General features: G+C 46.8%; 2 protein-coding genes and 1 pseudogene across 2 annotated transcripts; 2 read left to right on the forward strand and 1 right to left on the reverse strand.

The window, feature by feature from the left end:
- Positions 1 to 15,694: 15,694 nt before the first annotated feature.
- On the reverse strand, positions 15,695 to 19,717 carry LOC136489696 (uncharacterized; annotated as a pseudogene).
- A 4,986-nt stretch (positions 19,718 to 24,703) lies between these two features.
- On the forward strand, positions 24,704 to 33,855 carry LOC136485761 (putative disease resistance protein RGA3). Its single transcript, XM_066482603.1, has 5 exons — positions 24,704 to 24,936; positions 25,085 to 26,178; positions 30,992 to 33,133; positions 33,212 to 33,398; positions 33,513 to 33,855. The coding sequence occupies exons 2-3, from the start codon at positions 25,102 to 25,104 to the stop codon at positions 33,095 to 33,097; spliced, it is 3,183 nt and encodes a 1,060-aa protein (XP_066338700.1). The 5' UTR covers positions 24,704 to 24,936; positions 25,085 to 25,101; the 3' UTR covers positions 33,098 to 33,133; positions 33,212 to 33,398; positions 33,513 to 33,855.
- Positions 33,856 to 39,865: 6,010 nt separating this feature from the next.
- On the forward strand, positions 39,866 to 46,008 carry LOC136489697 (putative disease resistance protein RGA3). Its single transcript, XM_066486262.1, has 3 exons — positions 39,866 to 40,786; positions 43,912 to 44,463; positions 44,662 to 46,008. Exons 1-3 carry the CDS (start codon positions 39,866 to 39,868, stop codon positions 46,006 to 46,008), a joined length of 2,820 nt encoding a protein of 939 aa, XP_066342359.1.
- The last annotated feature ends 26,081 nt before the right edge of the window (positions 46,009 to 72,089 follow it).

Raw genomic sequence — 72,089 nt, forward strand, 5'->3', positions numbered from 1 at the left:
CACTTCAAAACTTTTTGTATACCAATAAAGAACATAGATTGTTTCATGTGAAATTTTGGTAATTTTTTGGATCTGTTAGATAATTTTAATTTATTAAGTGCAATTATAGAATTTTAATTGATATAAATTAAATTTGAGTCGTAACTACATAAAATAATGGAGTAATATTCATAGAAAAATCATATATATATTGTTGAGTCAATTTGACAAGATATTTTCAAAGTACATCGGGAAGAAGGGGGAAGACAGGGTATGGAAAAGAAGGAAATGGGGAAAAAGAGTTTGCCGAGTGCAGACACTCGGCAAAAATAAGTTTGCCGAGTGTCGGGATCTAACACTCGGCAAACTTAGCTTTGCTGAGTGTCCTAGATTCGACACTCGGCAAACTAGGCGCCTTATAAAAGTCAACCCTCCCTCTCCCGTCCCTTATCCAAAACACACGGCCTCCTCGACTTCCCTTTTCCCGTGACCGCGATGAGGCTGCGCGCTAGGGCCGGCGACGCGGTGCGCCGGTGCTTGGAGCACGGGGCGGAGCTGCGGGCAGCGCGACGTGGTGGGCCAGTGACACGGCAGATCTGCGGCGCGCCGGGCTGGCCGCGTGGGGTGGGGCAATGGGCAGGCGGCACGGCACGGCTGGCAGCGGCAGGCCAGGGACGCGGCGGACGGCGCGGCAGGGGTGGCGGGCGGCGCGGTAGGCTAGTGATGTAGTTGACCACCAGCGTGCCGTCAAGCAGGTGCAGCGCGTATCCTTCTTCATCTCTCCCTCACGATCTCCCGTATCCGTTTTCATCTCTCCCTCACGAATCCTCGATTCGCATCAGGGCTACTCGCCGGCGCACGCGGCGGAGCTCCACATGGGCGACCTCGCACTCCAGCTGCCGCCTCTAGGATTTCACTGCAACTCGCCTCGCTGCCTCTACCAGGCACCGTCTTCCTCCATGGTTCCCATCAGCTCACCGTCGCCCTGGCCACGGTCGAGATGACCCATCAGTTTCAGCACCGGTGAACTCGCCCCACCTGGGACGGTCGTCCCACTTTCCCTATCCGCCTATGAGCTGAATTATTAGCTTTTGTCCTGAACATATTTACAGAGGGAGTAGACTGTAAATTAAAATTCCACTGAAGGATGCTTGCTACCAGCGCTTGACTATTGTGCTACTGAGATGGATCGAGTTAGAATATGCTAATGAGATATATACCCAGTAGAGTGCAGTGATTGGTCATATATAAATAGGGGTACGTGCTGGTGCATATAAAGGTCATTATGTCAATTATATTATCAGAAATAAATCACATAGATATTGAGGTAATTAATATTTCTTTTGGCTCCAAGGCAGTGCACCTTACTTTACGTTGTACCCCTTACTATGCACTCTACTATTTATTTATTTTTAAATAAAAGGCAAGAGCTCTGCCGCTCAATTAAGTAAGGGGTAAGAGTTTTATGTACAGGAGGCACACTAGTGCCAACACTGGGGTCGTAAACCGTAAAGGAAAGACCCCTTGTGCACTCTAGTATTTTCAAGTATCTTTATGCATTGATAGTGTGATAATTAATGTTGCATGCAGGGAGCTCTGCGTTATGGTCCTAGCTTGCAGTGGCCAGTAGGAGTCAGATCCGATGGGTAAATGAAGCTCACCTGTATCTAGCACACAATACATATACTCTGTTTGCTCCATTGCTTTTACCCCGGCAATCGATCATTCCTGGGGACACGCAGGCTGTCCATAAAGGCCTAACCATGACATACTGCCAAATCATGATAACCGGAGACCAGTCTTGGGCATGTGTATATTTCTTCACTGCATAATTATTTTTTTTAAGTAATGGGCTTATGCATATTTGTTCAAGTAATGGACCTGAGGTCCTGGATTTTATAATGAACTGAACATGTGGTCATGGAATCTTTTGTAGTACAATAATAACAGAAAGCGAGCAGACATGGTAGGCTGATCCCGATCGACGTTCCTGAAATCAGGCAAATCATTCTTGATGTCGATGCCGAAACACCATATCATGTCGATTATTATTATGGGGTTGTCCTCTGCTTTCCCTATCTCCGCAGCAGCAGCATATTCTGTGACTTCTCGCATGCACAACACCAATATATACAGGTGGTCAGCTTTCTGACGGAGCAACACTGTCCGTCTGTGAGGTGCTCAGCTTCCAGTAGATAGGTCCCGGGTCCTTGATGTTGGCTTCTCGCCGCTATTATTGATCACTTTGTAACATTTGGTTACTTTCCTCTTAATGAAAAATGGGTTGAACACCCGATCGAGAAAAAAAACACTGTCCATCTGTGATTCTTTTTGCCCTGTCGGTTCGTTCTAATGCTATGTATGTATGCATGGTGGCAAGGTGGTGACGCCATCCACACGGAATGGAATGGAACAGAGCATGACCTGCCTGCTTAATAGTACTTTGAAGCATGGGAAAAGCTGTGCATCGTGTATATATGAATAAAGCAAAGAGGATGTAGATCAGAGCAGAAACAAAGCAGAGCAGAGCAGATGCAATGCCAAGGCACCCCATCTCTTGAGCTCTCTATGGCCTTGGGCTCAGGTCGACACAGGAAATAAGAAATCTCAAGCGCAACGTATACCTCCTGGCATCATTGGTATGGATAAACAAGCCCAATCAGTTTTGCCACGCACTCCGCCTGTAAACTAGTCCTACTAATCCATCAACTCGGCCAGTTGTGGTAATATATATGCAAAAGCTCCTATCAGCGAGAGCCAACGGCCTGAGGCGCAGTTAAATTTCTTGGTAACATTTGTTACTGATCAAGTTTGCTCTGATTGCACCATGCGGTCAATGGGTATACGTAAACGATGGTGCACTGCCACCAACTCTACTTTAGAGTTATTTATTTATATCACCAGCTTTGCCTTCAACGACAAGACAATTTTCTCCACCGGCTACACCCAGACAATACGGCAATTAAGAGCTTCACCAGTACAATAACAAACGTCTTCTTCTGTTGGTTTGCCTTATAATTGACCTACATATACTTAGTCTTAAACTGGACGAGATGACCAAACAATAATGCACTTCTAAAAGGCACAAAGAAATCAAATGCTGTGTCGGATTGGTGTGACCTCTTTGGAGTTTAGCACTAGTATGTATCTATTATAGTACTGGTGATTAAAGAAATCAGTTGAGTTTTAAAGTAGATTAGGTTTGTGCATTAATTGTTGTTTGATTTTGTACTATATATATGACAATGAAAGGGCAGCAAGTTGGTCGTAACAAAATGCTGCTGAGTAGTCGGATTGCCATGACCTCCTTTTTTCAGATAACACTTTGAATAAGCTAGTTAGTTCAAAAAATGAACTAAATTAATGTGTCCTCAACATATTCTTAATTACCAACATCTTATATTACCAAAAAAAATATATGTGACAATGAAAGGGCTGCAAGTTGGTCATAATAAATGCTCCTGAGCAGCCCGACTGGTATGACCTTGGAGTTTAGTACTGGCTACCTTTGGTGCGTACTCTAATCTAAGAACAATGATAATGGCTGCAACTTCGACCTACCATGTGCTTAGTATGATTCGTTGTGTGACCTACTAGGAGGTCTCCCTTTGTTTTTTAAAATTAATATTTTAAATAAGCTAATAAGTTCAAAAAAAAACAAATTGTTGTTTGATTTCCATTAATATAAAAATGATTTAGGAGATGGTCCTTTTGATTTAGGGATTGTGCAATAGCTCTATAAATAAGAGTATGACTGCTCCTAATCTGCATATCTTTCCTGTTGTCATTCTCTAGGTTTCCTCAGTATGTAGTTGTCTAGTTCTAATGCTATTGAGATCCACAGTGCGAGAGGTTAATACTGTATCTGTGTTTGAGTTTTCTGCAAGTTGTCCTTTGTAAGATCCAGACCTAGTAGATCTCAGAAATAAAGCAATCATGTCCTCTAAGATCTAAGTCTTTGTTCTAATATGACTTGGCTTTCCCCTTCTCTCTGCCCCCTCTTCACCGTTTTGCTCGATCTTAAGTTCCTAAGGTTTCGAGGTTGTTTTGTTGGGTTGAATTTGTGCAAGGACATCAAATGAACATCCCTGCCAAATGAATCAGGTAGATTCACCACAAGCACAATTTTTCACCCTTGGGAGGATTTTCTGAGAAAACCTCACTTCCCTTGATTGATATTCAGATCTGTTTCATTTCCGGAGTTTGTGGGGTTTGATTCTTTGGGGATATCATCTAATACACCTAAGAATCATCTCTATAAATTGTGGGAATTTTTAGAGGCCGTTTGATACAACTTCGGATTTTTGGGAAGAATTTCGGGGACCTAAGCCGAGCAAACCGGCCAGGCCAGTTCTTCACTGTTCAGCCAGCCTCCCAAGTGCTCTAGCCAGCCAGGATGCTCCCAGCGCCGGGCAGGCGGGTCACCCAACCGGGCAGGCTGGTTTGCCAGCTCCTTTCTTTTGTGTTGTCTGTTTTCACGAGTTTTTGAGCTCCGGTTGCCCGTTTTGTGTTCTGTCTGTTCCGTAAGCTTTTGTAAGTTGTGCATCGTATATACGTGAACATAGCAAAGAGGAAGTAGATCACAGCAAAAACAAAGCAGAGCAGAGCATGAGCAGATGCAGTGCCAAGGCACCCTATCGCTTGGGCTCTGTGTGGCCTTGGACTCAGGTCGACACAGGAAAAAAGAAATCTCATGCGCACGGTAAGCCTCTTGGCATCATGGGGTATGGACAAGCAAGCTCAATCAGTTTGGCCACACATTCCACCTGTAAACAAGTACTACTAATCCATCATCAACTCGCCCAGTTGTGGTGATATATGTATAAAAGCGCCTATAAGCGAGAGCCAGTCTCAGGCGCAATTAAATTTCTTCGTAACATTTGTCACAGATCAAATTTGCTCTGATTGGACCATGCGGTCAATGGGTATACCATATATGTACAACGATGGTGCACCACCACCAACTCTTCTTTAGAGTTATTTATTTATCACTGGCTTTGCTTTCAAGGACAAGACAATTTTCTCCACCAGCTACACCCAAACAATACGGCAAGTGCCTCACCAATACAATAACAAAGGTCTTCTTCTTTTGGTTTGCGTTATAATTGATCTACATATACTTAGTCTTAAACTGGATGAGATCACCAAACAATAATGCACTTCTAAAAGACATACAAACTAAATGCTGTCTCGGATTGGTGTGATCTCTTTGGAGTTCAGCACTAGTATATATATCTATTGTACAGGTGATTAAGAAACTGGTCGGGTTTTTAAGTAGATTAGGTTCGTACAATACTTGTTGTTTGATTTTGTAGTATGCTAGAAGCATACCCCACGTGTTGCCGCGGCATTTTCTTAAAAATAAATCAGTATATTGTGTGTATATATATATGAATTTGACTTGCGCGTTATTTTATTGTATCGGATCAGGTAAAAAATCAGTAAGCTAATATAAGAGAAACCAATAGAATATTTTATCACATTATAGAAGAATAGGTGACAAAACAAATAGCATATGTAAATGAATTTATGTTAATAGATTAGACATTAAAAGTACTGCACATAATAGGGATGGTGTGGACATTTTTTGTAATTAATAATGGATGACATGGCTAATAGAAGAAAAATAAATATAATATTTGATCACATTATAGAAGAATAGGTGAGGAAACAAATAGCATTTGTAAATGACTTTACGTTAATAGATTAGAGATTAAAAGTATTGCACATAATACAGATGATGTTGACATTTTTCGTAATTAATAAGGGATGACATGGATAACTTGCATGAAAGGATTGCAAGTTAGTGGGACACTTAGTGGGGAACGATGTGGACATGTTTCATGAAGAGAGAAAATCTCTAGTGGGGTTTAGCTTTATAAGAGTATATAGATATAGATATAGATATAGGTAGATGTAGATAGAGGACAGTGGAAGAGTTGCAAGTTGGTCGTAACAAATGCGGCTGAGCAGTCGGATTGGTCTGACCTTGGAGTAGTACTAGCTACCTTTAATTTGGTGCGTACTCTAGAAACAAAGATAATGGCGGCATCTTCGCCCTACCATGTGCTTAGCATGATTCGTTGTGTGACCTACTAGGAGGTTTACTCCCTTCATTTTTAAAAAATAATATTTTAAATAAGATAATATGTTTGAAAAAAAACAAATTGTTGTTTTATTTTCATTAATAGAAAACTAGTCCGTCAACCCGTGCTCTCGCATGGGTCAAAATCTTTGGAGTAAATACTTGTATTAATCTTTACTCTTAAGTATCGTGATGAAATAGGCAATCATTTGAAGCCTACACTATGCTACTTAAGATTAGTGGTAGAGCTTGATGTGCGATCTACGATGGGTAGCATGGCTTGATGATATCAATATTTAAGCCTTATTATAATTGTTTATTACTTGAAAATAATTTCAAAGAGCTGGAAGATGTAGGCACCTATGTTACCTATGGCTTGATGAATGTATTTTTTTAGAAATAAAGGGTACATGTGTGACTTTTGTATTCTTTCTTAAGTGATCTTACAATCTCGAGAATCCACTTTGTTATGGGACCGAGGGAGTATTTTTTTTGGTTAGTGACAATATATTTTAGAGATTTTTGTGAGACGCTCATTCACGGTTATTAATTCCAACGTCCCCACGATGAATACTTTGATATTTTAAGATCCGATTGGCAGCAGGTTCCACTGTGTTATCATAATATCTACTTCTAGTTATTCATAAAAGAGTATAGATTTTAGGCAACACTCTTAGCTACTACAATGGCATAAAAAATCATTATAGATTGGATAGCCACGATCAAGATGTTAAATTTATTGTACAAAATAAATTAAATACTTTATAGTACTATTGTTTTGTAAACATAGAACGCTTAAAATCAGATTATCAGTATTGATATGACATAATGTTTTAATCGATATATAATATAATTATTTAAATAACAATGGTTATTCGCCTAATTGCTGTGATGGATGGTTAGAGTATTTGATTTGATGGGCGGATGTTTCTGATTAATGTGAGAATTTCTAGCATTTATCTTTTTTTCTAGCGCATCTGGTGAGGATTAACGTGGAGGCTCTGTTGAGTCCTCTAATTAGTAATAATAAGATTGATTTAGGAGATAGTCCTTTTGCTTAAGGGGTTGTGTAATATCTCTATACATAAGAGGATGACTGCTCCTAACCAGCCCATATCTCAGAAAAAAATTGGGTGCAGACCCTAGCACCCAACCACCATGCAGACCCACCTTGGATGGAAGCCACATGTCCAAAAAAGCCCATCACATGGTCAGGGGAGGTTGACTCAAGCTTAAACTTCGGTGGGTCAACTTTCGTGGGCCTTTTGCTGTAACCGTGAATCACTTGCTAAAACATGTCATGAACATCATACTTGAGTGAGATTGCATGTGGTGTGATGAATAGGTAGTGGTAGAGCTTGATGTGCGATCTACGATGGGTAGCATGGCTCGATGATATCAATATTTAAGCCTTATTATAATTGTTTATTACTTGAAAATAATTTCAAAGAGCTGGAAGATGTAGGCACCTATGTTACCTATGGCTTGATGAATGTATTTTTTTAGAAATAAAGGGTACATGTGTGACTTTTGTATTCTTTCTTAAGTGATCTTACAATCTCGAGAATCCACTTTGTTATGGGACCGAGGGAGTATTTTTTTTGGTTAGTGACAATATATTTTAGAGATTTTTGTGAGACGCTCATTCACGGTTATTAATTCCAACGTCCCCACGATGAATACTTTGATATTTTAAGATCCGATTGGCAGCAGGTTCCACTGTGTTATCATAATATCTACTTCTAGTTATTCATAAAAGAGTATAGATTTTAGGCAACACTCTTAGCTACTACAATGGCATAAAAAATCATTATAGATTGGATAGCCACGATCAAGATGTTAAATTTATTGTACAAAATAAATTAAATACTTTATAGTACTATTGTTTTGTAAACATAGAACGCTTAAAATCAGATTATCAGTATTGATATGACATAATGTTTTAATCGATATATAATATAATTATTTAAATAACAATGGTTATTCGCCTAATTGCTGTGATGGATGGTTAGAGTATTTGATTTGATGGGCGGATGTTTCTGATTAATGTGAGAATTTCTAGCATTTATCTTTTTTTCTAGCGCATCTGGTGAGGATTAACGTGGAGGCTCTGTTGAGTCCTCTAATTAGTAATAATAAGATTGATTTAGGAGATAGTCCTTTTGCTTAAGGGGTTGTGTAATATCTCTATACATAAGAGGATGACTGCTCCTAACCAGCCCATATCTCAGAAAAAATTGGGTGCAGACCCTAGCACCCAACCACCGTGCAGACCCACCTTGGATGGAAGCCACGTGTCCAAAAAAGCCCATCACATGGTCAGGGGAGGTTGACTCAACCTTAAACTTCGGTGGGTCAACTTTCGTGGGCCTTTTGCTGTAACCGTGAATCACTTGCTAAAACATGTCATGAACATCATACTTGAGTGAGATTGCATGTGGTGTGATGAATAGGTAAAGCATTGTAACTTAAACAAGTCGAAAAAACGTAAAACGAAAAGTTAATTCACAATTTATAAAGTTAGCAAGTAGTGATGTTAACTAATTTTTATTAAACAAAAACGTTATAAAACATATCTGTGATGCCTAAATAAAGTTTGAAGTACAAACTGTGTAGATGACAATGCAACTTTGCCTTTCAAGAATATGGGTTGTTAATTAGTACTTTTAGGAGCTTAGAATTTGAATTGGAAATTCAAGTCAGCCTTAGCTTTCAATTCTTCTAAGTCTAAAAGTTGGTAGTGTCAAAGTTACTTTGGCAATTTAATTCTAAAAATTGGATTAAACGTTAGTATTATATTTTTCCTTAGTGGGTTGCATCAAAGTGACTACTTTTCAACGGTATAGGGGTTGGTTTAGTTGGTATGTGTTTTGATCATCAATTAATTGATACAAAAAGTTAGAAAATGATGTTTGGACAGTGGGCGCCGGTTGGCAGCACCAACTTGGCATGCCCATATTTTCTTCTCTAGTCTGCCTTGGTCCGAGTATTTTGCTCCATCTAGTAGCCTTAGGTACCATCTTTAGCTTGGCCGAGTTGGTTGGGTCATAACCGAGCTAGATGGGTCATGGTTGAAGCTTTAAAATTCATGCATGTCATAGTTCGAGCGGTCTGGCGCTGTGGGGCGGTCACCGCGTGGCCACCCCACGCCGTGCACTTGGTCGCGTCTCGCGCACCACGCCGTCGCTTTGGGTCAGTCGAGCCGCCTTGGCTTGGACGAGGCCGGTGCAGCGGGCCACGAACCCCATCCCGTGCCCATTGCCCTGCCTCACGTTGCCACCCTTGATGCCACCACGGCCGCGCTACTGCTGCCCTCCATGCCGCATCACAGCGCAGCCACTGCCGCAATCGTCACATCAACGCGCTGCGCTGCTGCTGCTGCCCTCGCTATCTCGCATCATGACGTTGCTGCCCGTCGCATCTCCAAGCACGTGGGCTTGCCCCTTGCTATCTCGCACCGTCGCCTTGCCATTAACGGTGTTGGGGTCGCGCATGCCGCGCTACCCCACCGCCTGCACGCGCACATTTTGGCTTTGGCTCCTAAGCACGTGTCACCCTGGTAGCGTCGACCACACCCCGCCAAGGCAAGGACGGACCGAGACAGACCTACCTCTTCCCCCTCCTTGGATTTTTCTTCCCTGTCGCCATGGCCGACGAAGCCGCTTCCTTAAATTCGGCAGATACAGGTCACCTCATGTCGATTCACTGCCTCTCTAGATCTGCCTGTGAGTCGTCTGGCCACCTGACCCTACCCCACCTTAACTCGCATCACGACAAACTCAAATTTTGGAGCCGCTCACCGCCGGGCCTCTAAGGCCGCATGAGCAAATGCCGAGAGCATTCATCCACCCAGAGCCTCTCACGTTCAACCAATCGCATCACAAGGTTCGCCTCCATCTCCACTTCACCCTACGCACCACAACCTAACCTCTACTGCCTTCACGCCGTAGCTGACGTGGCCGTGCCATTGCAGAGCACCACCACACCGCTCTGGTCTCACGTGGCCAGCCTTCCCCGCCACCCCTTGGATCCAACGAACGCTACGGCCGAGTCCAGAGTAAGCTAAGGATCCACTCACACTAGCTAGATAGCTCTGTAGTGGTCTAGGGAGGCCGGAACGACTGAGCCACCATCACGAGTGACCGCTCACCATGGCCACCGCTTCTGAGAGCTCCGCTGCTCCCGTAGCCCTGATTAGCGTAGGCGCTAGGACCGTAGATGGAGGTCAGCCCGCTAGCTGGACCGGTGAGAACCTTAGGTGGCTAGTGTGGCCATCCAATGCCCATGCCCACCACGCCGATGAGCGCAGGGGCGCCAGGGACCTCCCCAATGCGAAGGTGAATTATTATAGGGTCATTAGTGCATGATTGTTGATTGCGTGAATAGCGCGCATCGTGGCCGCTCGATTTCATTTAAGCGCGGGGACTTTTGTGCAAATGCGTCAGCGCACGCGGGCTCCCCCGCACGTGAGCCGCGTCTCATTGGACCACAAGGCCGAGTTTGCCTTTTCTTTTTCCTAAGAAATTAGAAATAGTTGTATCATTTTATTTCTAGGCTGATCTTTGATAATTAATATCAATTCATATAAGTGTCCAAAAATTATGAAATAAATTTTGATGAGTTCCTAAAAATGTTGTCTATCTAATAGTATGGTTAGTTTATACATGTCTGTGTTGATGCTAAGGTCTATTAAATCATTTGAAAGTGTTTAATGTTATTTAGATTAATAATTGTAGGAATTTTAGTGGCAAATTGGTAATAGCTTTTGCCATGAAATTTTTATAGTAGGTTCATTATATTATTATGTGCTCACTGTAATTTTTGTAGCCACAGAATAGGTTGACAAATATGGTAGCTAAGTACTCCTTGTTTTAGTATATATGAAATCGTAAACAAAGTAAGAAATGCATTTTTGTTGCTAAGATAATACTTGAAAGTTTCATACCTATTTAATGAAAAAGAGGGGTAGCTTAGCACCCTAGTCATTAGAGTTAGCTTAGCAGCTTAGTTAATATATTCTTAATTTAAGAGCTGCTGTTGCAAAAAAGTTAAGTGTTACATCAGTATTGCATGCATATAGGGAACGCGTTGGTGGATTTTGTGACCGCCGGAGAGCAGGAATACGATGAGGTGATTGAGGAGTACGAGGAGAAGGTCCTCATACAGGAGGAAGCCTCAGAGCCTCTGGCGACTGACATAGCTGACAATCTGCCTTCCCAAGGCAAGCCCCTGCGCATAACCCTTATTTTGAATAATCACTGGATATATATGTGATGTGCATTTACGTTACAAGCTTATTGTTGAAACTACATGCATAGATATACCTACCTATGAGTCTTACTAGCTTAGGTCGAGTAGCTGCAATGCTTAGGTTTTTCGGTAGCGTGAGTAACCTGCCGTTACTCATGGTAGGTCATTATTATTACTGCTCTCATAATAAAATGGTGAAAAGAAAATGGAAACCGGGTAGGGATATGGTACGGGTATTGGTGGGTGTAATAGGTTGTGTCCCGCGGCCAACAGGGCATAGCTTGGTTACACTATTTTCCCTGTCCGTGTCGGTTAAGGATCATCTGTTGCTGTGGATGGTAGTCAGGTCATAGACTTATTATCCTGAGCACATACTTGCTTATGGGAGCGGGAAGACTTGTCACTTTCTTGTCATGGGTTCCGGCTCTTTTCAGACTGACTGATTACAGGCAGGGATGATGGAGGCCTAAGCACTGCACTGAGTCCGGGACTCAGGAGCGAGGGCTTGGAGTCCAAGTTTCGATGGGGACCTGGACCCCGTGATAGGAGAGTGGTAGGTTGGTCTTGCTTGTGCCTGGGGTACAAGCGGGGTGTGTGTTTTGGGGTACCCAGCTGGGATATATTGGTTCGCGAATCGCCGCATGATGCGGTACGACATGGCTATGATCTAGCACCGTAGTAAGAACTCAATGATGAAGGATGATGAATGGATCTGATTGCTCAACTTATGCTTGAAAGTAGAACAGGTGCTTACATAGAATGGTTAGCTAATGAACTAATCATGACTGCTAATAAAAATACAAACTTAAGGATTCACTATTAGTAATGCTTTTCGCAAAAAGGAAACCCAGCAAACCATAAAGCCTATCATATCCTTTTGATTCGGGAAATTATTCCCACTAGTCAGGTAAGTCTTGCGAGTACATTGTGTACTTAGGGTTTATTTACCCCTGTTGCAGGTGTAGTTTGAGGAAGGTTTTTGAGTGGACGATTCTTCTGGTGGGCACAAACGGATCCTTGTATCTTATCGCTCGATGTTATTTTGATTCTGCTGTTTAATTTTCGCACTCTGAACCTGGTATTATAACAATTTATTTCCTAGAACTCTTGTTGTATGAAATGAACTAAGTATTATAAACTCATTCTCATTATTGGATTCTGGATGAAAAATGTGGATTATTCGGGTTCTCCCTTGGGGTGTGCCCGATGGAACTGCTTGATGCAGCTCACTTTCGGGGTGCCTAGTGTCTAATGGAAGACGAGCGCCTCCGTAAGTGTGCTCTTTCGGGCGGTTCTGCCACATTTGCCAACCACCCCTGACCGTGTGATGGGCTTTTGGGACACGTGGCATCGATCCAAGTTGGGTCTACACGGAGGTTGGGTGCACGGGTCTGCACCCAATTTTTTCCCATATCTCCAGCCCTCATTTCTAGGTTTTCCTAGCATTTAGTTGAGTTCTACTGCTGTTGAGATCCACTATGCGGGAGGTTAATACTATGTCTATGTTTAAGTTTTCTGTAAGTTATCCTTTGTAAGACAACCAGACTTGGTAGATCATGGAAATAAAGCAATCATGCTCTCTGAGACCTGAGCCTTTGATCTAAGATCACTACTGGAGGCCGCGGCTTTGCCGAGTGTTTTTACACTCGGCAAAGAGCCCTTTGCACTCGGCAAAGGCTTTGCCGAGTGTAGCACACGACAATTTTTTTCTCGGCAAAGGGTCTTTGCCGAGTGCTTTTTATCGGGGCACTCGGCAAAATAAAAAAAATTTGCCGAGTGCTTGGGGCGGCACTCGGCAAAATATTTTCGGCCGTTGCGTCGTGGCCGTTAACGGTTATTTTGCCGAGTGCCCGACCTAGCACTCGGCAAAAAAAAAAATATTTTTTTAAAAAATTACTTTGCCGAGTGCCCCAGCCCAGGCACTCGGCAAAGTTTTTTTTTTTAAAAAGTACTTTGCCGAGTGCCCCTGCCCAGGCACTCAGCAAAGTTTTTTTTAAATTACTTTGCCGAGTGTCCCTGTCCAGGCACTCGGCAAAGTTTTTTTTATTTTTTTAAATAATTTCTTTGCCGAGTGCCCCTGTTTAGGCACTCGGCAAAGAATTTCTGAATTTTTTTTTTGAAAAATCTTTGTCGAGTGCCTTGCCCATGGCACTCGGCAAAGACCCCGAGAATTGCAAAAAAAATTATTTTTACATTCCATTGTAACAGACTATATATATATAATATATATATACATCAATCATCACATCTATATCACCAACATGCATTATATATCACAAGCACACGCATATTTAATAAATCCATCGAAAATCCATCACAAATGCACCAAAGTTCAACATCATAAGTTTATTATTACAAGTTCAACATCACAAAGTTAAACATCCCTACTGCGGCAACAGAGACTGCAGGTGTGGCCCCCCGAACTACGGTGAAGGACCGGATTGTGGCGAATGGTTGACGCGATCAGCCGCCAGTGACACGGTAGCGGGATTGTTTGAACCCACCGACGGAGGCTGCACAAAAGAGAAGAGATTGCATGTGTTAGACTCAAAATTGAAAATTTCGGCAGCACCTCCCCTGCACGGGGAGGTTTCCAACCTGTAAGAAACAACGACACGAAGGCCGACAATCACAATGGCACAAAGGCCGACAATCCCAACGGCACGAAGGCCGAAAATCACAACGGCACGAAGGCCGACAATCCCAATGACACGAACGCATTAAACTTTCATACTCACATGAGTGAAGTGTCGAACCAGAGCTGGAGCTGGCAACTGCACTTGGACACCCGATGCTTGCCCAATGGTTTGCATGATCTGATACATGTCCGCCATCTGCTTCTTCGTGGCCTCCAGCTCTGCGGTCAAGTGCGCTTGCATCTCCCTTGTCTCTGCCAGCTCGGCCTACAGTGTTTCAATCACATGTTTCAATATTGCAAATCTGATCAATGTGTGTAACGTTCAATGTACGACGAGTGAAACCGGAATTACCTAAAGTTCATCGACCCGCGATAGTGTTGGAGTAGGCCGTGCACGTATGGGAAGGCTTCTGGCCGTGCTCTGTGCCCTCACGTCGGAGAGAGAGGGTGCAGAGCTCGAGGAGTCGGCACCGTCAGCAATCCACAACCGCTCGTGCTTCCTGCCTTGCCCCAGCCTCACGATCACCTCTGTCTCAAGGGGCTCAGTGCTCAGATTGTGATCTAAGCCATGGAGCGCCCTAACCGCCTCCGTGTAGTCTCTGACCTTAGCGTGGACGCTCAAGTCAGAGTAAGCCTGGGCAGGGGCATCCGGGTTGAAGACAACACCGGATTTCACCGGGCCCATGTGGGACACAGCCCATGCCCCAAACTCCGACACCGGCATGTCCGGGTGTGCCACCTCCTGCAAGAAAGATGGCAAGATGATTAGAAATCAGGCAAAATTGAGCATTAGAATAGATAAATGACATCTCGTACAAGTGCCCGCTTGAATGCGGGGAGGTTGTGGCTGCCTTGGTGGTGAGTTGGAGCGGTCCTCAGTGCCCGCTTCTGCTTGCCTTGCTCGTGCTTTACGATGTACGCCGGGTCAAGGTACCTGTCCATGATCCTCGACCATGCCGATCTATGCGACATGCACCACGAGGCCGGCACCTACACATCATCAAGTGTTTGACATATAAGAAGATCAATTCTGGACCTACTAAATCTCAAAACAAATCAATATTATTCACCTACCTGAAGGTACTGCTCCTTGGTCAGCGCCAACTTTCTTGCGTCGGTTTTGTTGAGGGGCTCTTTCTTGATGGACCTGTAGTAGTCGACGTGGGCCTAGAGTCGCGCCTCGTGAATCATGTCGTCGACGTACTTCTTACAGGCTTTGTGTGCCGTCTGATCTGCCAGGGTCTCTCTACCTTCTTCGGCCTTGAAGTACATCTGCATACAAACACGATGTATCCGTTCATTATTTCAATAAAAGACTTAAGCAATGGAAGAAATGTATTGAGCTATGTTGTGAGACACTTACCCAAAAGTCCGCCAAAACCTACTCCTGCTTGTTGTCCTGCTCGTCATCCGAGCCGAGCTTGTACCTGTCCCACGACCAGGCCGGCTCCCACCTCCCCTCTTTCAAGTCCACAAGGCTGGGGAAGTGTTTCCTACACAGACATCCTAGGACGGTAACGGGGGTGCGTGGGGGGTCAAGAGCACCCGACAGAACTAGCCAGCCCCTGCATAAGTGATTACAAAAAATTATCAGTTTCTCTTTTGATTTTCAACGTATCATATGAAGTACTAGTGATAACATCTATAGTTACTTACCTTCTTCCCATAGGACGAACCAGTGGGCGTCGGTCAGGAAGCGGAACCAGAGGAAGGCTTGTGGGACCTCGCAGGTAGGGAGCCGACTAAGCAGAACTGTCCTCTGTCTGCTGAGTCCCCTCGTCCCCCGACGGAGTGTCTGTGGTCGTGCCCGTGGCCGCCATGTGGTCCTTCGGGGTAGGAGATGGGTCCTCCGGCTGGTCAAGAGCCGGGGGAGGAGGTGGGTCCCTCCTGGGGTGACCCCGGCCCCTCCCCGTCCCCCTCCCCCTCCCCGTGCTAGGGCGACTCGGGCCTGCTCTCGCCGCTGGGGGCGAAGATGTCCCCTCGCCTACATCAGGAGGGCGTAGCCTCTGGTACACCGAGAGCACCTGCCTCGGTGAACGGTTGCCCACCATCTTTGTTCTGTCACCTGCAATGTACAAAGAATGAACAACAAGCGTTAGTACATACAATTCAAATAGTTCAAAATGAATAAACATAACAAAATATAATAAAAAACATAGTATTACATGGTTTAGGAATAATCTTCATGATTGGGGTCATAGATCTCATCATCACTATCAAAATTGTCCAAATGGGCAACACTATCCGAAGGTTCTGTGTCTTCTTCATTGTCTTTGCCTAAATGGAATCGCTCAAGCATTTGAATGTCCTTCGGATTTAGCACTACATCTCTAGGGTCCTCGTCATCAACCATTGCATTGTCTACTTCCATGGCAGTCGTCACACCGGGTAAGACTATCTCAAAGCTCCCTTGTAGCCCATCTGCTTGATAGAACTCTCCATCATATGTGTTTGTGTCAAAGGTGTAATCTTCATCGTTTGGAACAGGTAGTTTACCGTGCGAAGATACCTGGTGCACAATAGACCAACCCTTAAGATGGTCTTTGTCTTGGCACACGTATGGCGTATGATACACCTGCACGGCCTATTGAGCCACAATATAGACATCTTTTCCTTTATAGACGGAATCATGCCTAATCTCGACTAGCCCAAGATGAGGGGTCCGTCTCATTCGTCCAGGATCAAACCAGTGGCACTTGAATATGACAGGAGTAAGAGGTACCCGGCCCTCATATTCAAGTTCATATTTCTCCTCAATTATTCCATAGTATTCGATGCCATTAGTGCCCGGCGTAAAAACTTGGCTGTTGGTGGTTTTCCGACCGGGCCGAGTCTGCTCATGTCTTGACGTGTGGAAGCGATATCTGTTCATGTCATAACCGGTATATGACTTCACCCTTAACTTGAAGCCGTTAGCAACCTGTCTCAACTCGTCACTCATGGACGCATTGGTTTGCGCCTGCAAGCTCAAGCATGATACATCGTTATACTATTGGAACATACGAGCTACTAAGGAATATCAACGAACGTACAACCTTTTGTTTGAACCAAGAAATGAAATCAGGCCTCCCAGCTCCCGCACCCTCTGAAAGAAGGGTATCATGTTCATGCGAGGTAGGATCCCTTAGATTGATGCCACTCTTGATGAACAAATTCCCTGTACCAAAGAGAATCAATGGGGTTCGATACAGAATAGTGACATCGTATTGAAACAATTTCATTGAGAACTTACTTAATGAATGGCGCAACCTCGACAAAGTTGGTGAACACATATAGCGTGATTCTGCGCCACTCTTTTGGATCCAATCTCTTGGAGGTCGATCCACTTGCGCTGCCTAGTTGGCATTTGAAAAGGCTGAGGGTCGATTCAACTTCGCCAGCATTGTAACGAGGGGGTGGATTATGCTTGCTAGGAAGGTTCGGCTTGTAGTAGGATGTCGTGAAGTTTGAAACCTCCTCTCGAATGCTTGCCTCTGCAAAGGAAGCCTCAATTCTGGCTTTATTTGTACATTTCTTGCGAAGAGTCTTTAGACATCGCTCGATTAGATAGCACCAACGGGCCTGCACAGGCCCCCCAACCGTGCCTCGGTCGGGAGGTACACAATCAGATGCTGCATCGGTAAGAAGAAGCCGGGAGGAAAGATCTTCTCAAGCTCACAGACCAACTCAGGTGCCATAGTTTCCAATTCTATAATGACGGTCGAAGATAGCTCCTTGGCACAAAGCTGGCGAAAGAAGTAGCTCAACTTTGCCAGCACTAGCCAGACATGCTCAGGGACATAGCCTCAAACCATCGACGGAAGTATCCGCTCAATCCATATGTGGTAGTCATGACTCTTCATCCCGTTGACTCGCAGAGTCTCTAATTTCACTCCACTGCTCAGATTCGCTGCATACCCATCAGGGTACGTTAAATTCTTGATCCATCGAAGTACTTCCCTCCTTTGATCAATTTTCAAGACATAGGGGGCCCTAGGCCTTCTCCACTGCTTTTCTGTTGCAGGAGGACGCATCTCTAGGTTTGGCCTTTCGCACAACGTCGCCAGGTCCACTCTAGCCTTAGGGTTGTCCTTAGACTTGTTAGTGTCCATGAGCGTTGCCCAAAGTGCCTCGGTGATATTCTTTTCAGTGTGCATGACATCAATGTTATGGGGCAGTAGGAGGTCATCGAAATAGGGGAGCCTCGTCAAGTCGGACTTATGAGTCCACATATGTTGCTCACCATATCCCACGAAACCACCATCTTCGTTGGGCACGAGAGCATCTATCTGAGCACGAACCTCCGCCCCAGTCCTCAAGCACGGTCTAGGGTCCGTCACTTTGACACCTTTCGTAAAGCTCTTGACGTCTTCTCTGAATGGATGGTCAAGAGGGAGGAATTGACGATGTTTGTCGAATGACGAATACTTGCCACCCTTCTTCAACCATATGAACCTCACAGCTTCCTTGCATATTGGGCATGGGAACTTCCCCTGAACACACCAGGCGCACATTAACCCGTACGCTAGGAAGTCGTGCAGGGAGTAGTGGTACTAGATGTGCATTTTGAAGCTAGTCTTCGTAGCTCGGTCGTATGTCCACACCCCTTTAACCAAAGCATCGATCAACTCATCTATCACAGGCTCCATGAAGACACCCATATTACTCCCCGGGTGTCCAGGGGTTATCAACGACAGGAACACGGTATGCCGTTGAAAGGAGACGCCGGGGGGGAGATTCAGGGGGATGACGAACACGGGCCAACATGTGTATGGTGCAGCCATCATGCCATATGGATTGAACCCATCTGTTGCCAGCGCGACACGTACATTACGAGCCTCCTCTGCTTTGAGAGGATGCCGCGAATTGAAGTACTTCCATGCATCAGCATCGAATGGATGTACCATCTTCTTAGGATTGTACCATGTGCCGTTTTTGTGCCATGTCATCTATTTCACGGATTCCTCGGTCATGAATAGCCGTTGGAGCCTCGGTAGGAACGGAAGGTGTCGTAGGACTCTCATGGCGATCTTAAGCTACCTCTTCTGGCCATCGCCTGAGTCTACCTCCACGTACTTGGAGGATTTACACTTCGGGCAGTACTTTGCATCCGCGTGTTCTTTCCTAAATAGGTTGCACCCCTTCAGACACACATGTATCTTGTCATATGGCATCTTAAGTGCAAGAAGGAGCTTCTCTGACTCGTACAAGTTCTTCGGCATAATGTGTGTCTTCGGTAGCATATCGCTCCACACGGCCACCATCTTGTCGAAGCCTTCTCGACTTAGGTTTAACTCGGCCTTCAACCCCATTACGCGACCAATGGCATCCAACTGATAAACATTAGTATGATCATGAAGGGGTCTCTGTGCCGAGTCCAACATCAGGTAGAAGGCATCTACGGCAGCCTCCATCTCCTCCTTGTCACGTCCTTCAGCGAACTGAGCTTGGTGTGTGTCATCCAGCATGTCTGCTACCCCGGCATCATCATCAAAAGCCTCGAGCCATGGTCTCACCACCTCCTCCCTGATACGATCAGCTTCACCATGGTGGATCCACCGGTGGTAGCCCGGAGTAAATCCAAACTTCACAATATGTTTACCCATGGTTAACCTATCTTTCCTTCTTCTGTTGTCACAACCGCTACATGGACAAACCACTAGAGAATGGCCTCTAGCACTCACGCCAAATGCATGCTGTAAGAATTCTTCGACCTTGACTATAAACAGCAAGTCGTAATCATGCTCGTCTCTCTGGAGCGTGTACATCCACTCACGGTCCTCCATCCTTTAACAGATGTATCAGCACATATGAGTCACCATCAATTGCATCTACGCGGTGTCCCTACTCTCTAATAGGTGAGGATAGGTCCTAATCCCACCCGCAGATCCGTAGATGAGGTTAGTTTCCATGCTCCGCTCCTATCCGAGATGGAATTTCGACAACACCTCCCCGTTGTTCTCCCGATACACGTCCTGCAAGGGAGAGTGTGTATCCGGAGAACAACAGGGGGTGATGCCGAAACACCGTCTCGGACCAGAGCAGACCATGGAAACTAACCCATCTACGCATCCGTGGGCTGTCCAAAAAATGTGGACAATCTGAAACAGAAACGCTCGCAGATATGCAAAGACCTGCATAACTCCGACCGTATCTCTTTCAGACGGGAGACGCCTAACTAGGATCAGTGACCTAAGACCATGATACGGATAGAGGGGTTATACCTAGGGTGTCGGTGAGGTCAGGCTAGCGGGGCTGTGGCGAGTTGGTGCAGTAGTGCCGCGACGCGGTGCAGGCAGACCCGCAATGCTGACGAAGACAATCGGGGTCACCGAGGTCCCTCCGCCGGGGCCTCCTCCTGCATAAAAAGGCAATACATTAGTGACAATTGAAAATTTCGGCAGAACCTCCCCTGCACGGGGAGGTTTCAAAAACCTGCAAAAAAGATCGGCACGAAGGCCAACATCCACAAACAATGGCTCGATGGCCGAAAACCACATACAACAACTATTACTACTAACAAGGGCTCGATGGCCGACATCCATTGCATGATTTGAATAGAAAGGGAAGGGCGAACCTAGTGTGCTCGTCGATGGTGGGCGGAGTCGGGAGCGGGGCGCCGAGGGCACAGCACCGCAGCTAACGAGGCATGGACAGCAGTCGGGGCTCCTCCTCCCTTCTTCCTCCTCCCTTCTCCTCTCCACCTCCCTTCTCCTTCTTCCTCCTCCCTTCGCCTCTCCTCCCTCCCTTCTTCCTTCTTCCTCCTCTTCTCTTCCTCCTCTTCTCCCCTTCCCTTCTCTCCCTCCTCCCCTGCTCCTATGGGTGGTGTGGCCAGGGAAGGGACGCCCGGGACTCGGCCGCCGCTGCCAGAAATGGCCGGCCGGCACCAGCCAGCCACCTCTGGGCGGCCGAGGCGAGGGGGGCCGGGCCGCGGGGAGCTGCCGGGGTGGGGCGCGGCCGGCAACGGGGGTGGGCGCGGTGGGCGCGATCACGGGCGAGGCGGGCAGAGGGTGCGGGCGCATGCGGGCGCGAGGGCGGGTTTCGCCGGCGAGGGCGCGGCAGCGGCGGGGGTGGGCGTGGCGGCGGCTGGGGTGGGCGCGGGGGAGCGGGCGTGGCTAGGGGCGTGAGGGTTGGGCCGCGCGGGGTTGGGCCGGTGGCCTTTTAGGGCAATTTTTTTTGAAAATCAACTTTGCCGAGTGCCCCCTGGGCCGGCACTCGGCAAAGCCCACTTTGCTGAGTGCCCCCCATGGCACTCGGCAATTTTTTTTTGTTTTTGGGCCCAAATTTTTTTCTGGGACCTTGTGACAGTATTTCAAACTCTATTTTAAAATTTGGGGCAATTTTGACTTTTTTTATATATTTCATTAGTTTATTTTGTTTCGTCGAATTTTTCGGGATATTTCAAATTTGAACTGCAGGTACATGGAATAATGGACTTTGGTCATCCAAAAATTGATACTCATGATATTTAGGGTATGTTTAGGCCGTATGCAGGAACTCACATGAAATCTCGAGCATCTCGTTGACGTAACATGTCGAGGTACTTGCCAAAAATGTGATTTTAAATTATATAAAATGCTCGACATGTCGAGGTACCTCGAGATGCTCGACAAGTACCTCGACATGAAAATCTCGAGCATTGCCGAGTGCCGGCCCAGGGGGCACTCGGCAAAGTTGATTTTCAAAAAAAAAATTTGCCGAGTGCCTGGCGCTGGCACTCGGCAAAATAAGTTTTAAAAAATTAAAAAAAATTGTCGAGTGCCCAAGGCTTACACTCGGCAAAATATGTTTTAAAAAAAATTGCCGAGTGCCTGGGGCTAGCACTCGGCAAAATAAGTTTTTAAAAATAAAAAAAAATTGCCGAGTGCCAGCCGTTAGGCACTCGGCAAAATCTGACGGCAGGTGGCCGCCGTCACGGCCGGCCACCTTTTGCCGAGTGGGATCTTTGCCGAGTGCCGCGGCACTCGGCAAAGCCCAGTTTTGCCGAGAGCCAGGCTTTACCGAGTGCCTCACTCGGCAAAGCCACCTTTGCCGATTGCTTTATTTTGCCGAGTGCGGCACTCGGTAAAATATTGCTTTGCCGAGTGCCCCAATAAAAAGCACTCGGCAAAGTCCAGTTTTCCAGTAGTGGATGATTTGTATTTGGTTTTTCTCTTCTTTCTTCCCCCTACTCACCGTTTTGCTCGATCTTGAGTTCATGAGGCTTTGGGGTTGTTGTGTTGGGTTTAATTCGTGAAAGGATATCAGATGAACACACTGCCAAGTGAATCAGGCAGATTCATCACGAGCATGATTTTTCACCCTAGGGAGAATTTCTTGAGAAAACTCCACTTCCCTAGATGGATATTCAGATCTGCATCATTTCCAGTGTTTGTGGGGTTTGATTCTTTGGGGATATCATCTAATACACCTAAGAATCATGTCAACAGAGTTTGGGAATTTTTGGAGGCGATCCAGCATCGGATTTTTGGGAAGAATTTCAGGGACGTGAGCTGATCGAGGAAATCGTCCAGGTCGCCTGATCCAACCGGCCAGACTGGTTCTTCGCTGTCCAGCTGGCCTCCCAGACGGCCACGCTGCTCTTAGGGCCAGCCAGGCGGGCACCGTATATGTATACTTAACAATACTTCGATTCATGTGAACAGAGCAAAGAGGATGTAGATCAGATCAGAAACAAAAGCAGAGCAGATCAAGAGCAGATGCAGTGCCAAGGCACCCTATCGTTTGGGCTCTATGTGGCTTTGGACTCAGGTCGACACAGGAAAAAAGAAGTCTCGTGCGCAACGTATACCTCTTGGCATCATTGGTAGTGATAAGCAAGCCCAATCAGTTTTGCCACGCACTCCGCCTGTAAACTAGTACTACTACTAATCCATCATCAACTCCTCCAGTCGTGGGTGATACATATGCAAAAGCCCCTATCAGCGAGAGCCGCTATTAATTTATTCTTGTGGCAAGGGCATCATCGGTGGGCTGGACGCGCGCCTGGCAGGTTGGCGTGTTATGGCGGGGTGCTCTCTTTTCTTTTTTGTTTTTGGAAATGCGCGTAGTTCAGTGACTAGCCGTGGTCTTCTTCTTGGCCCATGACTAGCTTTAGAGCAAAAGACAGCGCAAATCATGTGGTCTCTACCCATGTACCCCAGCTTGCTTGTCTTTGTCTATGTTAATTATTGAGTGAGTGTTGGCTCGCACAATCAAGAAGATGTATTAGTAACAATATTCTAACACGTCCATTTGGCAGAGCAAAGCATCTTGGTTAATTAGGTGCGCATTTTGGTGTAGACTTGCGAGGCCATGATCGGCGAGTAATTTTCTTCTTCTTATTTTAAACAAAGGCAGCACTCAAGATGCTCGGAACTTTAAAAAGGACAGCCCCCATTTCGGGTTACATTACATGGTCAATTCTAAAAGAAAAAGAAAGCAGACAACGATATAGGAAAAATAAAAGGAGTGGGCTTGGGCAGCCAAAAAATTTAGTCTGCTCGTGCTCCTAGAAAGGGCTGACACTACCCATTTCGTGGGATTAAAAAAAAAACTACCCATTTCGGGGCCAACAAGTATTAGTAGCTCTGGTCATTATTGGATGGAGGGGTGGTTTCACGCGACGTGACTAGCTAATTTGGCATCTGCTGCCTGGGTTGAAGGTCGTCAATTATTTTGGTTGTGCGATAGTGATAGCCTCTAACATTGGCAGCCGAGGACGCACTACCCATTCTAAATCTGGTTTTGGTAGTATAATTTACAAATTAAAAGTGTTTTTAGAAGCAACGGCAGAAGTTGAGCCGACTGTGTATGTATGTAGGTACACTGCCTTGTGAGACTACTACGACAACTGTGTAACATCATAATCTTCATCTAACGTGCCGCTTAGACGTACGAAAAGTTACAAGTCAGTACGTATGAAAAGTTGAGTCGTCAACTCGACGACTCACGTCGACTGTGTACCAAACATTGTTTCGTGCAACTAGATGTATTATGATGATGTGACTCGTGTTTCCAAGCACTAGTAGCTAATATATTTTTTCTAAGCACGCAACCATACTCGCTACTAGCTTGAGATCTACAACCATGTGGAAAGACGGTAGGACAGCGGTTCACCATGCACAAAAAGCACTGGCAGCTTATATTATTATTACACAGTGTAGTACATCGACGTACGCATGGAACAAGTTTATCGTTCTAATCTCATTATTTGTTGTTTGTTTCTAGTTATATATATACAAGTCTGACGTGCTGGCAACGGTGTACATACCTTGTATAATTTGTTGCACAGAGCTTGTACCAAAAATGGGCTTTGCCGTAACGTAAATTCGCTCCGAGGCTAAGCCAAGATACGAGTGGTGTGGCATTAACAAATGTTTTGCAACTCCAGACTCGAAGTGAGAAGGATGAGACTGAAATACTAGGTCTATCGAGTGAGAGATGAACAGGCGAGATAAATAGTGGGGGACGACAGGACCGAGTGACGAAAGAGGAGTAAGTGCCTAATGAACCGACAGTGAAGGAGAGAGTGGGAGATTGAATAAAAAAATTCATGCTGCAGGTAAAGTTTATTTTTATTCCATATGCTCACATGCATGTATGTAGCAAATCGAGAGATGCCATGCCACTAAGTAGAAAAAATAGCAGCAGGTCACTGGCCACACGAGACACGACACGCTAAGCGCGGGATGAAGACAAATACTACTTGCGCGTGGATGCATATGACCCCAGTAGGCCAGCTTTATTATTTTGCGGTTGTTCCGGCCGGGGCTCGGCCAGTGCGATTACTGAAAAGTTTTTTCTTTTGTGAATAGATTAGTCAAAAGTTAAGTGGGCATGCATGTGATTCCAAGTCTTTAACGGCGATGAACAAGAAATATACTAATACAGACTTGTGTCAGTCAAGTTGCTACTCCTCTACTCCATTTCCTATACAAGGGGAGTCGCTTCCTGCTGGGATCATCGCCTCACAGATTCTGCCGCACTCTCTTTCGGTCCACATTCTGTCCTGCAATAAGTTGAGGTGAGCACTATATAGTTAATTTCCTTCCGCGATGTTTTCTCCATGGACGACCGAGTAGCATTATATAGTTAATTTTGATATCAAGTTATGCTCTCTGGGGATTATGAGACAAATCTGTGCTTATATATGTATGACTTACTACTAGCAGGCAGATAGGCTTGAGCCATGGCAGCCGCCCTGGATGCCTTAGCACCCTACGTGAAGAAGCTTATCGCGGACATGGCACAAGAAGAGGTGTCCATGCTGCTTGGCGTCTCCAGCGAGATCACCAAGCTGGAGGAGAACATGAAAGGCCTCAAAGCCTTCCTCAAAGATGCCGAGAGGAGGCGCATCACCGACATGAGCGTGCAAAGATGGTCGACAAAGCTAAAGAATGCCATGTATGATGCCACTGACATCCTCGACCTGTGCCAGCTCGAGGCTGACAAGCGGAGGGAGTCCAATGGTGGTGGTACTGTAGAGCATAAGTCGCCCGGCTGTTTCCAGCCATTGCTCTTCTGCCTGCGGAATCCTATGTTCGCACACAACATAGGCAGCCGCATCAAGGAGCTCAACCAGAAGCTGGAAAGCATTCACAAGGAGGCGGACAAGTACAAGTTCAATATTGGCCTCGGTTCCAACCCGGAGCCAAGGAAGCTAACTGCTGCTGAGTTATCCAGCTATAGGACAAGTTCACATGTCGACGAGTCAGCCATAGTTGGAGAACAGATAGAGAGGGATACAAGGGAGCTCGTTCAGGTGCTAACCACAAATGATGATAATAATCACAGCATCAAAGTTGTGTCTATCATTGGTGCAGGCGGCATGGGTAAGACCACCCTCGCCCAAAAGATCTTCAATGATGTAACCATCCAAGAGCACTTCAAAACAAAGATATGCCTAAGCATCACCCAGCAATTCGATGTTGTTGAGCTACTGAGGACAGCAATCGAAAATGCTGGCGGAGACCATGGTGGGAAGCAAGACAAGAGCACGCTGACTAAGACCCTCATCAACACCATATCCACAGGCAAGTTTCTGCTTGTGATGGATGATGTGTGGAGTCATGAGGCTTGGAACCATGTGCTTAGTGTCCCAGTCAGGAATGCCAGCAAGAAACTACCTGGAAGCCGGGTCCTTGTCACTACAAGATCTGCACACCTACCCCAACAGATGCAAGCCCCCCTGCACCAACACCGTGTCAGGCCTCTAGAGAATGATGATGCTTGGTCTTTGCTCAAGAAACAGTTGCAGCCTGACCAGGTTAGTCATCTATCCATACTTTATACAACTAGGATATATACTTAATTTATAGAAAGCGTATGGATCATAGTTCCGTTAAATCTAAACATTAGTGCAAGGAACACCAGCTTACGAGAGTAGAAAAAGGAGACCAGTAAAACATGATTGAAAGAGAAGAATAAGCCCTCGTTTAGTTCGTGAAAAGTTGGAAATTTGGCTATTGTAGCATTTTCGTTTTTATTTGACAATTAGTGTTCAATCATAGACTAATTAGGCTCAAAACGTTCGTCTCGCAATTTCCAACCAAACTGTGCAATTAGTTTTTTTTCGTCTATATTTAATGCTCCATGCACGTATCGCAAGATTCGATGTGATGGGTACTGTAGCACTTTTTGGGAAAACTTTTCGCGAACTAAACCAGGGCTAATAAAATATACAGGTAATAACAAAACTCTAGGCTCAAGTTAGCAATTACTCACTCCATCCAAAAATTTAGTGCATGGCTAGCTCTTTATGAAGTCTAGCTACTAGAAATGTGATCATATTTAATATCTACAGAAAATATTAACTTCAATTATGACATCAATTTAGTATCATTAGATTTTGTTTATAAAGAATAAATAAGTATATTTAGAGCAAACCTATTTCAGTTTATAAATGTTCACTATTACTGTAATGATATTTAGAGGCGGTCAATTTGCATTTACGGAGGCAGGCATGACATCAGCCTCCGGCCTATCATCATTCTTAATCAACCATTTTCGACGATGGGCAAACGACCGCCTTCATAAATCGATTAATGAATGTCTGTATCTGTTAATACCATTGACGGAGATAGGACTTGGAGAATCAGTTCAGCACTAGCACCTCTCTACTACTACACCACACACTTATTTGTGACTATATAAGATGCTATCTTTTTATATCAACATTTCTTAATCTTATATTGAATATTTTGAATACTAATTGAACTCAAATGGAAAAATTTTAACTATAAAGTTTAAATCTTGTCAAGCACTTCAACTTTGGTATAGGATATGTCTCCATGCGAGATTGTTTAAAAAATCCAAAATTTTGAATCTCATAATATGTGAAATTAAAACAAATATTTGAGACACTAAAAATTCATAACTTTTGCATATGAAGTCGTATGAACATAAACTTTAAATATAATCAAAATTGTAGAGCTCAATAATATCTATAGCTTTGTAATTGACAAATTCTTTGTTTCAAACTATTTAGGTTGCCAAAACTTCCTTTGTTTCAAACTATTTTGGTTGACAAAATCTATAAATATAAATGATCTCAGATATTGATATGGTATATACAAAATTTGTAGTTATCAGTAGGATCTAAACTTTGTAGATGATAATTTTTTATCAGAAGTAATATAGAGTCTCTTCTAAAATTTTGAAATCCAAAATTAAGAATTTCAAATTACTTCAAACATTGGAACAATCGTTTTAAAAATGTTAAATTTCAAATTTAAAAATATAAAATAATAAAATGAATATTCAGCATTCTAAATGACTTAAGATATTTTGACTTTGAATTTAATATTTGGGAATTTGATTTCAATCCAAAACTTGTCAACAACAAAATTATAGATCTCACTAAGCACTACAATTTTGATATAAAGTTTGTCTTCATCCAACTTTATATGCAATTATGAATTTTTGGATAACTATTAAATGTGTGTATTATAATAGTCAGGTGCATTTTGGTCACTTTTAACTTCTCTCTCCAAAGTAGTTGTAACGCCCCAGAGTCCAAACGGCTCAGATCCACTCTGCACGCTGAGCGAACCACACCTACCACCATCCCACTTACGCTTTCGTCCTGGCTTCGCGTAAGAGGATTAACCCGGGGATGGTGAGATGGACTCTAGAAGCCTTATATGTTGGTCTATCCCACCTTTAACAACCAAGGTGGGACTAAACTCTCCACAATATCTCATTAACTTGCATATGGGCCACTATGGGCCAAATTCCAAACTGGGTCGGATGTCACATACAACCCCCCTCAAAGGAACCGACGTCCTCATCGGCCCAACACACCCACAACCGGGCAAACGATGACCAGGAACGTTCCCTCTTAGCACATGCAACCGTGCGCCCAGTGCCGGCACATGTGCCATGTCGTGCACCCCGCGGGGCCTACACGCGCAATGAACCCCATGTCCGCACACCTGACCCGCACGCGCCCATGGCCGTGAAGGTCGGCTCCGATACCTTTTGTAATGCCCTAGAGTCCAAACGGCTCAGATCCACTCTGCACGCTGAGCGAACCACACCTACCACCATCCCAGTTATGCTTTCGTCCTCGCTTCGCGTAAAAGGATTAACCCGGGGATGGTGAGATGGACTCTAGAAGCCTTATATGTTGGTCTATCCCACCTTTAACAACCAAGGTGGGACTAAACTCTCCACAATATCTCATTAACTTGCATATGGGCCACTATGGGCCAAATTCCAAACTGGGTCGGATGTCACATACAGCCCCCCTCAAAGGAACCGACGTCCTCGTCGGCCCAACACACCCACAACTATGGGCCAAATTCCAAACTGGGTCGGATGTCACAGTAGTCCTTAGAAATATTATCTTAAGAGCTACATTGTCAAAGAACCATTTACCAGCATTGAAAAGTACTTTGTAGCTAAGACAACAGTGAGCAGTGTCCCTTAGCAAAGACCACCATTGAAGAGTGCCCTACCGCAAATCTTTACAATATGGCACACTTTTAATATGTTGGCGAATCTAAGTGTCCTGGTCATATAGAAGAACCATGGTCAAATTACACTTCAGCGTGTGGAGCCTCCTTGAGCGACGTAGGCCAGGCTCCCGAAGTTGAGGACCTGGCCCGGAGCGAAGGTGCTGGCCGTGACGGAGAACTCACCGGGGAAGCAGACGCCACTGTCTGGGGCGGCGCCGCTTGCTCCGGCGATGAGGCGGGTGGCTCCGGCCACTATAGAACTAGAATCACACTTGACGTGCTCCCCTACCTAGAGCGCCAGCTGTCACGGGATCAGAACCGCGGCAAGCATTGTTGTTTGTATTAGTGTAAGAGTACATGTCTCCTGTGTCTTGGATGGACTCAAGAACACTAGAATCAACAGAGGGGACACAACGGTTTATCCTGGTTCGGGCTCCCGGGTCCCTATGCCCGGCATCTAATGATCCTTATACTCAAGAGCACCCAAAACCTAGGGGTTACAACAGAGTGTAAGAGAGAGAGATTTGTAGGGGATCGCTCGGTGCTGATCCTAGGGAAGCCTCGTCGCTGGTGGAACCTTCCCCCCTCGCCGAAGAGGAGGAAGACGATCGGAGGAAGGGGATGGAGCTCTCAGTGCCCCTCTCTAGGTGGATTTGCTCTTGGTGTAGAGCACGAACTGGTTTGCTGAGGAGTCCAATGATCCGTCTGTGGATCGTCTGGAATTGTGTTCTAGAATCGTCCACTGGAATCGTCCTCTCCCTCTTAGGATCTGACCTCCCCTTATATATCAAGGTAGGTTGGGTACATGATGGTTTGAAAGAGTTTAGCCTATGGTCTACATGCGCTGGAGTCCAGGAGGGTCTGGCTGTGGCGTCATGTGGACCGTGGCGATGTCGTGGAGCCAAAGAAGCCCTAGGCATCGTCCAGCTACTCTATTCTGACACGCTGAATGTCAGGCTCTGTCGGCTTGGACCGGTCTTCACCAGGTGCACCTTCTGGAGGCTTCTTGGTGGCGAACACAGCCGGCATGGGGGGCTGACGCGCGAGCCCGGAAGACCTGGAGCCCCTGAGGCTAGCGGAGGAGTTTGGCTTCTTGCATCACGCCCAGTGCGTGACCCTTTCGGAGGAGCGGTTGACCGCACGATGCCCGCGGGGCAGTGCCAGGAAGCCCCTGAGCCTTGGTGGCTCAGGGGGTTTGCCTCGAGCCCGGGCATTTGCTAGAACCAAAGGCTGGGAAGGGGCTAAGGATCGGGTCCATTCTCCCTTCGATCAGGAGCCTGGGGCTCGAGCGAGCCCCCAAGTCCCAAGCAGAGGCGCCGGGCGTGCTCGGGCTCGGCCCAATGCCTTAGCCAGAGGGTGTGCGTGAGCGTATCCGATGGGTGTAGCCCCCGAGCTATCCAGGAGGGGACGGTCGTGGGATCTCTCGGTCGGGAACCCTTGATCCTGAGGCTTATCATATCTCTATGTTTGGATTTCGTCAATAAGTAACCTCTAAATATAATGTTTGTCTAAATTATCCACCTATGCCATTACAAACCATAATGTAAAGTAGTCCAAAATTTACAACTAAATTACTCAGTCTACCATTTCTTATAAACCAAAACGAAGACCCTAGGTTTGCATATAAATGAATATTTTAATGCATCAAGTGCGTCCTAGTAGATAATGCCCAGATTTCGACTTTCGACTATCCTAGTCGTCCTATAGCTAATAATACCACGTAGCTGCCACACAACAAATTTAAAACGCAAACAGACCATTTAAAGTCTGATTCCTGTAGCCACAAGAAAACTTTTTTTTTTGCAAGGAAAGCCACTTCAAAACTTTCTGTAGTATAGTCCTGTTTCCCAAATGAGAACATTTAAAGCCCAATTGCAATGCACGGATTCCATATATTAGTCTTATGGGATTTTGGGCCCATTCATGCGGATTCCATTTCAAATCGGCCCTTTCCAAGCATAGTCTTGTGCTTATTTTCGAATAAAGGACGGTACACTTCCAATACGTTGGCCAACCTAGGCTTCATTGTTTCACAGAAGAAGCTTATTTGCTTAGAGAAGTACATAAGCAACCTGATAGTTGTTCGAAATAATTAAGAAACTTTAAATTAAATGTTCGCAGGTAGATGGAATTGATCAACTGAAAACTATTGGGATGGAAATTCTTGAAAATTGTGATGGCTTACCACTTGCAATTAAAGTGATTGGAGGTCTCTTGAGCACAAGATACCCAAGTGAGCATGAGTGGAAATCTGTTTTGAACAAGCCAGCTTGGTCACTGACCGGACTGCCTCCAGAACTCGATAACCGACTATACTTGAGCTACGAGGACTTGTCTCCCCAGATAAAGCAATGCTTTCTGTACTGCTCACTATTCCCTAAAGGTCAAGAACTCATACATGGTGTAGTAACTCGAATGTGGATTAGTGAAGGATTTATCCAACCTTTGGATGGTAGTAGTATTATTTCACATGAGTATGGGTTCGAAGAGATGGCAACTGAGTACTACCGAGAGTTAATAAAGAGGAACCTTATAGAACCTGTAGAAGAATATTCTCTCACTGGATACATGTGCACCATGCATGATGTGGTCCGCACCTTTGCTGAATACATGGCAAGAGAAGAATCACTAGTGGTGGTTGGCAGAGAACATGCTGCTACTGGTATTGGTGGTGGTGGTGGTGGTATGCATGTCCGTCGCCTCTCTATAGAACAGACCGTATCAGTACTGGATTGGGGCATTTTGCAAAGGCGAGAGTCACTTAGGACATTAATGATAAATTCTAGAGTAAACTTTCATCTTCCTGGTGACTCGCTGAGTAGTTTCTCTAGCCTGCGGGTACTGTACATATGGTCTCCTGATTCTAATAGATTGGTTCCCTCTCTATCTATGTTGAAGCACTTAAGATTCCTTCACTTGGAGGATACTGATATATCTTGGCTACCAGATGATATCCAGAAGATGAAATTTCTACTGTACATTTCACTTGGTAACTGTAAGAAGCTATGCTATCTTCCTGGCAGCATCATAAGACTTGTGCATCTAAGATCTTTTAACATCGATGGATCAAATGTTAGTGTCATTCCTAAGGGGTTTGGTGAGTTAACAAATCTGAGGTCACTTTATGGCTTCCCAGTACACGTGGACATGGATGCAAGCAATAGCTGGTGCAGTTTGCAAGAGTTGGAGCCTCTCTCCCAGCTTAGGGATCTTACATTATATGGCCTAGAGAAGGTGCAGGACAGCCGGATGGCTGAAAAGGCCATGATTAGCAGCAAGTGCTACCTTGGGGCTCTAGAATTGAACTACAGTGCAAGTAGACGTACTATAGGGACTGGTGGTGCTGAGGCAGAGCAGCAGCAACAACAGAGTGTGACCGAGGAAGTCTTGGAAAAGCTCTGCCCTCCAACCTGCCTAGAGAATCTACGTGTGATAGGAGGATACATTGGTCGCCGGCTACCAAACTGGATGTGTGCTCCAGCGTCGGAGGACTTTAAGAGCCTAAGGTATTTGAGGCTGGCCAACCTGCCTTGCTGCACCCAGCTCCCTGATGGTCTGTGCTGCCTCCCATGTTTGGAATTGCTGGTCATCAAAGATGCGCCAGCCATCAAGCGTATTGGCCCCCAATTCCAAGCGTCATCCTTCGTGGCAGCTAGAGGTTCCGATGGTAGTACATCTGCACCGTTTCCGAAACTGAGAAATCTGCAATTGATTGGGCTACGTAAGTGGGAGGAGTGGGAATGGAATGACTGTGAGGAGCATATGGATGTGAAAACTACCATAGCCATGCCTTGTCTGGAGGAACTCCGAATACGTAACTGCAAGCTGAGCTGTCTTCCACCGGGCCTCGCCAGCAGCAAGAGGCATAATCTTAGAGAACTAAACCTGTACGAGCTCTCCAACCTGACACATGTGGAGAACTTCCCTTCAGTTGTGGATCTTGATGTGTTTGACTGCCCTGAGCTGAAGAGGATCAGCGGCCTCTCCAGGTTGCTGAAGATTAGGATCGTTCGCTGCACAAAGCTGGAGGTTCTAGAAGGTGTACCAGCACTCGACAGCCTCGTACTGGAGGACTCCACCAAGGACACGCTTCCAGAATACCTGCAAGCTGTAAACCCAAGGTATCTCGAGTTGGATTGCAACAAGAAGCAGAACCTTGAGATGCAGCCACATTGGAACGGATCCTCCTCATCTCCAGGTAGCTCCGAATGGGACCAAGACTGGTAACTGCGTAGCTGCCTCGAAGATGGCGCGTGTGTTCAGGTAAATTGCATTCTTTCACTAGGCCGGAAGTGAGTTTTCATATTTATTAATTATTGCTTGTACTCTGATTCGTTGCAGGAAAAGCTTTCATTGGACCACACATAGAACAGCAGGGCATCAAAATATATGGTGATTAAACAAAGTGTTGCTACAGCCTGCCAGTCCGACGAGAGGACATCTACAATTGTTAACAATCAATTGTCTTGGAACAAAAGAAAAACCACAGTGCTTGTGTTCACCTTTTCCCTGTTCAAGTCTGGCCAAAGTATGTGTATTATCATCTCTTATATTTGTAATTATATTTTTTCTCTCAAATTATTACGTATTTTCAAGTGTCAATATGCACTGACCGTGTAACTAATGTATTGCATGCATCCAGGATCCTTATGGCAGACACATGACGTTAGCTTGCACTGGCAAGTGGGACTGAGATATGCTTGGTAGAAGCACGTCTCCAGCACGCAGTACACATACTCTGTTCACATGCAGACTGTCAACATACTGCCAAATCATGGTTACGGATACCGTCTCCTGCACTCTTGTAGTCTTGACCATGTATATTTGTACACTCCATATATATTTTTTGAAGTAATGGACCTATATATATTTGCACAAGTAATGGGCCTGAAGTCGTGGATCTTGTAATGGACCGAATGTATGGTGATGAAAGCAGCAGAACATGCAGCACGAACATTGTATTCTAACCTGATTGATGATAATGAAATCAGGCATCCCAAACATTATTGTTGGTCGATCTTACTCAGCCTCCTCAATGTAATGGCGATTATGGAGTTTTCCTCTCCTCTAATCTCGTGGCAACACCATATGTGTCCTCTGCTTCTGTCGTCTGCACTGCACCAATATATGAAGGCCCTCTGCTTTGTGAGGGAGGCAGAGAAAATGGGCAGGACGAGCCTTCACTGTGTCTGCAAAGCTGTGACTGAGGAATATAATGGTTCATTCATACTTCTTTGGAAGCACGGGACAGAGGTTCATCGTATATATACATATACCATATGTCTGTGAAGAGAGGAAGGACGAAGTATAACATCGTCGGTTGGTTTTTGGGCCCTGCACCAGAACACCTCTGTCGCTTGGGCTCTCAATCTGTACGAGGACCTTACCAACCTGATATATATGTACCAACCGGAGACGCCTGCGAGTCGACCGGGCGGAGACGGCGCCAGGGCCACCGTCCACAACCTGCAAGCACAATCTAACAAACCGTTCTCTTTCCCGGGTTTGGAGGCGTGAGAGCTGGGCCTCCGTTTTGGTAACAGGTCGGAGGTGCCCTTGTAACCTGCTGACTGCGTAGGTCTCTGCCACTTGCGGTGGCCATGTTACAATTATACTATGAGATCAGAAGGTAAAGGGCTTGAGTCCCACGTAAATGTAACGTACAACTTTTGCAGAAGAGTTTAGATGGGTGGCCGAGTTACTTAGCTACGGTTTGCGTCGGAGGTCAAATCCTTCGTTGCCAACATGCTGTGCCGGTAGCTGTGGATAAAATCAGTTGGCCCCCTTCACTTCTTGACGTGGCTGGAGTTGTTCCGGAGTTGTGGCAAAGGATGCAGCCTCCGCGCCCGCGCGGAGGTCGCTGGGCCGAAGCCTTCGTGTACTGGTCCTTTTTGGTTGTGCCGACGGCTTCTTAGGCGATGCGATGCCAGCCTTTGGGCTTGCGTTCTGGCCGGCGTAGACGCTAAGGACGACGGCCGCGTCAAGTTGCTGTCAGGTCCGCGTGCCCACGTCTTGCCTTGGCCATGCTCCAGGATGGGAGAGAGAGCGTAGATGACTCCTGAATTTGCTCAATCCAAATTTTAGCTTGTGTTCCTGCTGGTTAGCTAGCACAGAGAAGAAATCTCTCACACAGAGGTTGAGATATACGTTCGTGATATATATTTTTTATAGAAAAAGCTGCCGGAGGCTTAAGGTGATGTGGCGATGGCCTTGAAGAAAAATTCCAGTGAAACTTTCTGAAGGCTTCCAAAGAAACCAGGATATTAAGATCTCAGATAGTCTTTACGGAGGTGTAAGTATGTCGTACACTCATACCTTCGCCCACAGGTTCTTACCGTCCCTTGAGGTTCACTGCCAATCTGCTAATGAAGTCGTTGCAACAAAGGCTAAGCCGAAGAAGGTGCGCCGACGAAGGCAGGTCGGAGAAGGTCCTCTCATGAAGGTCTAGCCAGAGAATGTCGGCGATGAAGGCCAGTGGCGACTGGCGAAGGACGGGCCGGAGAAGGTCTGCCGATGAAGGCTCCAACTTCTAGCTCTGCAAAAAATTTCGTGCCGAGCACGGTGGGCGCCACTGTTGAAACCTCGGTTTCTAACAAGAGTGAGAAGTGGGCGGAGGCCTTCGTCTTAGGTTGGGGTCTCCGCCTAAGATGGGCGGAGGCCGGCCTCCGCCTAAGACGGGCGAAGGTCCCGGAACGCAGCGCCTGTTGGACAAGATCCTTCGTCGGAGGTTCCAGGTAAATCATTGCTAAACGAGGGACTTAGAAGGGTTTTGCTATGTGGGAGTAAGAGAAAGGGGCGGAGGCCTTCGGCTTGGCCAAGGCTCTGGACTCTGGCTTTGGCTCAGGCTCTGCCTCAAGGAGAGAGTGAGGGTCAAGTACCGACTCACAAGAACTAGGGCTTCATAATTGCTTCACCCACCTCCTTGTACAGTTACAAGTGTTCCCTATTTATAGGGCTCAACTACTACTTTACAGAGTTTACAACAGTGCCCCTCAACTGCTACGGTACATTCCACGAATATTCCAGCCCTAGTGTCTAACCTCAGGGGTGTTCTCGTCACACCGTCTCGCAATGTCTTCACCTTGGGCCTAAGCCGACGCCCATCGGAGGCCCATCAACTGCCCTCACGTATGCCTTGCTGACTTGATCGTTCCGCACCTTGATGGGCCTCCGCCGCCTTGGGGAGCACCTTCGCCATGATCACTGCACTAGGCCTCCGCTGTCCCGGGGAGAGCCTCCACTGTCCCGGGGAGAAACTCCACCGTCATCCTTGTACTAGGCCTCCGCCATCTTGGGGAGAGCCTCTGCCGTCTTGGGGAGAACCTCTGCCATTGTCCTTGTGCCAGCCTCCGCCGTCTTGGGGAGAACCTCCGCCATCTCGGGGAGAAACTCTGCCATTGTTCTTGTGCTAGGCCTCCGCCGTCTTGGGGAGAGCCTCCGCCGTCGCCATTGTTCTTGTGCTAGGCCTCCGCCGTCTTGGGGAGAGCCTTTGCCGTCTTGGGGAGAACCTCCGCCATTGTCCTTGTGCTAGCCTCCGCCGTCTTGGGGAGAGCCTCCGCCATCTCGGGGAGAAACTCCGCCATTGTTCTTGTGCTAGGCCTCCGCCGTCTTGGGGAGAGCCTCCGCCATCTCGGGGAGAAACTCCGCCATTATTCCTTCATCACGCCTCTTCGAGGGGGAGTTGGCCCATACTCCGTATGAGCTCCCCCAACAACTAGAAGCCAGGAAAAGCCAGTTTTTCTGGCTTCACCGGTGAAGCCGTTTTGGATGAGCCGTACCAAAGGGGGCCTAAGTGACCAGGCCCTCGATACTACACTGTCATCTCTAGCTGGCAGATTTAATTTCAGTTTTCTACACTGTCACACAGAGGACAGTTGCAAAGACACGATCGACCACCTAGTGCCAAATCATGAGAAGCCTAGAAGCCGGCGTGGCCGAGGTGTGTGCTGGAAAGGAAAGGGTGCCGGCCACGACAAATATCAGCTGGCCTTTGGGCTGGACGATGCCAATTTTTAAATTGCAGATCTCGAGGAGGGAGCAAAACTTTTTGTTTTACCCGGCCACACAGGGACACGGCGGGGTGTCAGGTATAATCAGTTTGTTCGCTTGGTCGTAAACGATCGTGGATTATAAGCCAGAACAGTATTTTTCTCTCATACCAAACCAGCCAGTTTTAATAATCCACGATCGTTTCAGCCGAAACGAACAGGCTGAATATTACTATATGATATTATACGGGGAATTAGCTGAGTGTTGAAATACCGAGCTGGAGTGGTGAGACTGCAGCACTAGTTGTATCCTTGCCTGCGCACGTATATATTTGGTTTCTATGAGTTGTACGACTAATGGAGATGTTAGGACTTGCACACGTACAGTACGTACTAGTGTTGTGTGCATGCTTTCAACTTATTGACAGGTTTTACTATATAACCTGTATGTTCCCATCCCTCTCTTGCTAATTAATGTAGACTATTGACTGAGTACGAGTATATTATACACATCATATCCATATGGCAAAAAACTATGCACCCACAAGACAAGCACACCCCGTCTTAAATTTGCTCCAGCTCGGCCCCTACATCCGCGGTTGTAAAAATCCTCACCACCAAGGTGAGTGTCACCAGCTGTAGCCTTGACCTCAAAGATACCCTCCAGGATGGAAAAAAAAAGGGTGGGGACCGTCCCCATGATGCAACCATAGGCCCCCATCATGGATTTGCGACATGTGTCTATGTGCATGCATCCAACGTATAAGAGAGATGTAGTTTTTCTTTCCAATTATTCCTTCTAAATTTAAGCAATAGTTTAATTTGTTAGATGGACACGTGTACCAAACTTATTCTGGGTGCCCAATGTTACTCCATGGGGGCCATCCCAGCCTAATTTTTTTTTCTGAGATGAGAGACATCAAAAGTCTTGCCTGCAATGGAAGGTCAAATATAAGAACATTAATGCCAAGGCCATAAGCAATAGCAGGAGCTGTCGGCTCACAGATGATGGCCAGGTGCGCATAACATTTTGACCAGCGATTACTCCCATCATCCTTGGTGGCCTGCGACTGAAGTAGGCCAGGCGGGAAAAAAGGTTCTTGAATGAGGTGTGTTGATGAATGAAACGTTGAGTAATAAACCCCACCGCAAGCAGACATGCGTAGATAGGTGAAGAAACATGGTCGTCCTCTGCTTTGCACGAGTACTATAATATATCATATATACATACACAGATGCTCTGCTTTGCAAGGAAGGAAACACATAACGGATCGGAGCAGATCACAACCCAAATGCATGTATGCAAGGGTGCGATTGACATAGATGAAGGTATGGAAATTATTATTATTATTATATATACCCAGACGAAGATAACATGAGAGCAGGAAGGAGACGAGAAAAATAACATGAGAGCATCTGATGCTGAAGCAGGGGAGGGAAGTGGAAGCGATGTACGCAACTCTGACCTGCTGACGGCGTACAAAAAAGCCCTGCCGCGATATTCCAGAAAGAAGGAATTGTAAGTGAGACAGAACAACTCTAAAGTTTGGTTCTTAAGAGTGTGTAACAAGCAATGTATCTTCGTCTCCTTTCTTCCATTAACATAGCGGCTGTGGTGGCAGATATATTGCCTTTAACAAAAGCGGCTGTGGTGGCAGTTGTCAGCAGCGTGGAAACCCAAGCTCTCAATCTACCTAGATCCAAAGCCCAGTATCAGTTCCAGAAGCAAGGAAAAGAACAAACTATCAAGCAAGCACAAATTAAGCTATTATTATAGTTAATTAACAGTACGTGCATTTATCAATCATCAAGCAAGGCATAACGTGCGTGCAATATATATAACAGCAGCATGCTGGTTCCATTCTAAGTTTGGTACTCGATTCTTGTAGTGTGTAGCAAGGATTGGATCGTCGCCTTTTTTTTCCATTTTTCAGCTGGTCCATCTTATATATATAAGCTAAGGCTCATGCCTGATGCCTTGCCATTTGCCTTACACCCTCAAGAGCAGTTAGCCCAACTGAGACGCAAGCAGTACCTGCAAATTGAGGTGCCTCCATCCTCTATCCCGAAACTATATATGCAGTGAATACTTTAAAGTTCATTTCTGTAATGTCTTCTTACCTTCTTGCTTGCATTGTGCGACCATCCTTTTCCATTATATTCTCTAAACTTCACCTATATCTGTATTTAGAGAACCATGCCATAAATATTTCCCACATATATCTCTAGGTTTTGTTCTGTATACTGTAATAATACCTTATCACCATTTTTCTTGTGTGAAAATTTCATGAGAGAGCTACCATATCTTGAATTTAGAGAGCAGTGTAGCCTCGCCATTTTCATCAAAAGCGTAGCCTCTCTATTGATGGAGAGTGAGAAGGGTGATTTTAGATTGCAAAAGAGATGGAGAGTGCTTATAGAGAGTCTATAGGAGTCTGGCTTTTTGTTTTGTTTTCTAAATTTTATGATAAAGCGGTGTATAGAGATCCTCTTGGAGAAGTTTGTTTCTCTAGCTAGCTATACATGCATGCATGTTCTATTCACATTAATGCAAGATCATGCCTGTAAAATGTACCTGTAGCTAATCTACATGTTAACCGCAAGTTCTATCCTTCTAAAAAAAGGAAAAAAGAATGAGCGAGAAATAGGTAGCTTGAGCGAGGCTGGTTCTTTTCCAGCGTTAGTTTTAAACTCCCCGCTGCTCGCCTTTTGGTGTAAGTATAAGCATACTAACGTCTTGATCTTTGAACTCCCAGCTGCTCGCCCTTTTGGTGTAAGTAAGCATACTAAATGTCTAGTATCCCTTGGCAAATCCTAATTCGCTTTAAAACAATAGATCTAGATTGAAAAAAAAGAATTATCATGATCCAAATTATATGAGGGTCTAGTATAAGGTGATTTAGTACAAGTGGCACAAAAGAATAAATGATCCAGTGGTTGTTCTGATGAAACAAGTGTATGATTCTGATGTACTTGTATATGTATAGGACGGACGTCTGGGGGAGCCATGGCCGCAATCTTGGATGCTATGGGACCCTATGTGATGCAGCTGATAGCCGACATGGCAACAGAAGAGGTGAAGATGTTGCTGGGCATATCTGGCGATATTGAGAAGCTAGAGAACAACATGGAAAGTATCAAATGCTTCCTTGCTGACGCTGAGAGGAAGCGCATCACTGAATTGAGGGTGCAAAGATGGGTTCAGAAGCTCAAGAACGCCATGTATGACGCCACTGACATCCTAGACCTATGTCAAATCGAAGCTGACAAGCAGAGGGAGTCGAAAGGTAGCAGCACGGTTGAAAAGGCTCCAGGTTGCTGCCGGCCATTGCTCTCCTGCCTACGGAATCCTGTGTTCGCACACAAGCTAGGCAGCCGCATCAAGGAGCTCAACCAGAGGCTGGACAACATATATGAAGAGGCTCAAAAGTTCAACTTCATCAATCTAGGATCCCACCCAGAACAGAGGATGTCCATTGGAGAGAAGGTGACATCTGAGTTTGTTGAGTCAGCTATTGTTGGTGAGAAAATTGAGAGGGAGACAAGGGAGCTTGCTCAAATTCTAACCATCAATGGACACCATGACATCAAAGTGGTGGCCATTGTGGGCACAGGTGGCATGGGCAAAACCACCTTGGCCCAGAAGATCTTCAATGAGACCACCGTCCAAGGACACTTCAAAGTGAAGATATGGCTAAGCATCACCCAACACTTTGATGAGGTTGAGCTTCTCAGGATAGCAATTGAGCATGCTGGGGGAGTCCATGGTGGGCTGCAAGACAAGACCCTCCTCTCACGGATGCTCACCAACACCTTGTCCAAGGGTAGGTTTCTCCTGGTCCTGGATGATGTGTGGAGTAATGTAGCATGGAGCAATGTGCTTAGTGTTCCAGTCAGAAATGCAAGTAAAAATCAACAGGGCAATTGGGTGCTAATCACTACAAGATTAGAAGACCTAGCCCTACGGACCGGAGCCTCCTTCTACCAACATCATGTCAGCCCACTCGACGAAGATGATGCTTGGTCCTTGCTCAACAAACAGTTGCCGCCAACACCTGGTCAAGTTAGTGAACACATATACCATTTATTTTGCAGTTTAATGCCACATTATTGCCTTAACTCTATCTATTCAGGGCCTATTTTGACATAGTAGGTTTAGAAAACTATGGTATTACAAACTAGCTACAATATACAACTCCTAGTAAAGCCATAAATACACATCCAAATTATCGAGCTTTGTTGTTGAATCTAAAGTGACTCATGAATATGCATCTAAATAATCCACACTAATCCATTACGTGTCCACCTATACAGGTTTGAACCTTTGAGATATAAGTCTTAGAAGTTTGTGGAAATGTTTAGTACCTATATCTAATCAAATTGCTTGTCTTTGTGCCCTTTGTCTCTCTTTTATTCTTTATACATAATAACAATATAGATACTCTGTTACCTCTACCGAAGTGTGATAATTTGACCAAGTAATCTATATGCTTTTCATCAATATTCACTATTTCTTCCTTTTTGTATCACAAAACTGTGTGTCCGCATCTTTTATCCTATTATTAGTCATTGTAATTTTCTATGCATATATCTTAAGTTGAAACTCTAGTTGTATATTCACCTAAAAAATAGCAGATATTAGGGAATGACCCCCATTACATGGAAGGAGCCACCTTGCAACAAGACATAAAAGCTTAAGAGATCCTAAAGACAACATCCACAATGATAACCTAAACAACACATATTTTGAGAATGATTTCCAAGTTAAATCCCTCAAAAGTGCCAGAAAGTTTTGATAATGGCTCATTGGAAATATGGTGAACATTGTGTAACACACCAGCCCATTAGAAGCATGTAGTTGTGTTGTTGGCCCATGCGTCCCATCTGCCAAATGAGGAGTTATAGTTGGTGTGTTTAGTACCACCTTGGAAGCTTAGGAGCGTGAGGGCGCGTGAGGCCTAGCTTATAATCCTTTTCATTCCAATTGTAGCACCTCTGGGTTAACCTTTTTATTATACAAAAGTGATGACAAAAGTGCAAGAGATGTGCAATGCAGACCCGTTCCACGTGAGGAGTTGGGCTATAAGCAGATTTGGGACATATGGTGTTATAGGTAGTATTCAGAGTATCAACTCTTTTGGCATGTGACCAGGGAGGGGTGTACCAAGGGGTGTTTCTAGGCATCTGTTGTGTGTGGTGAGCTACCGAGGACATCAGCCCTTTATGGGATGAATGTAACAACACCTCAGCCTGTTAGATGCCTGTTGTTGGCTCATGTGACACATGAGCAGTTACAATTGGTGGGTTTATTACCACCTTATATATTTATTAGGGTAAGGGCTTGTCATTCGAAAAATAGCATCTTTGGGTTAATCCTTTTACACAAATTGAGGACTGAAGTGCAAGAGAGGTGCTATGTGTATGCACGCCCATTGCACTTGAGGAACTGGGTCAAATAAGCAAATTCTGGATGCAGAGTATTACACACTGTCATCGGATAATGGCACCAAAAACTTCCTAGTGATGCCCTTGAAACTGTATTAATTATTGCTTCCGTCATTAAAAAATAATTGTCATTTTTTGTTTTATTTAAAAACTTGTCCGGACAAATGACACATCTTTTTTTCAAAACTCTTAGGCATTCTTTCATAGCAACGCACGGGCCTTCTTTCATATATTAAAGACCAAAAGGTTTCTTTATCTTTCATCAATCACAATTGCCCGATGGGATCCAACAGACTCAATCTATTCCATTTGTGTACAAGTTAGAGTAGGATGTCTAAGCATGATGCAGAGTCTATTTCCAAAACGAATTGGAATACAAAAGTGTTACCTTGGTCCACCACATTTACCTATGTCCATACAAGTTAAGTGTTTAGGTGTGATGCATAGCCCGATTCCAAAATGAAATGGAACAAATAACATGATTGTTGAGAGTTTCCTCCCATACACATATGAGTAAAAATATAGCATGTGTCAAGGCACAATATAGAGTTTGATTTTAGATGAATTGAAACACATGCAGTGATTACTAAATAGATATCCAGCACTACATGAGTAATCTAACTACATGACAAAGTTCCTATTGCAACGCCTAATATGCATCCAAATTATCCATCTCTATCATCATGAAAATTACAAAAGTAACACCTAAATATGCATCTAAATTACCCATATTTTTCATTAGTAAAAATAATCTAGGTAACATAGACATCTGCATCTGAATTATCGACTTGTACGACTATAAAAAGGTAATAAATGTACCTCTAAATTTGCATCAATATTATTATTTTTTTAGTATTAAACATAATCTAAGGTCACTTATAAGTCTCCAATAAATTACTCATCTCTCCCATCTACATGTAAGATTGGCCACTAAATCATAATTTGATTTTGGCAATTTATGCATATTTAAGGCATGCTTGATTGGCTCTCGAAATTTTCCATGCCAAATATTCAGTTGTGAAAAGTTGCACAAAAATATTTGTCATCAATTTGTCAACCTAAATGTGCGATGAAGGCAAATTTAGGTAGCAAACTGAATGGAAACCAAAAATTTAGCGTCCATCAACAAATCAGCCAATGCATTGGGCGGAACTGCCATGAACAGCTCCCAATGTGAGGTGGGCCCACAAATTCCAAACTGAACCTTTCTACTCCCTCTGTTCCATAAATAATGCAATTCTCAAAGAAGTCAAGTAATTTAAATTTTGACCAAAATTATATAAGACACTACTAACATTTATGATACAAAGTAAGTGCCATTAAATTATTATAGAATATATTTTCATAATAAATTTGTAGGGAGACATAAATGCTAATATTATTTATTAAATTTTTTTCACTGGAGCTATTTCAGCTAGCGCGAATCCCATAATTGCTCTTTTTGTGACAGGGAGTATTTATCATTTTAGCTTCTTTCGTCGGCGCAGGCGGGGCAGCATATATAAAAGATTATATAGTATAACAAATCGGCTAACTGCTTACCATTATTTTAGAAATTAAATATTGTAAATATGTTTTATGAGTGGAAATGGTTGTTTGTGCTGGTAGGTACATGGAACCGATCACCTGAAAGTTGTCGGGATGAAAATTATCAGTAAGTGTGGAGGTTTACCACTTGCTATCAAAGTGATGGGAGGACTGCTAAGTACGAAGCCCCGAAGCGAGGGTGATTGGGAGGCTGTTTTGAAGCATCATGCATGGTCAGTAGCTGGATTGCCTAAGGAACTGGACAACGCGATCTACTTGAGCTATGAGGATTTGTCTCCCCAGCTGAAGCAGTGCTTCCTATACTGCTCACTTTTCCCTAAAGGTACAACTATTTGGCAAGGTGAAGTTGTTCCGATGTGGATCAGTGAGGGATTTATCCATCCACCAGACAGAAGCAGTAGTTCACATGATGATTGGCTAGAAGAAATAGCAGATGGGTATTACAAGGAGCTAATCACGAGGAATCTTATTGAACCAGCAACAGAATCAGTTCTCACTCGATACTCATGCACCATGCATGACGTGGTGCGATCTTTTGCACAGTTTATGTCTAAAGAAGAATCATTGGTGGTCCAGGACCAGCAAGATGATGGTGGTAGCAAGATCAGCCATGTACGTCACTTGTCTATAGGATCAACCAAGTCAGCACTAGAATGGGATATTCTACAGAAGCACAAATCAGTAAGAACATTAATTATAAATAAAAGAATTAATGTTCAGCCTAGTGACTCATTTGGGAGATTGTCTACCCTAAGAGTGCTTTCTATAAGTGGTACTGATTGTGATAGATTGGTTGACTCTCTATGTCAGCTGAGGCACCTGAGATACCTCCACTTAGAGGATACAAATATAACTAGGCTACCAGGAGACATTCATAGGATGAAGTTCTTGCAGCACATTTTGGTTCAGGAATGTCCACAGCTAGACCATCTTCCTAGCTGCATTACACAGCTTCTGCATCTAAGAACTCTTAACATGAATGGTTCCCATGACAATGTTTTAATACCCAAGGGGTTTGGTCAGTTGAAAAATCTAAGAACACTTTTGGGGTTCCGAGTACATTTGGACAAGAATGGGGGCACGGGCTGGTGCAGCTTGGAAGAGATAGGGCCTCTGTCCCAGCTTAGGAAGCTTTCTTTACATGGTCTAGAAAATGTGCCTGCTAGCTCGTCGGCTGGAATGGCCATGGTTAGTAGCAAGGAGCACCTTGATTACTTGCTACTAAAGTGGAGTAGCAGCGGATTCATGGAACTGAGGGATGAAACCAACAAGCAGCAGCAGCAGAGAGTAGTGGAGGAGGTAATTGAGAAGCTCAGCCCTCCATCGAGCATACGGCATCTAAGCATTAAAGGATACTTTGGTAGCCAGCTACCAAATTGGATGATGGTTCCAGCTACATGGGTCTTTAAGAGCCTGAGGCTTTTAAGGATGGACAAACTTTGTTGTTGCACCCAACTCCCTGACGGTCTGTGCCAGCTCCCTAGTTTGGAGTCGCTAGACATTGGTGACGCACCTGCCATCAAGAGTGTTGGGCCTGAGTTCCAGTCACCCTCCTCCCTGGCAGTTGGTGGAGGTATTGTCACTACTGGATCAGTAGTAGGTTTTCCTAACCTGGCAACTCTTCGTCTGGATGGCTTGTGCGAATGTGAGGAGTGGGAATGGGAGGAACAGGGTGAGGATGCAACAGTAGATGCCATGGCAATGCCTGCACTCAAGGGTCTCGTAATTATTAACTGCAAGCTGAGCTGTCTTCCACCAGGGCTCGCCAGTAGCAGGAGGCATGCTCTAAGAGAAGTGCGCCTGTACAAGCTGAGCAACCTGACATATATAGAGAACTTCCCTTCAGTTGTGGAACTTCAAGTATTCGACTGCCCGGAGCTGAGAAGGATCAGCAATCTCTCCAAGTTGCAGAAAATCGAGATCTTATACTGCCCAAATGTGGAGGTGCTAGAAGGAGTCTCGTCACTCGACAGCATGGAGATGAGGGACGTCACCATGGAGACAGTTCCGGAGTATGTGACAACAGTAAGACCCAGATATCTCAAATTGACTTGCAGCAAGGAGTTGTATGAGTCCTTGTTAACAGGAAGCTCATCTGAGTACGACAAGATCAGCCATATCAAGTCACGCACTATCGACTACCTTCGCAGAAGATGAAGACTAATTGTTGCACGACCATACCAGAAATAAATCACGTACTATATTTTCAGGTAACAAGTGTTCCACATTACTTTTGGTTCACAGTGCAGTGCACCGCACCTACATGTGCAGTCGTAGTACTTACTACGTAGTAGTACCGCTTAATACGCACTCAATTTTGAAGTATCATTATCCATTGATCCTGTATGTAACTAATATATATGCAGGGATCCTTATGGCGGAGCCGCATCCTGCTAGCTTGCAGAGGCCAGTACTCTGTTTTGCTCAATTGCTCTGCTTGATGCTGCCGGTGGGTGGGTCACACCCAGACTGTGTACACAGGCCTACGAACGACATACTGAGGAATCATTGTAACCGGAGGCACTCTTGTATTACTTATGTATGTTTTTTATTGAAGAAATGGACCTATGTATATTTGTACAAGTAATGGACCTGAGGTGCAGGATTTGTAATAAACAGGGAGCAGACATGGGAGCACCATAATGGTGATTATGATGTGCTCTGCTTTCTGACGCAGACAGGGCAAATGTCCAGAACGAGCCTTCCTTGTGAGTTGTGGATAACAGATGAGTGGTGGCTTTGGTGGTCAAATCGACACTATTTGTTCGTCATTCTTTTTGTCTTAAATCGGTCGTTCTAACATTGTGAAGCAAAATCGTCTAAAAAAAAACTTGTGAAGCAAAATGAGCCACCCTGTATTGCCCGACAGACCAATTCACAATTCCACTTGTAGAAGAAGATATCCGTCAAGTAGCATGTACATAATCTTTGTGAAAAAAGAAAAAAGTAGCATGTACATAATGATCTTGTTCTTCCCAGCCCATTCGTGTAAAACCAACAGATACTTGGATGACAACTACACTTAATGGATTTTTTGTATGAGTCCTTGTTAATACGCAGCAGCTCATCGTAGATAGGGTGTATTGTTGTGTTGCAGGGCCCATAATCTGCTCGACGCATTACGGTGCGCCCTATGTGTGTATGTACAAAGGAATGGAATCAAACAAAACATGCCAGCTTAGAGCATCGGCAGTGTGTGTGTCAAAGCCGGTTCTATGCATTTAATGCATGTATAGGACCCGGCTGTGGGGTGGTTTCAATGGAGGAACTGGTCCAAGATATAGAACCCGCCCCTTTGCAATAAAAAAATATATCACTCTGACACATGACACAGCTCCAACGGTTCCAACTGCCATGAGCTGATGAGCATTCAGATTTCAACGGTCAAGTGAAATGCAGCGTCACTTGACCATTGCCTTTAAAAAACAGTGTTCCTTGTTGCTTGCTACAGCACAGCGCTTCTTCAAAAGGAGCCCCAGCCCCAGCAGCCTGCTTCCTTCCTCCCAACAATGCCCCTTGCTTCCTCGTTCCCAACGGCCTCCTCCTTTGCTCCCATCAATCTTTCCCTGTCTCCTTGTTCCCAACAGCCTACACAAAAATAGAGAAGCAAAATCAAAACAACTCAATACTCATATTTCTTGGTTCATATGTAGCCCTCAGAGGGAAGTTTTGGTAGGTTGCTCGCCACTGATCCCAGAAATCGAAGAGCAGATAACACTTGCTTCCAGCACTTGCCAAATTTTGCACCAACACTTTCAACAAGACTCAGTTCCCCACCCCACCACCACCATTCAACCACTCCCATTATCCCCAACATAGTCAACCTACTCATGCCATGCACAACTTGAATCCCTTTGGTGGTGTAGGCAACCTCCAACAGTATGCCCAGTGTTCACCAAGTTATCAAGGTTTTCAACCACTACCCAACTTTAACTTCCCAGGTAGAATGTTTGTAGGTACTGCTGGTGGTGCATCTTCGCATGGCTTAGATTCAGCAACCCCACAATCGCAAATAAGAGAGCTGGAGCAAGATGAAGAAAAGGAAGATTCAAGCACCAGCAGCCCTGATGAAGGAAGGAGGTCTGTGAGAATTAATTACACTGAGGACGAGAACCTACGCCTTGTAAGTCTTTGGATTAAGCATTCAGTAGATCCAATTCGTGGCACAGATCAGAGCAGAGAGGCCTACTATAACAAGATAGCAGAAGCGTTCAATTCGGGCCTGGCTAAAGGTGCAAGAAGAAGGTCAAAGGGATAGCTCAAAAGCCATCGGGGAAGAATTAATGTAGTTGTTACCAAGTTCAATGGGGTCTATGGTCGAATGACCTTTTGTAGTGAGGAATCTGATGACATGCTGATGGACAAAGCATGTGCTGCATTCAAAAGAGAGAACAAGAAAAAGCCATTTACGCTTGAATATGTCTCGAAGATTCTGAGGAAGGAACTCAAATGGTATAGAAGTATACCCACTGTTCGCCTAAACGGCCGTTTAGCCTGTTTAAACACCGTGTAAACGCTACACGGTGGTGCGCCGTTTTCGTTTAATCACCTGTTTACCCCGTTTAATTGGTTGTTTAGCCCGTTTAATTGGACATTTTGCCCGAATAATGGCTAAACAGTAGGTGACCGATGTTTACCGTTTAGCGTTTAAAAAACCATTGAGTATACCTAGTATGGATTGTACAGAGAAGAACAAAAGGACAAAAGTAGATGAATCTGGAGCATACACTTTGTCTTCCAACCAAGACACAGACAAGGGGAAGACATTCAAAGAAGTACGCCCAGAGGGGCAGAAGAAAGCAAAAGCTAGGATGAGAGGAAAAGGAAAGGGAAAGGCCATACCACAACCTCCCCTTGGCTCATAGCCAGATGAAGACATGGTTTTGTTTCACGATGCTATGTTGAAGAGAGCAAGTGCACTAGAGAAAACAGCAGAAGCATCAAAGGAAAAGGTTAGAATGGAAAAAGATAGGAAAGTACATGCAAATTTCGGATGAGAAAGCACATATTTTTACAAATTGTGGAAGCATTAGAAAATTGGTCCCCGTATTTTCAGTTAAGGAGAGATGCATTCGGTAAGGTTGGTCTTTCACCGCTGCAGAAATGCACGGCTGCCCTCCGAATGTTAGCATATGGATCACCAGCAGACCTTATGGATGAAGCATTTGGAATTGCTGAAACCACAGCTTTAGAGTGTGTAATCAAGTTTGTTCATGGTATTAGACACATATATGGGGAGAAATATCTTAGAAGACCTAATGGTGAGGATATCCAATGGTTACTTCAAGTTGGAGAGGCACGAGGGTTTCCAGGGATGTTGGGAAGTCTAGATTCCATGCATTAGCGATGGGGAAATTGCCTAGTTGCATGGAAGGGACAATTTACCCGTGGTGACTATAAGGTACCCACTATCATGCTCCAAGCTGTTGCCTCCTATGACTGCTGGGTTTGGCATGCCTTTTTGGACACACCTGGTTCGCACAAAAAAAAAGAAAAAGAAAAAACACAGACGAAAGTGAAATGGAGGCGGATAGATTACTTGCAACAGCTAAAGCAGTAGCAGCTGGAGGTGGAATCTGACAAGCTCGACTCCAACGGGCCAGATTAAAGTAGATTCTCAAGACAAAATGACGCAGCTATCTACTGCACTTTTTGATATCGCAAGTAACATGCTCTAGTCTTACCAGCTCTTGACAGAGATCCACAGTGCCTGCTTCCTTGGCTTCACAGAGAATCAGAGTTGAGCTACAGATTCCAAAGGAGAGCAAGGAGAGTCTTCGTTCCATCATGGCAAGTTGGCAACATGTACAGTCGTAGTATAGTACTTACGTGCCGCTTAGTACTTATTTTCAGGTGTCTTTATGCATGGACCGTGTAACCAATGTATGCAGCGATCCAGGATTCGTATGGCAGAGCCACACGAATCCTGGATGTTAGAAGCTCGTAGTGGCCAGCGGGAGTGTGAGATCCGATTGGTAGAAGCTCGTCTCTTTTATACAGTAGCAATACACAGGGAAAGGTGAACCGGCGGCGAAGGTGCAGGAAAATGTGCCTGCACTCTTGTATTCTTTTTTTTGGCCATGTATATTTGTAGACCGCATATATATATTATTGTTTCTTGTTTTGAAGTAATGGACCAATATTTGCACAAGTCAATGGACCGAATGTGTGGTGATGAAATCTCTTGTGGTACAGTAACAAACAGCAAGCACCAACATGTACTGTACGCTGACCTGATCCACTTACTCTTTGCTCTCTTCACATGTACTATGTTCGTGCAGAAACCGAGCAGAGCAGCTGCAATATGTTTGGGCTATTTCGTACCATCGGCTTGCCCTTGCTTTGGCCAAATTTCGCTTCTAGTGAGACACGGAGGACTCTGTACAACAGATTGCCTTGGGCTGCTGATGGCGCTTGGAGTCATAACATGGTGAAGCAGAGTGCTGGATATAGTCATTTTGTTCAGACTTTGGCACTAGCGTGTTTCATATTTATTCTTGTGTTCGTATATTTGGGGAGATAATTTATTCTGAGCCCAGCAAGCACTGTATGTTAATCCTCTGCTTTGTAGCCTGCACCAATATACATACATACATACACATCCTCTGCTTTGAGAGGAAGGAAATCGTAACAGAAACATCCTCTTGCGTGCGCAGTACGGCTTACTATGAGTTCTGATGTAACGAACTTTATTTATGCAGAGGGAGCGGGGGGCTCATCCATCATCTCTAGCAGGCAGATTTCAGTTTTCGACACATGCAAAGACACGATCGACCAAATCATGACAAGCCAAGAAGCCGGTGCGTGGTCCAGGTGCTGGGAAGAAATAAAGTAAAGCGTGCCGGCCTCGATGGATGTCAGCTGGCCTTGGGGCTGGACGACGCCATATTTTCAATTCCAGCTCAGGAGGAAGCAAAAGTTTCCATTTTTCCGGGCCACACAGGGCGTCAGGCCATCAGATAATATTATATAATGTTGAAACTAGCGGTTTCAGACAACGTGGGGGAGACAGAGGTCTCCGCCCGCTAGGCGTCGCCCTCGGGCGGAGACTCGGGATAGGCACGACAGGGGAACACGTAGGAAGCTGGCACGGAAAGCTAGGGTTTCATTAATTCATTCACCACCCACCTGCACGGTTACAAGTGTTCCCTATTTATATGGCTCAACTACTTCTTGACAGAATTTATTACAATGCCCCTCAACTGCTACAGTATATTCCTGAAATATTCCGCCACTAGTCTCTTGTTTGCGGGGCAATCCTGCCACACCGTCTTCAAGTAACGGGCCTCCATGAGCGGCCGGCCCACTGTGCCTTGGTCTTCGGCCCAAAGGCCTGGGTTCCCGACGCTGGCCTCCGTCTTCAGGGGCGCGTCGTTGCCTCGGCAGGTCTCCGCCGGTCCGGTCGGAGGCATCATCCATAGGTCTCCGCCCGGCCGCGCGGGGGCCATGGTTCCCGACGCTGTCCTCCGTCATCAGGGGCGCGCCGTTGCCTTGGCGGGTCTCCGCCGGTCCGGTCGGAGACATCACCACGGGCGCCTGCGCTTGAGTACCTACACACACTTAGGCAAGATTGTTTGTTTGATTAGTTCAGAGGTAGGGCGGCCTCCGCCCTAATCGCCGGAGACGCCCGTGAGCCGAAGCGGGGCGGTGTCCGCCTGCTCGGTCGGAGATGTCTGTGCCTGGCCTAGGCGGAATCCGCGACAAGCTCGCTGAGCCTCATGCAGCGCCATTCGAACATAGCCAGGAAAGTTCCTTTAGTCAGCGCCAAGTCTCCGCCCTAAGACGGTCGAAGATGCCTTGGCAACACCTCGCTGTCGGAGGCCTTCGCCACCCGCCGAAGCCGTGTTACAACAGTTCCCCCCTTTTGAGACCATGGTTCGCCTGAGCGTGCCATGAGCTCAAAACGCCTTGACCAAAGGCGTCCGCGGGGGTGGAGGCCACACGCATTGGCGTCTTCGAGCGAGGCCCCGCTACTTCCCCCCTGGCTCGCTCTGGAGCGGCCGCTGGTCTCGTTGAGAGTAGCCGTTGGGCAGCAAATCTAGCTGTTGTCCTACGGTGCGGCCGTTTATGCCGTGTCAGTTTCCGTTGTATACCTTGCGACTTTTTCGGAGATGACCGTTGTGCGGCAGGCGAATTTTCCGGAGATGACCGTTGTATGGCGGGAGCCGGACCGCCTGCCCGCGGCCTATATAAGGGTGTTGTTGGTGGCGGGGTCCCCCCCACATTGCTCATTCGCTTTCGTTACCTCTGAGAAACCGCTCTCTGCTCTCTTCGCTTTCGCCTTTTGCTGCCCTCGCGCGTTCTGTCTTTCTACCTGCGTCTCGCGCTTAGGCTGCTGTCGTGGTGGCTTTCTTTTCCGCCTCCGCCCAAACTCGCCGGCCCGCCTTTTTTGGACCCTATCGCCACCTTCTCGGCGTTAGGGCCGTCGACTGGGGTGTGCGTTTTGAGGAGTGCATGCTTGCCTCTGCCTCCGCGTTGGAGTTTGAAAAGCTAGTGGAGGAGGATTTGGGGAGTGTCTCTGCGTCCGTCGGAGACCTGATCGCTGCGGATTCTAGAGATATTGCGATTAAGTCTTGGGATTTCGGCCCCTCCTCCATTACTGAAGAGGCAATCGCAGAGATGTTGAAGGAATCGTGTTTTCCTTCTTCGAGGGTAAAAATCCCTCCGCCTGGCCAGACCATTCCGAAACCGGAGGAGGGATATGCGGTGGTCTTTCGGGACTTCTTCACCTGTGGCCTCCGCCTTCCTTACATCCCTTTCCTTCGCCGGGTGTTGGAGACCTTCAATGTCTAGCTCCATCATCTGACTCCTACTGCCTTCCTCACGCTTAGCAATTCTGCTGGGCGTGCGTTTCTTATGGTGCCGAGCCGGATGTGGACACCTTCTGCGCGTACTATGAGCTGTAGAAGCAGCCGAAGAAGAAGAAGGAGGTGCGAGAGGGCAGGGAGGTGGAGGTGACCTACCAGTACGGTAGTTGCACCTTTATGTCTAAGTGGAACCAAGGCGTGGACCGCCTGGAGATCTCTTTTTGCCAGAAGGGCAAGTGGGACCGCGGCTGGCTTGAGCAATGGTTCTACGTGAAGACCTACGGGGTCCGTAGCACTACCGAGGATGGTGTGGAGGTCTCGGAGTATCCATTGACTTCAAGGATGGAGGAGATGGCGCCGCACACGCGTGTGGATCCACCGGAGGAGGTGTCTCCGACGAGGGAGGCTTGTGATCAGGCTTTTGCGGCGGCGTGCCGCTACTCTGGTGGCCGCGACCTGGTGGAGGAGATTATGGCCTCCAACTACTGGCCCCTGGGCAAAAACAACCTAGCCTTTCGGCTGGAACAGGTGAAGGTTCCCATTTTTGGGCTGGAGGCCGGGATTCTGTTCCCCCGCTTTGATCAGTCTTTGGGGGAGGGGGTGACAGAGGACAGTTTCGTCTCTGAGGTTGAAGAAGCCGCCGTAGGGTTGGTTGCCAAGATTTCCGAGCGTGAGTACACGTCTCGGATGGCCATGGCAGGCACCATGCCGCGGCTCAATCGAGTTTTTGAGGAGGTCGGGATCGTCTACCGGGAGCGCGAGGTTCCCGCCGAGGTCCTGGCTTCGATTGAGAAGAAGAAGGCCTTCGCGAAGAATGTTACGGCGGAGGCCGAGTCTAAGAAGAGGAAGGGCGCCGTTGTCGCTCGGGCGCCTATGAAAAAGAAGAAGAAGAGCGTTGCTCCATTGATCGCGCTGGCCATGTCTTCTGCCGGTAGTGCGGGCATTGCCTCCGCCGGCAATGAAGACGTGCAGAGCTCCTCCGTCCCGTCAGCGGACGTGCGGGTTGCGAGCGGAGAGGATCGCGGCTCTCCTGTAGCTCCGGTGTGCCCTTTGAGCGGCGCTGTGAGCGGTGCTGGGCGTTCGGAGGCCAGCGCTGCTCTGGCACGCTCCTCGCATGGTGCTATGAGTGTCGGCGAACAGCCGAAAGGTAGCGCTGTCGAGCCTATTCTCGATATTCTTGGCGGGCTGTGTTCAAGCTTTGAAGAGGGCACGAAGGCCGTCTTGCGGCACGCTCCTTCGTCTCCTGCCGTTGTCGCGCCTTCGCCCATGCCGGCGGCCGACGTCGGGCAGCTGGAGGCCGTGCTTGCTGAGCAGGCCCCGGCGGCTCGGTCTTTTTCAAGTCCTCCGCCCGTCAGGCCGCTGGCTGAGGAGATCTGGCCCTTTGGGCCTTCACCACACGATATGGCGGAGACTTCTGCCCAGGGGGCGCGACAAGCTGCCAAGCCTGGGCTTTTTATGAGTAAGTCTGTTTGGTGCACATTTTTGTGTTTACTGTCTTCGCCCGGTTCATTTGTTTATGTATTGTACCGAGTGCTAATACTGTGTACCTATTGCTTTGTAGGTGATGTCATGGCTGGACTCCTCACCCCGGAGGAGCGAGCGGCCGCTGCCGGCGTTAGGTTTGGTCTGGGGCAGCCGGGGCTGATGGCATCGGGTCCGAGTGAGTATAGAATGTTTTTATTTTACTCGTCATTTGTCCTGTTGTTATTGCCTATTTCTGATCTGCACTCTGACATGAGCTGTTGTTGTTGTTCTTTTTTTACGCAGGCTCCTCCGACACTTCTATCTCAGGTTGGGAAGAGTGCTATCTTGGTGTTCTTGGAGACGTCGGAGGTGGTGTTTGGCTGTTGGTGTGTTTATCTTGAGATTTGCTTTTCTCACCTTATTGTTTTGTGTTTGTTTGTTCTTTTTGAACAGATCGCTTTAAACAACGTCTGAGGGACATGGATTTCTTCCAACTTCTCCGTGTTCATCTAGAACACCAGAGCCTGGTGCGTCTTCGGCGGTTTGCCCCCCCTTTTTTTGTGTATGTTCGCCTTTAGACTTGTTTTTGATTCTGTTGCTGATTGGTAACAGGGGTATCACACGGACGTTGTTATGGAGGAGCGCTGCACTCGCCAGGTCTCCGACCGAGATACTGCGATTGAAGCGCTCAAGGTGGAGATCGAGCGCCTGGATGGGGAAAAAGGGGGCCTGTCCAACTCCCTTGCGGCTCTCCGCCTTTCTCTGGCGGAGAAGGAACGAGAAAAGGATGGTTTGAGGGCCGATCTCGCCAAGGCCCGGGATGCAGAAGTTTTGTTCGCTGAGCAGGCCCGTAGGGCAAATGAGCTGGCTGAGGGTCTCCGGCGAGAGCTTGCCTCTGAGAAGGAATCTGCAGCTGCGGTGGGGGAGCAGCTGTCTTTGACGATGAGGCGTTTGGACTCGGTCAAGGGGGTCCTTGCTGCAACCGTTGGCCACTACCGGGCCACCGTCGCCGAGTTCGGAGGCGAAACCTCTGCTCCTCCGGAGGAAGACAGCGTGTACGCCCTCGCCTCCTAGCTAAAGCATCACCTTGCGAAGCTCCCCGGTCTGATCAATGGCTGTACGGACTATGGGGCGCTGGCGGGAGTAGCGAATTACGCCAAGCTTTTGGCGCACGGCGGGTGTACGCATACCGAAAGTATTCCGGAGGGAGCGCTGCCTGGTCCGAAGGAGCTCGGTGAGACTTCTCTTGGTTTGCGAAAAACCTTGAGAAATTTCATTGGGCACTTTTGGGCTCCATTTGGGAGATCTGCTGCCGAAAACTGGCGGAGGAAAAGAGGGCGAAGGTATTTATAGTCTTTGTAGCCGCCCCCCCTTTTTTTCTTGTTTTTCGTGAGGCTACGAAGGCTTTCGTTGCTTGTGCCCCTGATACTTTGGCCTGTGCTGCAGGATGCGCAGAAGAGTCTTGCGGGCAGGCCTCCGTCAGTTCCGCGCTCGGCGACCGCGGTCGGTACCTCCGCCGCTGCTGGCGCTCCTGTGGGATCTACGATCGGCGGTGGTAGTGGTCGGAGACCGTAGGTGCCGTGCCCACCCATTGTTGATGCGGGCTCCATTCTAGGGACTTCTGCTGCGGCCGATGCGCCGGAGGTCTAGGCTCTTTGTAGCACTTAGTTGTTTTGGCGTGTATATTGTAGTCCAGTTGGACTCTTGTGAATAAAGTTTATTTTGTTCTGAATGGTTTTGTGGGAAATTTTAACCTTGCACAGGTTCCGAATTGGGAGCCTGCGCAAGATGTTGCGCCTTTGACACTCTACAACGACGGTATTTATGTGAGCGGAGAGGTTTGGGAGTATTGGCGTTCGGCCTTTCCCCGCAGCGGTGCGCGCGACGTGTTTGAGTCAATTAAGTTTGACATAGACGATGAGCGCGCCGGGTTTACTCGTGCGCTTGCTTGGCGCGGGCCTCCGCCACAATAGTTAGGATTTTATTGTAAGTTTGTGTCCTGTAAGAATGCTACTTGTCGTTTTATGGAATACAAAATAGGTTCACTTTCTTGATTGTTTGTGCGGGGGCTTCAGTCTGTTTTTCTAGTTTACATATCTCGTCTAGTCCTGAGTTTGCACACCGTTGTTCTTTGCCTGGGCGAACATGCGCGATACAGAGGTGGTGGCCAGGACCTCCGCCCCATGTTTTCTCCTTCTCTGTGTTTGCTTGATGGCCTGGGCTGAAGTGTTGGGGGTTTCTTGGCTGGCGGAGGCGTACTTGAAGTTCACCTGGCGAGGCTTTCTGAATCGGTGTCTGATCCGACGGGTGGTTTGGCGCAGCTTGTGCAGACGGCGGAGACTTTTGGTATTTCTTTGGCAGAGTGTTTTAGCTATCTGGTGTTATGGGTCTTCGACGCTGCACAGCCGTGGGACATGGTTGTTTTTTGGAGATGGCAGGTTAGGTCTCCGGCGCCAGGGGGATGTTACGAGATTTCGTGCGATATCCCCCTTCTTCCGTAGGCCTTTGCTGTTCATCACCGTGCCGTAGGTCCTATCTCTTTTCCCACTGCCTCCGACTGTCTACTGTTGCCTCTGATTTTATGAGTTTTTATACAATATCTACGGCCGACTTGGATATGCCTTCTGTGTGTACCAGAATCTTAATGTTACTGACATTGCCTGTGCTGCTCTTAATGGCATCAAGATGGGAGACAAGACTCTTACTGTTAGGTGGGCAAACCAAGGAGCGTCTCAGCCTAGGCCAGAGCAAGAAAGCATCCTGTTGCAGGCACAGCAGCAGGTGCAAATGCAGGTACAAGCAAGCACTTTTAGACTGATTTTAGTAGAATAATGACAATGTCTATATTATTATTGTTTCAATTCTGACTTGAATCTTTGTGAACAGAAACTCGTATACCAAGTTGGAGGTGCCCTGCCAACAAAAGTTGTATGCCTGACACAGGTAGTGACAGCAGATGAACTGAGAGATGATGAGGAATATGATGACATTGTTGACTGGTAAAGCAATAATGTTCTTCTTGCAGTACCTGCTTTTCTCTATGCTATCAACAACTATTTGAAGTTCATAATGCAGGTAAAGCATCTTTTTAAGCACACCAGTGGTCAGAACTTGGTGTACTCAGTAATTTCTATACATTCCTATAGTGGTTTAAGGCAAAGATGATGCAATCTGCCTTACTTTGTATTTCTATTTTTTTCTTAGTCTGAGTTCTTTGTGTGCGGCTATGGTATGTTTGACGAAATTATGAAAATTCCCTTTCCATATAAAAATGGCTTGCTCCATATGTAAATATATCTGACATAGTTTAAGGCAGAACCAGGTTGGTTAGTTTACTTGTTTATCTTTAATGCTAATTGAAAAATATATGTTCTGGTCGAATTTGAATTGTAAATTTAAATTTTTTTTGGTGGAAAAATGATTTGTAGGGGCGGTTGGTACTGTAGCCGCCCCTACAAATCGATTTGTAGGGGCGGCTGGTGTTCCCAGACCGCCCCTATAAATCGATTTGTAGGGGCGGCTACAGTACCAACCGCCCCTATAATTCGATTTGTAGGGGCGGCTGGTAACATCAGCCGTCCCTACAAATAGATTTGTAGGGGCGGTCTGGGAACCGCCCCTACAAATGCATGATTTGTAGAGACCCTTGCATAGGGGCGGTTGGCCGAACCGCCCCTACAAATGCACTGTAGCCGCCCCTGGAAATGATATTTGACGTAGTGTGTTGAAATAGTCGATGTTTGTGCAACGTGGTGGTGGGAGATCTCGAAAGAGTGTTCATCATGCTTGAGAGATCTCCCCCACACTTGTTCTTGTACCTGTTTTATTTAAAAAGAAACAAAATGAAAACAAAAAAGGGCTCTTCCCGCTGGAATACTGAAGAGCCTAAATTTTATCATTTATTATTATTATTATTTTATTATTATTATAGTATTATTATCTATTAATCTATTAGGTTTATATATTTTTTATTTCATTTTATTTGTTCACCAGACTTTGTATACTCAAGCATGGCTAATGTAAAGTTTGAAAAATAAACCTAGCCTTGATTCATCTCCATTAAAGATTACTTCGATTGTTTATGAAAATAAATACTCAAAGTTCATTAATCAAATTTCAACACCATGTCAAAATTTGATTAAAGAAGGCTATTTTAACCTAAGCACCATGCTTAATTTAAAAGCCTATGGATGTACTACATGGGCCCATGTGAATACACCCAACCAGAGTATACGACATAAACAAGGAAGGCATGAACTGAGCAAAATCATATGGAAACAAAATATGAGTAAAGGTGTTGGTGAATATTACATTTGCATACCTGAGTGCTTTTACCGGCAGCATATATGGATGATGCTCGAAACTGCTGTAGATGTGGCTTGATCGCACATGGCCCTTCTCAAGCGAGTAACAAGACTAGGCCACACACACAATTAGTGTGCATAGACCATGGGCCTTGGTGGTAGTAGAAAAGGTCTAGAATAGGAGCGCCCGTCTTATGGCTCCTTCTCCTTCTTTTTTTCTTTTTATATATATAACATTTTCTTTTTCTCTCTCTTTTTTTTAGCTCTCTTTTTTTCTTTCTTTGTTTCATATATATATCATATTTTCTTTTCTCTTTCTTTTTTTAGCAAGATAGAGCTGTCATCGTCATTTTTCTTTTTAACCAAGGTGACCTTTGGTGTGGATGGAACATGTGGCGAGGTTCTCACCATCCTCCCCCACATTTGGACTTTTGTGTAAAAGCCAAGTGTGCAGTGTTGGGGTCTCCTCTTGAGTGTGTTCCATCTCCAAAGGGCATCATGCCGTTTTAGTTGATGCGGCTCTCATGTTTTCTTGCATGTAAGTCCCTTGTTCTTTTTATTCTTAACCTAAAATGGTTAGTGCCAAGAATACCCGAAGGTGCATACTAACTTGAAAACATGTTCTTGCTTTTATTGAAAGAAAAATTATTTTTTTATGATAATCTAGGGTATCTCCCGGCAGTGCTTGATTTATGGTCTTAAGCTCGACCGTGGGAACTTCGTCTTGCAGCTATCTATGGTGGTATATGAAACATCCTCAATTTTCCTTGAAGGGAAAATCCACAGAATGAATTTTAATATGATAAAACCAAGAACTGATTCCATCATATTATCATATTTCAGTCGATGTCACAGTCATACATCGTAAGATTACAAGAATACAAGATATTACATCACTGGGGGGGCACACCTATTACAGAGTTAATCTAGCGGAAGACTATCGAGTGAAGGCTCCTCCTTCACGGGCATCCTCAGAGTTGGCGTAGTGCAGCGTAGATTCCATCTCTGAACCAAACTTGAGCGTAGGCACAAGACCTTTCTAATCCTTCTAAAGTCAGCATCTCTAAGAAGCAGGAAATCTACACACCGCCAGATGTGTGCAGGCCATGGTCAGCACCGATGAGCTTTAGTGGAAAAGATAAACAAGGGATCTGGCGATCCTAATATTTGGCTGTGGTTTGCATCCTTAGCGCATGAGAAGTAATAACATTAGTAATATAATAATAATAATTTCCAATTTTTAACACATTCACCACCACACCATCCATATCCATCCGCCAACCATCCATCCCAAACCATCTCCACACCACCACACCACATCTCATCTCACACACTCAGGTCGACAGGCCAACTCCCTCTCGGCCTTGTCTCAACGGCCCGCAGCCCCCAAGGCTCACAACCGGAAAATACCCTAACCCTGGAGGGAGGAAAGGACTCATCTCCTATCTAGTTTAAGCGAAACCCAGGAAAGGTCCATAGCCGACAAGTTGGCATATGTATCGATCGATCAACCAAACACTCTGCAGAGGTTTTACATATCCACAAGATTAGCCATCCTCGGAGCCATGTATCTCCTAGGCAGAATTCCGGTCGCTTGCTAGCCTAGAACGATGCCACCCTACCTCTCAGCCCTGGAACATCCCAAGTCTAGTCTGGCAAGGCTGATACTGTGAGTCGTAGACAGAGCCGGAGCCCTCCGGATGTCAAGAGCTAGGTCCACAAGGCCTCCTGAAGTCTCGGAAGGGTGTGGGGGGAACCGCACGCCCCGTACCTCCTTGCACATGTTCGCCTAGTAGTAGTGGCATTGTTCTACCAAGTAGTCCGACCGTCCCGTACCATATAGGACGAGTGGGATGTAAAGGATTCCCGGTGAGTCTAAGTACTAGTAAGTCCTTAGGGATTGACCAAGCCAGAATGTCTTCATCAGGGTTTCCATTTTACGTGCCACCACAGCACCTCTACCCCGGGCTCCACCTCTCCGAGGTTCACACCCAAGGCCACCTCCAATTACCATTTACCCGCCACAGGTATTCCATATCCAAGTTCCCAGGTAGCACCACATGGCAAGACTCGCCCCAGGCTCGTCGTTATTCCAGCTCGGTCGACACAACCCTCACTCTCCACGCACCCAAGACACACGCAGCACGCTCACACACCACCAAGTCTGGCACCCATAGCCAAACCCTTCCCAGGGGGTTCACCTCTAGCATCACATCCCCGATATAATGCGAAGTGGAGTTAATAATAAGTATAGTGGTGTAATATGCAAGCAAGCAGGCAAGTAAGCATATATAAGCGAGCGAATGCGTAAAGTAGGGTGACGTGGTAGAGTGGGTTGCATCAGGGTAATAATGGCTCAGGTAGTAGCATGCATCAAAGTACTATCAAAGGAATAATTATAAAGCGCTAGCAGTTCTAGATATTATGCAATGTCTAATAGGATTCTCTAAAAGAGGGTGCTGCCATGACACCTGCGATGTAGAGGTAGTAGTGGTTCAATTATCCGATCAGCGGGGTCTCCTCCTCCTGCGTTGACTCCATTCCGTAGTCCTTGTCGTCGTCCACATTCTCTTGGTCCGATCGTCAGCTACTCCGCGAAGCGACATGCAAGGCAAGAGAGCACTCAACACGCAAAAAGACGGCGAGACGCAGGAAAATCCAATAACACCAGCGAAACAATAAGAGATACACGGCTTAGCCCTCTCGGCGGTTGTCCGATTTCCTCAGGCCAAAGAATCACAAGTGGTGGTTTACCAAGCACAAACTTAAGTCATGGCCAAGCCAGTATGGCTTTAGGATAGATGGTTTAAGCCAAAGCTTATCCATGGCAACACCACGGCTCATGTCCTTCGATCCAGGCGTCATGGAAGGGACGAAAATCGAGGGATGGGCCCGATGAAGGAAGAACGATGGGGTTCGGCTCTTATAGTCTTATCCCGCAAGTCACCATTGGATACAAGAAGCAGACAAAAACGAATAACACTATTGTGACTTGGCTCCAATGTACTTCGGCTCGTCCGCTATGGTAGAATGCGGTAGCGCAAAGGGATTGGACAGCAACGGTTCCCCTCGATCCACACGGCACGATAACATTGGGAGCCGAGAAGAGAGTTGCTCAGCAAAACAAAAGAAGCGGGGGTTAGTAGGCACATCCATGTCATGTTCTCAGACACATCTTCGGGAAAGATGGTTTTAGACGGCCGATCGGGTCGACACGCATGGGTCCGAGGTATGACATAGACCATTGCTTCGCTAACTAAAAAGAGATAGTCCGGTCTTTGATCCAATCGCCATGGACAAGGCGGGATCGAACAGAGCGGGCTAATAGGGCAATAACAGCAGAGAACAGAGGTCTACTCCTTCCAGCACACACGCCACGACAGAAGACAGGGCATCGGAAGGAGCGACTCACTAAAGAATACAAGTGCGCAAACCACCCATAGGGTACCCGACCTGGGTGCACTGGCACTAAGTCATCTCTCTGATTCATAACTGTGCGGTTGTCACCGCGGAAATCAAAGAAATACGATGGTCATACAAGGTACAAGCATACGGGGGTTTGAGCACGAAGAGGCAAGTAAAAGCAAATGAGTGACGTAGCTCCATGGTCATGGCAAGGCGAACTCGCGGCCACAAGCTACACCAACGAGTTTGCATCCATCATTCCATGATTGTTATCTCCTAGGTCATCTCCCACAGGACTTGGTCATGGAAGGCTCATGGCGTGCGGGTGATATCTGCATCGATGTTAGTATCGACATCGAATCCATTACGACCATGTTCTAGGGCCGAAGACAGGAGCTAACACTCGTGGTACTATGAAGTCAACTAAAAAGCGAGGGGTCGAGTTACACTCGGCATCACGGTCATGGTGAGACGGGTCCCACGATCGTAACGTCCGAATGTGGTACGATCCCTCAGCCGGCTCGAAGGCTCGGCACACAGGCAACAACACCGCGATAAGAACCAAACACGACCGAAAGACGCAACCACTCGACACGACTGCGGAGTAGCACGTTCCATAGCTGGGGGGATGGGTAGACCTGCACAAGGGCACGGCACAGACAGATATTAATAGATCAAGATCACGTATTGTAAGTGTACGAACGAGTATAAGAATGAGCAGGAAGGGGCTTTCGTCGGTGTCGGGAATGGCGTTTGACTAGGATTCAACTTCGCGGCAAAGATGTGGAGGCCCAAGGGCTGTTGTAACTTGTCCCAGAGGGTTATGGCTGCCTTTGGCCAGTTGCGGCCAGCTACGACCTACTGTGGCTAGCTGCGGCTTGCTGCAGCTCGCTGTGGCTGGCTACGGCTAGCTGCAGCGTGCTATAGGTGGCCAAGGGCTGGCTGTTGCTGGCCGGGCATGGCAGCAGGTGGCAGAGGGTGGCTGCTGCTATAGGACACAGCTAGGGTTGGCGACGAGGGTATTCGGCCAAGGCGTCGGGGCCATTTGCAAGTCTAAAAGAGAGGCAGATCTCGGTCTCGAGTTTTGCGGCACGAACAGCAAGTGGGGACAAGTCCACCGCGTAGAGCTTGATTTTAGAAAAATGTGGGAATTGGTTTCACATTTTTCTGAGATCGTATGGATTTTCTATGAATTCCAAAGGTTAAATCCTTTTCTTGGAAAAAGAAAAAGGAAGGATAATCCAGGGCTCGATACGTGGCAGCATGGGACTGGGCCAGGCGCTTGGAATCACTGACAGGCGGGACCACGTCGTCAGTCAACATTGACCAGTCAACGATCAACACAGACCGGGCTCAAGTGAGCATCGGAGGGCCGGGTCAAGGGCCGAATATTGGCCGATTTGGGCCGGCCCGGTCCGGACACGTGTCGGCTGGTTAGGCGGTCCGCGTGGCGGCGCTGGGCTCCTACTAGGCTCAGGTCCACGAGCGTGGCTCACGGTGCACCGTCAGGCAGGGTCCAGTGGACCGAAGGCTCGGTTCATGGTGGTCCAGGTAGCCTAGGACATCATCCAACTATGCGGCTAGGCTCAAGGGGCGACGACGAGCTCCATCAGTCTCTTCCTGAGCCATACGGTGGCCGGGGTCATCGAAAACAGTCTCGCCATGGCTGCGGCAAGGGGGGACATGATGGGCCGGCAGGTGGTTGCGAACGGTGTTGGGCTAAGGCACTGGGGGTTGTCCAACTAGTTGGCGGTGTTCGAGGGCTCACGATGATGCTCGACGGCGCAATCCCGATGAGCGAGGTGGCCGGAGACGGTGGGAAGGTCCACGGCATGGCAGCGCTCCGGAGCGCGTTCATGCCGGCGAGGTCAAGTGGCTAGAGCGGTCAGGGTTCATCTTTAGTTACGGCTAAGGCAGGGCGTGTTCCAGGGTGAGGCGAGTCTCATGGTGGGCTTTCCCCTAACCCTACCCTCCGGGTGTGGGCGGAATGGCCCCACCATGGCCGTGTCCTGGCCATGGCAAGAGTGCACGGTGCCGTGGTGGTGACTGTTGTTCCCTAGTTGCTAGGGGCTCATCAAGGCTACAACTTGGCTCGTGATCATGGGTGCGAACGTGGCGTGCGTCCAGGGGGGCGTGGCTCGGTCCTGTGTACATGCGTGTGGTGGAAACAGCGGGCTACCTCGGGCGTGGACATAGCGCAGTGTTCGGCGAGGACGTGGACGAGACGCAGAGGGCGACGAAGCATGGACGCTGAGGCGAGGCGTCGTGGTTGCCGCTTGAATCAGCGAGGACGACGTTGGGAGTGGACGCGACTTCGGCGGTTCGTCATGGACGCGGTGCTTGGGGACGGGGCGAAGCTCGACGCGGTCGCGGCTCCATCGGTGGTCCTCGCGGTCGCGTCGTGGCGAGGACGGCGCGACGTTTGTGGCCGCTGGGGCGCATCCCTTGGTGCGATACAGCTCTAGCTCGGCGTTGCTGTCCTCGGCGCACGCGACGTGCGCGCGGGCTCCGAACGTCGTGGCTGGCTACGGTGCGGCATGGCGAGGCACCAACGGTGTGGCCACGGTGGCTGGCTGAGACCGTGACTACGGAGTTTGACGAGGAGGGCTGCACGGTGGCGTTGTCACTGCCGGGCTAGAGGTGCTCCCGATGGCGAGGCTCGGAGCAGCGCTCGCGGGCGATGGAGGTAGAGGCAGGCAGGGTGGCGGTGGCTATAGGGAGTGGTCGAGGGTGCCGACTGCTGTGGTATTTATAGGGCGAGCGGCTAGGGTTCCTGAGGTGCCATCCATCCTCGACGTCCATGTGCACGGGAAGAGACACGCGGCGCGCATCGAGGAGAGGAGCAGGTGAGGCGTGGGTGAGGGGGCGCTGGCGTGCGCGTCGCGCAGCGTGCAAGCGGCGGCGGCGTGGGAGCGGGGTCCGGACACGCTCTGCCTAGGGTTCTGGAGGGGCATGCGGCGCACCTTGGGCCTGCTGGGCAAGGAGAGGGGGGTGAGAGGGGCGGTCGCAAGGGGGCAGCTGGGCTGATCTTGCTGAGCCGCTTGGCCGTGCGTGCGCGAACGGGCCAAAGGGGAGGAGCTGGGCCGGCCTGGTCTAGTTTTTGCTGCTGCTTCGCGTGGGCTAGAAGAGGATGGGGTGACGGGTTGGGCCTCCAGCTCAAGTGGGAGAGGCCGGCTGGGAGGTGAGGTGGTCACGGGACGAGGAGGTGAGCTAGGCCGACTCTGTTGCTTGGGCTGGTTGGTCATGTGCTTGGGCCAAATTGGCTTTCCTATTTTCTAAATAAACCAAGGCTCCTATATTGTATACATGTGTTGCCAACTTGTACACCTCCTAGTGGGGTCCACTAGAGGTCAACTAGGGGTAGTGGGGTCCATGTCAAGGGTTGGCAATCCACGGACATTGAGTTGATAAAGATAGTTGGTTGATTATAGAATTTAGGTCAAGGGTTCATGAGAGATTCCAGAAGGAGAATTTTAAAAAGTTCATATTTTTGGCTTCTCCAAAAACCCGGGTTGTTACAGTATAGTTCCCAGCTTCACCACCAAGCATTGGGCATTTTATTTCAAGGTGCAAGGTTGGCACAACAATGCCATTATGGGATTTGTATTATTTATGATAAATGAATGCATTCACAACCATCCTTCTAAAAAGCTTGGAAATGAGTAGAAGGAGGTTGGGATCCTCATGGGAGCACGTGGTTTTCAGCAAAATGAACTCTAGAGATTCCAAAAGTGAGCATGAAACATGAGGGGTCTCAAATGAGAAGCTTTCATGCTCGTTTGTGGAATTCATTTCCTTGGTCTCTAGAGTCGATGCTGCAGGAATGTCCATGACACAGAAGTTTTTGTTTCCAAGAACAATGTTTGGATAGCCAAAGGAACATGGTTCTGGCTCGAGTGAGGGTGGTAAAGGACATTCAGTTTCACTAGAAAGCCTAGGTGAAACGAATGGGGAAATGAACTTCGCCTCCTCGAATGGGTCATGGTTGGGATGATGCTCTGCCATTGGGGAATCTATGTGAGTGGCTGAAACAATTTTCCCAAACTTTTTACTAAGGCTCCAATGGGAAGGATTTTCTTGAAAAAGCTTTTCAACGGGGTAGCCTATGAGAAGATCAAACTTGAGGGTGGCAAAAATGTGGAAGTCTATGAAAACCTCAATTCTGTTTATTATGATTGGCACGGCCCAAGCAATCCCACAACACTCGAAAATGAGTCCTGACGGGCTTTTGAAGAGTTTGTTGGTCGAGACTAGCGGCATTTTGCCCAAAAGGGTTTCCGCAAGGTATTCTGACATGATATTGGTCTCGACCGTGGGGTTATCCAGAGCTTCTACAACTATTCCCCTTGACGAGCAAGGCATGGTTGTGGAAGGTGAAAGAATCCGAATTGCTTTGGAAGAACATTTCACTTCCATTAACCATTCCTTTGATGGATTTACCCTGGGGGAAACTTCCCTAGGAGGATGTGTAAGCTTTTCTACCTTAAGAGTTTCGAGGTATTGCTATAATCCTTGAATTTGATAGGAAACTCCGAAGGATGAAGCATTGTTTCCTTCGGTGTTCATGGTTTGGGTGAGGGCTCATAAGTCAAACCTAGGGATGGTATGGGCTTGGATTCGACAGATGAGGACTTCTCAACACTCGACATGACTTTTGCCTAGAGAGTTCTAGGGTTCATGATCGAAGAAGCATGATTGGCTATGAAGTGCTCTAGGAATTCTACTTGTTTCATTGTGGTTTTATGTGTAAATGACCCTCTGATGGTCATGTCAAGGTATAGAACAACTTCTATGTCGAGACCAGAACAAAAGAGATGCAACAACATGCTGTCGGGTAAAGACAAGTCTGGGCCAGCATGTATTAACTTTGAAAACCTGGCCTAGGGTGCTCCTATAGATTCCTTCTCATACTGCTCGAAATCAAGGATTGCCCTTGGTAGGGAGTCGATACGGGACATAGGGAAGAATGCAAGACAAAACTTGCCTTTAAGTTCATCCCAATCCCCATTCGTACTTCCTACAGCAATTGTGTACCATTATTTCGCCTTCCCTGTGAGGGATAAGGGAAACAACTTCCACCTTAGTGTTTCTTGTGTCATGGCTGAGATGCTTAGGCACAAACACATCTCCTTGAATTCGTGCAGGTGATGGCATGAGTTTTCATTTTCTAGCCCAGAGAAGGGTTGTGCCTGAACCATAGCTTTTAAACTAGGGTGGAGTTCATAGCCAGATGAACAGTTAGGTTTTGAAGGTGGCTTAGGGAACTCCCCCTTTGAAGTGAAAGGGTATAGGATAGCAGTTGATGTCATGGTGATAAAAAGGAAAGAAAATATTTTTGTTTTTATAAAAAGAAGGATACAGATACGAGGACAAACTAGGTTCGAAGAAAATAGCAACTGTTCCCCGACAACAGCGCTAGAAAGCTTGTTGGCATTTCTTAACGCGAATAGAATGGATCCACAAGCACATGGAATTACCGTTGTTTCTTTCACCCGAAAGTAATCAGGGTATCGTATTTCCATAGGAAATGGAGGTATTTCTTCTAGCAAATTCGTCCAAGGACAACACAAGAGGTAAAGTTGGAAAGGGTAGATATGGATTCCTATGGCCTTTGGGTCTAAGGACAGATAAACTCTACATTAACTTGATCACTTCGGGCACCAGAGCGCACCTGGTCTGCCAGGCGATACCAGCATATGGCTCTACGCCGTATCCGAACATGGGGGATTACGAAGGACAGACAGGGCTGTCACCAAATGGTGCCTATCTCTCAACTGGAGGTACGAGGCAAACAAAGGTAGCCTCTAGCCTAGACACTATATCTACACTATTGACAACTACTCTAGCATTCGCGTTGGTTTATCCATCTTTATCAGGGCCCTCTACTACAGTATCTGCCACGGGGACGGAAGACGAACCGACAAACAAGTAAGAATAGAGCTTAACTATTCAACGAATTTAATACCACAAGAACCACGAACACTCACTTTAGCGAAAAGCTCCTTTGAGGTACAAGTGTTCGTCGAGGTACAAGCTCGGGGAGACACCGACTAGTCTGGCTCTTCCCCATACTCTCCCTCACATCTCTCCAGAGCCAAGTCTACTAGCTATGGCCCTTGGAGTGTAGCTCTTGTGGTGTTGCTCTTCCTTGAGGTGTTGTTGGAATGAGAAGGGCTCTACCCATGCTTTTATACATGTTTGAGGTCAGTAAGGTGGGAGATAAAATAGGAAACCACCCAAACCGTCCTTAGCATGCCGCCATGCAGGGGCCAAGTGGGCTTGGGGGCGGTGCAGCCGCACCCTGGGCAACCCGTTCGGCACCGCCCTGCTCTCGCAGGCTCCTGGCTAGACATGGATGGCTCCCACGTCAGTGCCTAGCCCAGGTTTGTTGCGTAGGTAGGCTTTCTCCTTTTATTTCGTTGTGCAGTTCTACTTTACATTTTCTGAATTGGTCCTTTTGATGTGTTTTCCTATGTATTCCATGTATATGTCCTAAAAATAACCAACTCACCAAAACTTATGGAATACATTAGTGTAAAACCCTATTTACAAAGTTTTGATGCTTGTCTGTATGGAATTTGTTTAAAGTTGGCATGTGAAAATATGAGTTAAGGGCTGCCAACACCTTTGGCACTTGAGCTCTGCCTCGGCGGCCTCTAGGTCCACCTGCCGAGCCCACAGGTGATCCTCCTTTGTCTTAAAGGTAGGCCACGTGGCTGCGGGGACTCTAGTCCGGCGGCGTGAGCCCGCGCGCCTCCTCGACAAGAACCTCACTGTTGATGTGGTAGCACATGCACGGAGGGGCGCTGTAGTCGACATCATCGGAGTTGTACTCCGAGTCGCTCCCCAAAAGGATCTCGAGGAAGGCGCGCAGCGATGGGATGTCAGTCCCCGCCACGCGAGAGAGGATGGCGCTCCGCGGTGCCTCGCGACTAATGAGGTGCTCCAGCTCCATTTAGAAGGACGCCGCCGCATTCTGGATCCCAAAAGGCAGGTCTACGAGGTAGTACCAGAAGTGGTCAGGAGGTGGGAGCACCTCACAGGTGGCGATCTGGTGGTGGATGTTGGCCAGCATGTAGAAGGCGTCGGCCATGATGGAGAAGTCGTCGAGGAAGCGGACACCACCGTCTACCGTCTAGGGTGGTGCCGCTTGCTCCGGGACAAGGCGGGTGGCTCCAGCCATGGTAGAACTAGAATCACACTTGACGCTACCCCCTACCTAGCACACCAGCTGTTGTGGGGTCGGAACCATGTCAAGCATTGTTGTTCGAGTCGGTGTCAGAGAATGGGTCTCCGATGGCTCGGGTGGACACAAGAACACAAGGAATCACAGAGAGGATGCAATGATTTATCTTGGTTTGGACTAATCGGTACCCTGCGTCTAGCAGCTGATGATCCTTATACTCAAAAGCACCCAAAATCGGGGGTGGGTGACAACAGGGTTATAGAGAGATTTGGTAGGGGGTTAGCTCGGTGCTAATCCTAAGGTTGCCTCGCTACCAGTGGTGCCTTCCCCTCGTCAGAGAGGAGGAGGACGACAGGATGCGGTGGAGGAGCTCTCGGCGCCCCTCAGTGGATTGCCGTGCTCTCTATGTTGAGCGGAGGCCAAGCAATGGAATGGCGTCGAATGATCTGTCCTCTCCTTCCCCCTTAGGTCCAACCTTATCAATCATATAACGAGATAGGTCGGGTATATGGCGGTTTGGGGGAACTAGTCTACCGTCTACATGCACCAGAGTCCAGGAGGGCCTTGTAGCGACGCGCTGTAGACCGTGGCGGTGTCATGGAGCCGAAGAAGCCTTGGGCGCCATCCGACTGCTCTGTTTTGACACTCTACGTGTCAGGTTGTGTCGGCTTGGACCAGCCTCCCCCAAGTGGAGCTTCTAGAGTCTTCTTGGTGGTGAAGGAGGTCAGCTTCAGGGGCTGATGGGTGGGCTCGGGGGCCTCCGAGCCCCTAGAGGCCGCTGGGAAGCTTTGTCTTCTTGTGTCATGCCCCATGCGTGACCTTGTCGGAAAAGTGGCCGTCAATGCCATGCCCAAGGGGCAGCGCCATGGAGCCCCCGAGCCTTGGTAGCTCGGGGCGTGTCTTCTTACGCCTGGGCCTTGGCTGGCATCGTTGGTGGGGCAGGAGCCAGCGGCCGGGCCAAAGTGTTGTCGTAGATCGGGAGCCTCGGGGCTCGGGCAAGCCCCCGAGCCCCAAGTGGAAGTCGGGGTGGAGCCAGTCTCGGCTGGGCTTCTTCTCAAGAGGGTGCGTGTGAGCGTACCTGATGGGTATAGCCCCCGGGCGATCCTGGAGGGGTCGGTCGGGGGGTCTTCATCGTTCGGGAACCATTGGACCCGAGGCTTAACATACCCATATGTTAGGATCTCGTCAGTTGGCTCAAGAGCTTTGTCTGTATCTATCTGTATCTAAGGAGGAAGGAGTGTGTGGATTGCCAGGAAGGGCATCCATGCCCCAGCTTAAATAGGCCAACCTTGAAGATGGAGAAGCAGAGAGGAGCAGTTCATATAAGCATCAGGGATGATGAGGCATACTCCATAGGAAAGAAATAGTGATGAAACGGTGTTGTGGGTAGTTGAGAAATGGGGAAATAACTCATGCTGAATTTACTACCGCCGGTACACCAAATGGTCGTGTAGAGCCGGCAGCCATAACGCGTATCCCAGTCAGCTTGGCATTCCAAATGACGGTGGAATTCAACCCCACTACTACCGCCGCATTGATGGCTTTCAACCGCCGGTTTCATTGCTTACGAGGCCTCCCTATCGGTCCAACTGACGGGGAAAGTTTCACACCGACGCTTTTATCGCTACGGCAGTGAAAGTGGTGACAGTAAAAAGTAAATATGTAGTAGTGTCAGTTTTGTACACAGTCAACACTTGGCAAAGACACGACCGACCACCTAGTGCCAAATCATGAGAAGCCAAGAAGCCGGTGCGTGGTTGAGGTGCGTGCTGGAAAGGAAAGGGTGCCAGATAATATTAGCATATTATATGGTGGGTGAATTAGCAGAGTGTTGATATAACCAGCAGAAGAGGTGAGGTTGCAGCACTAGTTGTAAGGTGAATTAGCTGAGTTTGATATGTATTCTATGAGTTCTACTAGTCTTGTGTGCATGCTTTCAACTTATTGACAGGTTACGATAGAACAATCTAATGTAGACTATCGATCGACAACAGTTATATTATATGCATCCATGCCATGGTAAATCTTTATTTATTTCAAGTGTCTGTCATCCAAAAGTTGATAGAGCTCTATTAAATTTTGAATAAAAGTTGCAAAAAAAACTATATCGAAAGTTGTGAGATAAACTATAGATTCGTTCCTGAAGTCATAAAAATGAAAGCAATAAGACAGTTTATATATCTTAAGCTTAGGCTTCTGCTAAATACATATCCTAGGATGAAAAATAAATACTAGAAACTATAAACAAAGGTCCCCAACGTAGCCTCCATGTTAATCCTGATAAGAACCAATAGAAAAAAGAAAAACAAGAAAAGAAAAGGAGCAAGAAAAAGGAAGAAACAAGAAAAAAAAAGGCTGGGTTCCATTTGTCAATGACTCGCTCCACTTTCTTTATCCCCTGACCAAACATAACTTAAGCACGATTAATCTTGTTCTCCCAACTAAACACTAGGCGGAATTATTCCATCACTTGAAATCAAGGGGGGGGGGGGTTCATTCTATTCCATCATGTCTCCCAAAGAAACAGTATCTTTGTTAAAATTCCTAGGCCAGTAATGCTGCTTCCACCAGAGCGAGGGTGCATCCTCCTCGTCCATGAAACAGCAGTGTATGGTGGCACCAGCTAGCTAGACACAGGAGCACTGAAGAAGATCGAGACGGAGAAGAGATTGCTTTGCGTCAGCATTCGAGGTCAAGAATTGCTTTGCCCATCAGTTTATACTAATGAATCCAAAGCGTTTTGGGGCACACAACCCTTTTGTCAGTTTTTATATACATCCAACAGAAGCGAACGAATCTCAACCTCTTGGCTCCATCAAGCAAAGCGTTTCTTCGTCACTTTTTCTTTTCCACTCCAAGGAAAGAAAAGCATTATATTCCTTGTGCACAAGGACCAACCCAAAGTAACATTCCATTCCAATCCCATCCCAATCACAAGTAAGTAGCAACGGATTGATCTATGTATGTATGCAACCAGTATCTGCCTTGTGTATGTGTGCACATATATGTATGCAGCCAAGAAGCGCCATCTTGCCTTGCAAAGCATAACTTGCCGTGTATGAGTATGACGCC

This window comes from Miscanthus floridulus, chromosome 10 (assembly GCF_019320115.1).
Source record: "Miscanthus floridulus cultivar M001 chromosome 10, ASM1932011v1, whole genome shotgun sequence".
Lineage (NCBI taxonomy): Eukaryota > Viridiplantae > Streptophyta > Magnoliopsida > Poales > Poaceae > Miscanthus > Miscanthus floridulus.

What these genes read in the sequence shown, in the direction of transcription:
- LOC136485761 (XM_066482603.1), top strand. Translation starts at nt 25,102, where the DNA reads ATGGCAGCCGCCCTGGATGCCTTAGCACCCTACGTGAAGAAGCTTATC. An exon ending in AACAGTTGCAGCCTGACCAG is followed by an intron (nt 26,179 to 30,991) that starts GTTAGTCATCTA and finishes AAATGTTCGCAG; the next exon opens with GTAGATGGAATTGATCAACT.
- LOC136489697 (XM_066486262.1), top strand. Translation starts at nt 39,866, where the DNA reads ATGGCCGCAATCTTGGATGCTATGGGACCCTATGTGATGCAGCTGATA. An exon ending in AAAATCAACAGGGCAATTGG is followed by an intron (nt 40,787 to 43,911) that starts GTGCTAATCACT and finishes TTGTGCTGGTAG; the next exon opens with GTACATGGAACCGATCACCT. An exon ending in GTGGTAGCAAGATCAGCCAT is followed by an intron (nt 44,464 to 44,661) that starts GTACGTCACTTG and finishes TCTCTATGTCAG; the next exon opens with CTGAGGCACCTGAGATACCT.